This window comes from Cornus florida, unplaced genomic scaffold, assembly GCF_030987335.1.
Source record: "Cornus florida cultivar Cherokee Brave unplaced genomic scaffold, ASM3098733v1 CherokeeBrave_3.0.0_Hap2_Chr06, whole genome shotgun sequence".
Classification (NCBI taxonomy): Eukaryota; Viridiplantae; Streptophyta; class Magnoliopsida; order Cornales; family Cornaceae; genus Cornus; species Cornus florida.
The window spans coordinates 66,192,923-66,263,637 of record NW_026775576.1 but is presented as its reverse complement, the minus strand read 5'-3'; the positions used below and the strand labels follow the sequence as shown (position 1 = coordinate 66,263,637).

The 70,715-nt window shown below is 34.5% G+C and overlaps 5 protein-coding genes, 1 long non-coding RNA gene and 1 pseudogene across 11 annotated transcripts; all 7 read left to right on the top strand.

Moving 5' to 3' along the window:
• Window positions 1-789: 789 nt before the first annotated feature.
• LOC132314898 (cationic amino acid transporter 6, chloroplastic) lies at window positions 790-5,544 on the top strand. The gene is made up of 5 exons (XM_059813669.1): window positions 790-1,214; window positions 1,321-1,543; window positions 1,640-1,988; window positions 2,108-2,342; window positions 4,651-5,544. The coding sequence occupies exons 1-5, from the start codon at window positions 824-826 to the stop codon at window positions 5,217-5,219; spliced, it is 1,767 nt and encodes a 588-aa protein (XP_059669652.1). The 5' UTR covers window positions 790-823; the 3' UTR covers window positions 5,220-5,544.
• A 7,212-nt stretch (window positions 5,545-12,756) lies between these two features.
• Window positions 12,757-15,830, top strand: LOC132311802 (pentatricopeptide repeat-containing protein At5g04780, mitochondrial). Its single transcript, XM_059809906.1, has 2 exons — window positions 12,757-15,396; window positions 15,508-15,830. Exon 1 carries the CDS (start codon window positions 13,242-13,244, stop codon window positions 15,096-15,098), a length of 1,857 nt encoding a protein of 618 aa, XP_059665889.1. The 5' UTR covers window positions 12,757-13,241; the 3' UTR covers window positions 15,099-15,396; window positions 15,508-15,830.
• A 1,528-nt stretch (window positions 15,831-17,358) lies between these two features.
• Window positions 17,359-38,840, top strand: LOC132311798 (replication factor C subunit 1). Of its 3 annotated transcripts, XM_059809902.1 has the most exons (23): window positions 17,359-17,430; window positions 17,586-17,659; window positions 17,883-18,005; window positions 18,501-19,118; window positions 19,593-19,660; window positions 19,863-19,938; window positions 20,026-20,087; window positions 20,173-20,321; window positions 20,576-20,718; window positions 20,831-21,019; window positions 21,147-21,268; window positions 21,364-21,571; window positions 24,216-24,269; window positions 24,583-24,752; window positions 27,854-27,944; window positions 28,696-28,877; window positions 29,025-29,064; window positions 34,822-34,946; window positions 36,503-36,575; window positions 36,659-36,751; window positions 36,832-37,078; window positions 38,157-38,216; window positions 38,445-38,840. In XM_059809902.1, exons 2-23 carry the CDS (start codon window positions 17,657-17,659, stop codon window positions 38,585-38,587), a joined length of 3,039 nt encoding a protein of 1,012 aa, XP_059665885.1. In that variant the 5' UTR covers window positions 17,359-17,430; window positions 17,586-17,656; the 3' UTR covers window positions 38,588-38,840. The 3 variants fall into 3 exon arrangements, with proteins under 3 accessions (XP_059665885.1, XP_059665886.1, XP_059665884.1); XM_059809903.1 differs by having other exon boundaries at window positions 17,366-17,659; window positions 20,582-20,718; XM_059809901.1 differs by having other exon boundaries at window positions 17,366-17,659.
• LOC132311801 (uncharacterized) lies at window positions 29,080-31,381 on the top strand. The gene is made up of 2 exons (XR_009483110.1): window positions 29,080-31,108; window positions 31,205-31,381. It is a non-coding gene; the product is annotated as an uncharacterized LOC132311801 (long non-coding RNA).
• Window positions 38,841-40,494: 1,654 nt separating the features above from the next.
• On the top strand, window positions 40,495-54,426 carry LOC132311799 (pentatricopeptide repeat-containing protein At5g04810, chloroplastic). Of its 2 annotated transcripts, XM_059809904.1 has the most exons (10): window positions 40,495-41,473; window positions 44,314-44,441; window positions 44,792-44,932; window positions 45,813-45,899; window positions 48,521-48,674; window positions 48,958-49,017; window positions 50,570-50,998; window positions 52,061-52,356; window positions 52,604-52,733; window positions 53,548-54,426. In XM_059809904.1, exons 1-10 carry the CDS (start codon window positions 40,583-40,585, stop codon window positions 54,100-54,102), a joined length of 2,871 nt encoding a protein of 956 aa, XP_059665887.1. In that variant the 5' UTR covers window positions 40,495-40,582; the 3' UTR covers window positions 54,103-54,426. The 2 variants fall into 2 exon arrangements, with proteins under 2 accessions (XP_059665887.1, XP_059665888.1); XM_059809905.1 differs by lacking the exon at window positions 50,570-50,998.
• LOC132315483 (small nucleolar RNA Z103) lies at window positions 50,057-50,161 on the top strand (annotated as a pseudogene).
• Window positions 54,427-56,479: 2,053 nt separating the features above from the next.
• Window positions 56,480-66,655, top strand: LOC132311797 (GTP 3',8-cyclase, mitochondrial-like). 3 transcript variants are annotated; one of them, XR_009483108.1, is made up of 7 exons: window positions 56,481-56,681; window positions 59,097-59,711; window positions 59,899-60,066; window positions 60,150-60,341; window positions 61,619-61,687; window positions 62,173-64,387; window positions 66,234-66,655. XR_009483108.1 is itself a non-coding variant. In XM_059809900.1 (6 exons), exons 1-6 carry the CDS (start codon window positions 56,622-56,624, stop codon window positions 62,254-62,256), a joined length of 1,188 nt encoding a protein of 395 aa, XP_059665883.1. In that variant the 5' UTR covers window positions 56,481-56,621; the 3' UTR covers window positions 62,257-66,655. The 3 variants fall into 3 exon arrangements, 1 of the variants encoding a protein (XP_059665883.1); XR_009483109.1 differs by lacking the exon at window positions 66,234-66,655 and having other exon boundaries at window positions 56,480-56,681; window positions 59,899-60,071; window positions 60,166-60,341; window positions 62,173-62,243; XM_059809900.1 differs by having other exon boundaries at window positions 62,173-66,655.
• Window positions 66,656-70,715: the final 4,060 nt, after the last annotated feature.

Genomic DNA, 70,715 nt, shown 5'->3' with positions numbered 1-70,715 from the left:
ATTAGGTCATATAAGTAGTCACATATGGATGTTTTGATAGTCTAATGGGTTAGTGTCTCTGATGACTTTTGGAGTGTCCAGCTTCAATTATCTGTATCTACTAATCTAATTTTATGATATAGCACTTAATACATTTACTTACATGTTGAGTTGTGATGTGCAAAATCTTATGATCACCGAACATTAAAAAACAAATTTTAAAAAATTAAAAAAATTCCTTTTAAGAATGAAGAGGAATATATCAATGAAAATTTGGAATACCTTTTACTTTGGTTATATCCCAATGGTAAAGTAGACCACTCCTTAGTTCCACATTTCCTTATTAGAACACTTAATTTGGTTAATTTACACAGACATATTCTACTTTCATTTTTAAAAAAAATATCATGTTTGAAAAACTGTGACAGTTTAATTTGTGAAAGTCTCCCTTCCCCTAAAAGTTACATTTTTTATGAAACCAAACAATTACTTAAAAAAAGAAAAAGAAAAAAATAAAAATAAAAAAAAATAATCAGAGTGACACACACATATAAACCAAATTACTGGCTGGTATAAAGTGGTTTTACTGCGACTTTATCCAATATATATCTCTAAATTTATTGGGACCTCCAAAAGCTGACCCAAAGTTCCGCTTCTCCGTTATACAATTTTGGCCGTTTACTTACCGTCCAGTGTCAGACACTCTGTGTGTGTATCTGTGTGTGAATGTGTGTGTCACCACCTCCCACTCCCTCTTTATATAAAGCACCCACTCCATCCTCATCTCTTTAGAGAGAGAGAAACAACAAAGGTTGTTTAGAGTGAGAAATACAGAGTGAGCTCTATGGATACCAACCATGGCTCCTCCTCTTCTTTCTCTTCCTTCAAGTCCTACTTCACTGCCCTCGCGGACACCCCTCGCCGGCTCTCTCGCCGGGCTGGTTCGGTCTCCACCTGTTTCGAAGAGATGAGCCGGGTGAAAGCCCGGTCCGGTTCGGACATGAGAAAAACTCTCAGGTGGTTCGACCTCGTAGGCTTTGGCGTCGGAGGAATGGTCGGCGCCGGTGTCTTCGTCACCACCGGCCGCGCCAGCCGCCTCTACGCCGGCCCAGCTGTTGTGCTGTCCTACGCCATTGCCGGCCTCGGCGCTCTCCTCTCTGCCTTCTGCTACACCGAATTCGCCGTCGAAATGCCCGTCGCCGGTGGCGCCTTCAGCTACATCAGAATCACTTTTGGTTCGCATCAAATTACACACTGCAAAACCCATTTTGTCTATACATATATATACATACAAATGATTCTCTGTAGATTTATTTACAGTTATCTGATGTAAATTTTCAGGTGAATTTGCGGCATTTCTGACCGGAGCGAATATAATTATAGACTACGTGCTGTCAAACGCTGCCGTGGCGAGGAGTTTCACGGCGTACTTAGGCACGGCGATTGGCATATCAACCGAAACGAAATGGAGGGTCACAGTCTCTGGACTCCCAAAAGGGTTCAACGAAATCGACATCGTCGCCGTCGCTGTCGTCTTAATCCTCACTCTCATTATCTGTTACAGGTTCACAATCATCAAACCCAAACCCATCATCAACATTCATAAAAACTCAAATCACTCACATATCATCTAACCCATTTTCGAACGATTGATTTTCAGCACGAAAGAGAGTTCGGTTTTGAACTTGGTGTTGACGGCGCTTCACCTTTTGTTCATCGTCTTCGTGATAGTGGTTGGGTTCTCGAGAGGCGAGTGGAAGAATTTCTCGGAGCCATCCGACCCGAAACACCCGGATGGGTTCTTCCCGTTCGGAGTTTCGGGTGTCTTCAATGGTGCTGCGATGGTTTACCTGAGTTATATTGGATACGACGCCGTTTCGACCATGGCTGAGGAAGTCAGAAACCCGGTTAAGGATATCCCTATCGGAGTCTCGGGCTCCGTTATCCTCGTTACCATTCTCTACTGCTTAATGGCTGCTTCAATGTCCAAACTCCTCCCTTATGACATGGTAACCTAATGTTTAATCTTAATGAATAGTAATTAATTATCAAATTTGAAATGACGTAATTGACCTTTGGATTTTTGGGTGTTGTTTGGTTTTGATCGAGTGTTGCGGTGATCATGCAGATTGATACGGATGCACCGTTTTCCGGGGCGTTTAGGGGAGAATCCAACGGCTGGAGATGGGTGTCCAATGTGATAGGGGTGGGGGCCAGTTTTGGGATATTGACGTCTATGATGGTGGCGATGTTGGGGCAGGCTAGGTATATGTGCGTGATCGGACGGTCCAAAGTAGTCCCTGCGTGGTTTGCTAGGGTCCACCCGAAGACATCAACACCTGTCAACGCTTCCGCTTTCCTTGGTACGTTTTCTAAGATGAAGATGCGTAATATCTTGTACGTATGTTGGCATTTTCAATTTGATTTGTTTGTTTGTTTGTTTTTGAAGTTTGGAACCTTAGGCAGTTGTGATTTTGGGACCCACCTTGAACCGTTTCAGTTATTGGAGTAAAAGACTCCCCTCATATTGTCCATCGTAGACTCGTACGATAGTGTCACGAGAAAATGCTTGCTCAACTTTATGAGTTCCATAAAATGAATTTAGGTAACGGTAAAATTTATGAGTTTTTACTTCATCATACGAATTAGGTTAAAAATCAGTATTTGCATATTTTCTCTCCTCTGTTGAATAAGATTAGTCTAGATAATATCTTAACTCAATTATTAGATTAAACGTATCTACATATTTTCGTGACCGTCCAATCTTATTTATTAAGTAAGGTTTGTTGGTGTAGGAAGTATCTGTCCCAATTACTAGATGAGGTTGGAATAGTAACGGTAGTCAGAATATTATGATTGTTGCAGTTGAATGAAATGAATTTAGGAAATGGTAAAATTTACGAGCCTTGTTTCAGCAGGTCATGACCGTTTTGTTGAAACATTACTATTATTGTGGTTAGCCTTGTTTCATTCAATGAATTAGATTTTAGCAGGTCATGACCGTTTTGTTGAAACATTACTATTATTGTGGTGGTTTAATCTCTTTTGTAATATAGTTCAAGAATGTGAATGAAATTATAGGATGTTGACAAGATATGCTAAGATATGTTTTGTCTCATTTATAGAATGAGAAAGGCGTCGCATTTTAAATAAAAGATTGGATTGAAATAACGGGTGAAAGCGTTGCTAGCAACCATAAATGTAATGACTACTACCATTGTTCATCATGAGTCATCAACCACGGTGGGATTGATGTTTTTTGTGGCCTGTGTGGGACATGGTTGAAGATGTCGATTGGTGATGTATATATGGTTTTGTTTGGCGAATTAGAAAGGGTCCACCGCTTGGCTTCGCGTCAACATCTGGACCATCAAAATCTGTATGTCGGCCCGTGGAGTTGAACTACATTTGGTGGTGATCTTTTAACAGATGTGGAAGCCACCCGCACTAGTGTGTGTGTTTGATTGATGAGGAAATGGCTTTTTAAAAAAAAGTTGTCTATAGTGCTGTCCATTTTGGTGATGTGAAATGGTTTTTTTTGAGATATGTGCAATTGTAGGTATGATCAAATTCAATAGTTGTGATTTTTTTAGGATTGTGTAGAGAAAAAGAGGTGATATTTTGCATTGATAAGAATTCACCTTATTTTGGGATTTTGGTTTTATTGGGACATTTGTAGAGCCATCTAGGTCAACTTGAGAGTGAATGTGGTAGATCACTGAAGAAGACAAGTTTATACTACTTGTAGGTTGCAGATTAATTCAAATTATCTAGGTCTTGTCAATCTGTCAAAACTATAATCTTTAAAGGTGCTACATTAGAAATTTAGAATTATTATCTAATCTTGTTAAACAACCTATCATTTTCGCAAGATACCTCAGCTTGAATCCATTGGCTGGAAAATCCAAAATTATTAGATTGTCCTCGTTAAGATTTTCAAGAATATATTAGATATTAGATATTAGGTTATTTAATGCGGTTTTACTAGGGATGAGGGAAAAAATTCTTTTAGTGGCAATTCAACTCGTGGAGAATAGATAAATGTCATGAGTGGTGCTGTGACTTGAATATTTAGGATGTTACCATATAACAATTGTGGAAAATTCTTTAATTTCTACGACTTTTCTAAAATTACTCTATACATCCCCAACTATCTCGACGTAATTGTAGAAAAAATCTAGAAATAACGACATGAGTTTGCTAGACACCGTGCATTACCTAATAAGCACTTGTCACAAATCTTGGCGGGGTGTGTCACTAGGGACATAGTCATCTTCTCGTCTTTTACAGTGAAAGGTAGAGAGTTCAAGTCTCTCCCCCAAAAGTGGAATTTTCTTGTCGGGGAAAATAAATAAATAAATGTGGTGCTGCATTGTGCTACCTTTACTTTTATATTGTGTCCAGGACTTACATGTGATACTCTGATAAAATGATGGCACCGCCGTGAATCTTTGACCTTTTGATATTCTGTGTGAAATGCCACCAAGTTAGGTAGAGGGTGTCTAGGGATTAGACCTTAGGTATGCCCATTTGGTGCATTTGACTTCTCAAATTCTCTAGGAATTTCATCTCTGTTTTGTATAAGTAAAGATTCACTAGGTGTTTCGCTTTATGGTCTTGATTGTGTTACTCTACATGATGGGCTAACAGATTAATCTAATTTTGGTTCAGGACTGTGCACAGCAGCGATTGCCCTTTTCACTGATCTGAATGTCCTCCTCAATCTTGTATCCATCGGAACACTCTTTGTCTTCTACATGGTGGCCAATGCCGTAATCTACAGACGTTACGTGTCATTGGAGACGATAAATCCATGGCCTACATTGTCCTTCCTCTTTTGCTTCTCTCTCACTTCCATCATATTCACCCTCATTTGGCACTTCATGCCACCAGGCAAGTCAAAAGGCTTCATGCTCGGTGCCAGCATGCTAATTGCCATTGCTGTTCTTCAATTGTTTCATTGCGTGGTCCCACAAGCGCGGAAGCCCGAGTTCTGGGGGGTCCCTCTGATGCCATGGATACCATCCATGTCAATCTTTCTCAACATATTCTTGTTGGGGTCTCTTGATAGGCCATCCTATGTGCGGTTCGGATTCTTTTCGGCTCTCGCGGTGATTGCATATGTTCTGTACAGTGTTCATGCTAGCTTTGATGCTGAAGGGGATGGGACTCTGAGTCAAAAGAATGGTGAAATCATGAAGGAATCAATTGAAAGTGAGGACAAAAGTCTCAAAGTGTAAAAAGTTTTTCTTCTGTTCATCTTTTCTTGTAATGACTTCTCAACTTTTTTGTTTTCTCAATGGATATTTAGCATAGGGTTGAAAAAGGAAAAGGAGGGAAAAGAAAAGAAAAGAATAGCTTTTACATTCTGCTGTTGATGTTTGACAGTGTAAAGGAATGAGAGCATAACTAAAAGCTAAAGTAGAAAGTAGTGAAAGCTCAGTAGTAATATTGAGAGCAATGAAATGTAAATCTCTGGTAGCTAATGGTTGTCACAGTTGTTTTAGAATGGCCATTGTGTGCCGTATCAAAAAAACAAGGAAGTCGTTCAATGTTATGTCAGCACAGATTTGTAATATTTCATTCAATATTTTTGTCATGATTCATACCTCCCATGTAAAATGTATGTAATATATATTTATGTGTTTATTATATTGATATAGACAAGGATTATTGGTGGTGTAACTACAGGAGTGATTAATACTCTGTAATAGAAAAGATGTAGGTCAAATCATGAAAGGTTCTTATTTTTTTGGGTCCCAGAATTATGAAAGGACCATTTGGCATAGCGGTATAACCTCTTTATTCTCAAAGAGGAGGGAAGACCTTGAAGTCTGACCTAGAACAAAAAAGTACGTGTTTGTTTCACCATTCGAGAAAAAAGAAAAAGAAAAAAAAGGATATACATCAAAGCTTGTACAAAAATAACCAAAGATTTTGCATTTGAGGGTTAAAATCACTGAAGATTTAGCCTCCTAAAAAAGAAAATGAATTCATATATTTTACCTCTATGGAAGTGGAACCACAAGTAGTATATTCAGCATCATTAGACCCTGGCAATCTTGTAATTACTAATTAGAAAATACTTTGAAATTAAGAATTGTAATGGCAATAGATAAAGATAGGCATTCATATAATAAATTCTAAATAATTAGAACAATATTTGATTAGGAATTTGATATTAACTAAGTTGTTGCCACGAGAAAATCAACTAAGTACGATGACAACTATTGTATACAAATAATATCAAAGGTTGATGAACTCGAAGATTGAATAATAACTACCATTATGCTCAAACTTAGATGGTATAATCTCTTCTTTTTCTTTGGAGAGGTTACATGTTCGAGGCCTGGTAGAGACAAAAATATATAATAAGTGTGTTTGCTTAAACTTTTGGAGGGAAAAAAACTTGAGTACTGACCAAAAGGATACTTTTTTTTTTTTTCTTTTTTTTTTTTTTTCCATCTAGATTCGGATATGGGCACACCCACTCGGGAATTCTAGATGACTTTAACGAGAGGCAGAGTAAAATAATAGAGGAAGTTACACAGAGAGGGAGAGGGGGCAGGGGGAAAGAAAATGGTTTGAAGGGTAAAACTAAAGGAGATCTTGAAAAGAATTTAGAGGGGAAAAGAAAAGAGAAAATAAAATCAGAATCATGAAAACCATTAACACCATGCCTTATCTTCCTTTTGAGCTCAAAAGAGACAGGAATAATACCTTGTTGACAAGATAAGCATGGGGACAAAAGAGTATGGGTCATCCTGTTGGGTTCCATGTCCTCCTTTCTACATTGTAATTAAATCATACTTTGTCTATAGCATAAGTCAATTCTTTTTAGTCTCAATGGATTTAGATTCTGGTGTCCCCATTTTCCCTTATTCTTGTTGGTTGAGTAGGACCCTTTTGCTAAGTACTAGTCACATCTCTCTAATCTAATCCCATTGTAATCAATCATAGTGTGATTAATTTGTTTCCTAACATATCAAATCACTATAAAGCCAAACTTTTGGAGGGAAAATTACCCAAAATTTTGCAATCTTTTTTTTGGGGGTGAAATTTCCCAATTTTTCTTGTATTATCTTGTCTTTGAAAACTCAGTGTGTAAAAGGTAAAAGGTAAAAGACAAAAGTTTTGTTAGGTATCTTGACAGCAAACGCAAAATTTTATCATGACTGATGTGAATATGAATAATTTTTGTTGCATGTACGGAAAAAGAACGCGAATTTGGATTAATCTTTACTTAGTGCACCCATTAAATTTACGCTCGGTTCGGTAGGAATGAAAGAAGAGGGTTGGAGAGGAGATAGGTAGGAAGAAATAAATTTTCTTTGTTTGATAGAAAAGATGTAAGAAGAGAAGATAAAAGAGGATATATGAGTCATCCTTCATACTTCACAAATTTTCATCTTTCTAAATATGAACTAACAACACTAAGAAAAATAGGCAAGGGCGCAAGGCTATTGTATAAGTTTTTAAATTACAAAATTTTCCTTATAATTAACTTTTTCTCGTATCTTCTTTCGTAACAAATAAAATAAGGTATTATTTCATTATTTTATTTTACATTCACCCAAACAAAAAAAGGAAAGAGTACAATCTCTTCTCTAAAAATGTCTCATTCATCTCTTAATCTATCCATTCCATCCAATTTTCTTCCTTTCTACCAAACAAAGCAAAACATTAATCTACATTTAATGTCACAATTTTGAATTCAGATTTCTAACAATTTTTCTTATGAAGATTGACTATATTTCTCACACTAGTAATTTCAACCAACCCTTATTTTCAATATCGAATTTGAACAATTTTCTTGGTTTATTTTATTTTTTCTTCTTCTGTTTTTTCTTTTGTAATCATGTTGAATTTTCTCTTTATTACATGACCAAAAAAAGAAAATTGTGATTCGTTCAATGATCCTATATCTTAAGCTTTAATTAGTGTTTTTGGGTGTGATACATGTTGCATTCTCTCTTTACTACATGGCCAAAAAAGAAATTGTGATTCTTTCAATGATCTTATAATATCTTATACTTTAAATTCTTTTAATTTTGGGGGCATCTTGAAAAATCAAGGACATTGGATACCCACAAGTGGAGTTGCAATTGGAGGGTTCCACAACTTGAATTCCAGGTCAAATTGAAAAAAAGTTATGAGCAGACTAATCAAAAATCAATTCCAAGGTATATTATGCTTTTATGCTCCACTCTAATTGTTGGTTACTTTTTTTTTTTTTACCCAATAATGGTTCTTACGGTCTTTTGAAAAAAATAAATTAAAAGGATCAATAAGTGTTGATGAACGTATTATTTCACTCATGATTGTATTTTTGGTGCAAATATATAGTAAAAGTTTAAGCTAAAAATTGTGAGATGAAGTTTTAAAATAATCACCATATCCAAAAGAAATTTCAAATCTTAATTTTTTTTTATAATTATTTTTTGACACACACTGCCACACACACTCTTGTGTTAGGCTTATTTTGAAATTAGTTTTACTTTTTAATACACTTCAGTCTTGTTTGACAAGTATTCATGTTCGGTGTTGGTATGTATTGTAAAAAAGTAAAACATCGCAATACGTTTGGGTCTGTTTGACAACCGCTTTTGATTTTTTTTTGACAGTGTACTATATTGAAGCAAAAGCATAAAGCGTGTTTGGTAACGTGATTTAAATAGTACCGAAACACTTTCATAAAAGAAGCCAAAACCAAAAACACCAAATTGATGCTGCGATTGCTTATGCACTGTGGCGATGAACAGTACAAATATATATATATATATATATATATATATATATATATATTAACTAGCCATTTTATTTTTCGAACTTGCAACACTTATTTACTAAACATGTTTTCATATTTTTACTTTCGAAAATCTTGCAACAAATATACGTTACCAAATGTGCTTCCAAATAGTATTAAACACACCTCAAAATAGAAAACATTGTTTTTGCAGTTTTGCTATGGTTCAAAGCAAAAACACAATACAATTGTGATTCCTAAACAGACACTTGGTAATCAGTTATTGCTGTTGTTATTTGAATAATACTCAATTTGTTGTCCAAAAAACACTCAAATAATTATTATTTTTATTTTTTAAAAAATATTTTTGCGTTGTAGCACAAATTCTGTAGTGGTAAAAAATACACAAACACAATAACGGGCTCCTTTAACTTGTCATTTTGCCACTCAATCACGCAATACTTTGACATTACCAAATATATTTTTATGTTTTTATATTCAAAAATTTTGTAACAAAATTTTATAGCGCAATCGTTTTCATCTAAAATAGAAATAACGTCTTTGTTGAGGTGCATGTTAAAATTTTACATTATTAAAACTTGTTTTTAATCTCAAATGAACACACACATCGACAAAGACGATATTCCTATTTTAGATGAAAACGATTACACAAAACAATCATGAGCCAAACCCACGTGAGCCAGCCTAACATGTGCGTAGACAAAAAAAGGTGAAATGATGTACATGAAGTCCTCTATACAAAATTATACGTAATCCTAAGAATATATGGTGGCAAGTACTATTCAGAAATGATCCTTGTATTGTCTTGTTAACAATGCATTTTGTCATGAAAACAAAAGGGTCAATGAGAAAAACCTCAACATTGGCTGGTCTTGTACAATTATGTGGTGCACAATTGTGCACAAACTAATGTAAATAGGTTTTGGATTTAACATGAAGTGATTGTGATTGACACATACATATACCATACATAGTACATACATGTATGTGCTGTTTTCTTGGTTTGTCTACTGTGTGAAGTTCTGTTTGGGCTGTAATGTGACAAGTAGAGACAACTTGTCTCCTTAAGTGGACCTACCATTGTGGCCATATTATTAAGCCCACCACACAAAAAAAAAAAAAAAAAAAAAATATGAGTAACTTGATATTTTGTCTAACAAAATTTGCTTCCACTGGGACTCTCTTTGATGGCTATCAATGTATATCCAAAAAGGGCTGGAGGAGATAAGGAGAGGAATTTCATGAGTGGGGGATATCTTGCTTTTGTTGGATTGTTCACATTTCTAGTCAAATATCAACCACATATATATATATATATATGGTGATATTGTGAAACAAACTTCCTAAAAGAATAAAAAAAAGTCAAAACAACCTGTAATTATATGATTGCCCAAGTGGGCCTGGTCATCTAAGTTGTCATAAAAGAGAATATTTTTTTTAAGAACAATTTTTTTTTTTTTGTAGAATTAAAAAGAATTAACATAAAAATTTGTTTGGTTGAAAGTTTTTTAAAAACTCGTTAAAAAAAGAAAAAAAAAAAAAATCCATTTTTATAAAGTTGTCTCGTATAGAAAACAGTCTTTATAGTTTTTCAAAAAGAGTTGAGGAGTTTCCTAGGACCACTAGAGTCATGGGAGCCAATTGTAATAAGTAGGTATTTTGCGATCCGATTTAAAAACTTAAATTATTACATGTTAATACACAGTCCATATATACCCAATCACTTTTTCATTCAGATTCGATGTGTGACATGTCCTACTTCTAATATTCTCCTTCACTTGCACTCGCAAGTTTCTAGTTGCGGTTGGGCTACCCTGCCTACCAAGAAAGATACACCCAGACTCTTCCGGGCTGGGCACATAGCGTGGCACCGGATCGAGAATTGGGTCTGGTTTCTGATACTAACTGTAACGGGTGAGTGTTTCGCGATTTAATTCAAAAGCTTAAATTATTAGGTAGGGGTAACACCCAACCCATATATACCAAATCACTTTTTCATCCGGATCCGATATGTGACAACTCTCACTTATAACACCAATCCTCAAGGCATGGATATTAATCCTCATTTCTCGGCCTTCTTTAAATTGAGTATCACCCTCCAAGGTTGGGCATATCATTATCCTAATATAGAGGGTAGATCGTAAACTAACATGGCTCGGAATTATTATAGATGTGTTACTATTATTCAAACATGTTTGTAGTTATATTTACTGGTACCCGAATTGTAGGTTTTGGATTCACTAATTATGTTTGCAATTTGCCAAATTTTTAGGGGCTCTGGTGAACTATTCAGAAGGCCATAAGTAGTTCTAATATCTTTTGAGGTCAAGTAGTCTTCTATGAATTTTCCATCTTTAGATCTCAATTATAGCCGCTCTTTAAAAGCAAGAATCTCTTATTGTTGTCAAGAAAACAATCTTTTATAATTTTCTAAAAACATTTCTTATTTTTTGTTTTTGTCTTTTTAGTACCATTTGAACATGTAACTTATAAAAAACTGGAATAGTCTACATAAAGTATACCCTTTAGACTCTCAAGACTTCAACAAAATCAAAATTTTGAGAAGGTAAAATAACAGAAGTAGGGAGAAGCCTAACAAAGGCACTATAGCAAGCAGACTCTGCAACACAATCATCTTCCTGAATTGATACCTGCTTCCGGATTTAATCCTATTACCAAAAAATGAATCTGTTTACCCTGCGACTGAGGTATCAAAGCACTCAAAGTTCAATAAAATTAAAACACGTGTCACACCAAAAGAAAGTCATGTACGAGATAACGAGTTAGAGGATTTTTCTATGAGCCATGAAGTCTAGGAAGCCCTAAAGAGCACAAGCTCTTAACTTCACAGTTTCTATATTTTCCTTCTGTATAAAGTGGATGTCTCTGTAGGAATTGGAATATAGAGTTTCATTCCTCTCCCACTAGATGATATATACTGCAGTTGGATCTCAAAATTTTCAGCCTCTAAAATTTTCAGCAGTCCAAACCACTTGAGAAGAGTAGAAGAAGGCCATTGAATGTGGCATTTGGTCAACCAAGAATTTTCAAATTCTGTTATTGACTTCACAGTTGAAGAATAATTGAACAGGGTTGATTATGTACTTTCATGTTTTTAGTTGAAGATCTCAAAATTCAATTCCATTCCAGAAAACTCACAGGCCAAATTTCTTTTGGGCCTTAATTTAATTTGACAATTCAGATTTTGGCATCATTTATTTATTTATTTTTCTTTCCTTTGATCTCATGACATAGGTTGAAAATCAAGGCATATATTCCACAATCCCTTGTTGTAATGGGTGGACGCTTATCCACTTATCTAAAAATAGTGGTGTATACACACCCATTTATACTTATTTCACTTCCCATTCGGATCCGATGTGGGACAAGTACCTTGTAACATTCTCCACCACCCCACCCTGCTTACCTAAGTGGGCTCACCTGGACGCCTCCAGGCTGGACGGTTGGCGTGACACCAGATCAAAGATTAAGTCTACCTCTGATACCAATTGTAACCGGTGAATGATTAGATTACCCTTTTACTCAAAAATTTAAACTATTAGGTAATACTATATACTTACCTATTTATACTCATTTCATTTCCCATTCAGATCCAATGTGGAACAAGTATCCCTTAAACACTTGTGCACTGCATGGAAACTAGTAAACAACTTTTTTGACCCTTGTAACTTTTCAAATTTTCAGACTTAATTTTTTTTTACAAGGCAAGAAGTGTTAGAAGTTAAATTAGTAGATGCAAATAATCAAAATCTGATACTCCAAAATTTACCAGAGGTACTAATCTACTGGGCTACCGAGACATCTGCTGAACTTAAATTTCTAATCAAAGGCCATTATATTTTTACAAAATATAGGTTAAATTCTCATTTTCTATTTTGTTATTACAAATCATGTAAATAATTATATTTATTTTTTTAATCATTTGTAATCAGTTCGCGCTATATTAATTTTGGTCAGTTTATCTTCTATGCTGATACATATCTATAGGTTTACATGTATATAAAAATTACACCACCTTTTTTTTTCTTTCGTCGTGAATTGGCAAACCTATAAAATCATATTACGAGTTAAGCAAAATAAAAAAAAATAAAAAAAATAATAGAGTCCAATCAAATGGTAAACATTTCATTCTTGATCTCTTCACCTTTAGATGCAATTCGATATAATTATAACATTCGGTAATTTGAAATTAGTAGTTGGAATTAAAAAAAAAAAAAACAAAAGTTTGTTTAAATTCTGAACAATTTTTTCTTTTCTAAAATTTAATTTTAAGACACTAATAGTCTAATTCTATGTTTTTTTCCCTAAATGGAGGAATAGTCTAATTCTATGTTACCGAACATAGTAACACTTTGCACTCTCAAGTTTTAAAAACCCCACCTCTTAGTCTTCGTAGTGTTTTTTCATAGGCAAATAGATGGGTTAGGTCAGGAGCATGACATAGCATGGGCTTTAACACACTGTATATGATGACATGAAAGCTCTAAGGAGGTGTATGATTCTATCTCATAGTTTTGATTTGCACTACAGAAATTTGTCAGCTATAGCCAATGTCAAACTTGACTCACAAGACCTTGTTTGGGTTGGTACAAACACAACCCAAGTATCAAATTTACAAAAAGTTTTGCAAGAATGTGCAAGAGAAAGGGCACCCATGGAAGGAAAGGCTTGTCATGGACTAATTATTTGTGCTGGGTTACAAGAAGACACTTTCACATCAAACATGCTCATTAACATGTACTCAAAGTGTGGGCTTGGTGATTCCGCTCGCAAGGTGTTTGATGAAATGCCTCAAAGAAGCCTTGTTTCATGGAATACCATGATTGGTTCGTATACCCAGAATAAGAGTGAAGAAGAGGCTCTTTATCTTTTCATGAAGATGCAAAGAGAAGAAACCCAGTTTAGTGAATTCACTATTTCGAGTGTACTTTGCGCTTGTGCTGCAAAATTTGCCATATTTGAGTGCAAACAGTTGCATGCTTTTGCGCTCAAGGTGTCGATTGATTCAAATGTATTTGTGGGCACTGCTTTGCTTGATGTCTATGCGAAGTGCAATGCAGTTGAGGATGCTATCCGGGTTTTTGAGAGCATGCCTGAGAGGAATGCGGTCACATGGAGTTCAATGGTGGCAGGATATGTGCAAAATAAGCTTTATGAGGAGGCTTTAATTTTATTCCATAGAGCACAAATGATAGGTTTGGAACATAGCCAGTTTACTATATCTTCAGTTCTCTCTGCTTGTGCATGCCTGGCTGCTCTGATTGAAGGGAAACAGTTGCATGCGGTATTACATAAAGCTGGTTTTGATGCAAATATTTATGTAGCTTCCTCTCTAATTGACATGTATGCGAAATGCGGAACTATTAAAGAAGGTTACGTTATATTTTCATGTGTAGAAGAGAAGAATGTTGTCGTATGGAATGCACTGGTTTCAGGGTTTTCTAGACATGCTCGCTCTATAGAGGCTATGATTTCATTCGAAAAGATGCAGCAGATGGGTGTGCGCCCAAACGAAGTAACTTTTGTATCTGTGTTATCTGCATGTGGTCATATGGGATTGGTCGAAAAGGGACGGAAATATTTTGACATGATGATAAAAGATCATAATTTGTCACCTAATGTCTTTCACTATTCATGCATGGTTGATATTCTTGGTCGAGCAGGGTTGATTCATGAAGCTAAGGAAATGATAGATAAAATGCCATTTGATGCTACTCCTTCCATGTGGGGATCGCTTTTGGCCTCCTGCAGGATCCATAAGAAGCTTGAGTTTGCTGAAGTTGCAGCTCAAAAATTGTTCGAGATTGAGCCTAATAATGCAGGAAACCATGTCTTGCTTTCAAACATATATGCCGCAAACAAAAAGTGGGAGGAAGTTGTAAGGGCTAGGAAGCTTCTTAAAGACAGCAAGGCAAAGAAAGAAAGGGGAAAAAGTTGGATCGAGATTAAGGATAAGGTACACACATTTATGGTTGGAGAGAGAAACAATCCTAGAATTGCTGAGATTTATCTGAAGTTGGAGGATTTACTGGAAGAAATGAAGAAGCTGGGTTACAGAGGTGAGACTGAACATGACTTGCATGATGTGGAAGAAAACCGAAAACAGGAACTTCTGATGCACCATAGTGAGAAACTAACTCTTGCTTATGGGCTAATGTGCTTACCTTCTAGTGCACCAATACGGATTATGAAGAACCTCAGAATCTGTGGAGATTGCCATTCTTTTATGAAATTCGCTTCAAGTATTACAGGGAGGGAAATCACCGTTAGGGATACAAATCGGTTCCACCATTTTAAAAATGGTTTTTGTTCTTGTGGGGAGTTCTGGTAGTCTGTTTCGTAGCATGGTGTCTTTTGATCTTTGATCACCTTTTGTAGATTACACATCCCACCTCTTGCTTTAGGTTCGGATTTTCATGACCTAAAGGTTTTGAAGGCTAATTTCATTGCTCACTATCCCATATTCAGAGATCAAAGATGAATTCTTATCACAGTGCTGCAGGGATTTGCTCAAGGTTGTACTTTTACAATAAAAAAGTTCGAACCGTGGTTTCCAAAGTGAATGCAGGAATGACAATACTTCAGGTGGTTTGCTTAAACCTCAGAGGTGTCTTAAAATGAAGTCCATGGTATGTGAATAAAAACCGAACTTCAATTTTCACTTGGTTTGAATATTTGCTGTGGTTTTTTCTCAATAGAACTTGATTTTCACAAAAGGTCTGTGTGTGTTGTGTGTGCAGGTGAAGGTGCTCTCTTTGTCTCTCTCTGCAGTTGGAGTTCAGCTACCAACATAAGTCATACAATCCTTCTCAAAATGTGTGACGCTCTCACGCTCCGTGCGTGTAGCGCTCGTGTTCCTACCGTTTGACTTAATTTTGCCGCTTTACGTGACTTAGTACTTCTATGAGAATAGCAAATTGGGTTTTAACTTATGTTTATATCAAAGAACTAGTATATGATAGAGGCTTAGTATTTACATCTATAAAAACTAAAGAGAGTTTGTAATTCATTTATTCAAAGTGAAGAGAATTTCATTGGGATGCTGCAGCTTTAGAGCTTTGTTTGTGAGAGAGTGATTATCTCGTTTCTTTCAGCTTTCTATTCTTATTCTTTGTTGTTTCTTATATATCTATCTATTCCTAAATTAGACTAAACTGTCTGTCGTGGACTCAAACAAACCCTCATGGTTTAATTTGGTCTGGTTATAACGATTATTTGTGGCATTCCCTAACCGTCAATGAAATGAACTTTTAAATGGTAAAATATAAAACTTTTGATATTATAAATTTTTAAGGGATATGCAATTATTAAATATATAATTCTTAGTTGTGCGATACTAATAAGTAACCAATATAAATATAGACTTCCCTTCGTTTCATATTAGATATTCACTTTTGATTTTCTAACTTTTAAGGGGATACATACTTAATTTTAAAAAGGAAAAATATACAATTAATAAATTATTTTGTTTTAAAATTATCAAATTGTTCCTTTAAGTTTACATTTGTATACTACTAAGTTTAGAGATTATCGAAGACTTTAAATTGTGTAGGACAAGAAATTTGGACAAATGAATTCGATTATCAATCCCTTTTTCGAGTCTCAATTCGAATTGAGACGGGTTGCAGAGTGTGTACCTACCCGCATCTCCCGATCAATTTATATTTAAAATTTACTATATTACTCTTATATATATACTATGTAGATACACAAAAATTACGCTTATATAATTATATATATAATCCTTTATTATTATTATTTTTTTTTCCCAAAAATCAAGCAATTTATAAGGAGCCTGTAGAATGAGAGAATTGGGCAAAGGAAACAATAAAAATACAGGAATGGTCAATTTGGGCAATTTGATGTCCCAATGCTTACAATTAAGTGATTAACCCACAAGTGAAAACAATACTCACTTTTGCCCTTTACATCCGAACCTCACTGCTCTTCTGAAGAAATTTAAGATAATTTTTTATAATTTTTTTTTTCAGTACTATCAAATATTTAATCATCATCATAATAAAAATATATGATTAAAATTTAAATACTCCGTAATATTCATTTATATATTTATTATTAATCAACGAATTTTAAAATTTATTTTTTTCAAGACGAATTAAATTGATATCCTATTAAACTGTTTTATAATAGAGTGAGTGACTTGCCCCAAGCCGGCTCGTTCCCGTGTGAAGAAGGAGGACCTTAGTCTTGGGTTGGTTCGACCTTGCAACCAAAAATTTATCAAAATAAATTCGGTTGGTTAATTTATAGATTGTTTAAGATTTATGTGAAAAATACATTCTAAAGCTTATTTAATTGGATGAAAAATATATTTTTATTTTTAAGTATTTAGTTGTTATTTATAAATAGAAATATATTAAAATTAACAAGAATAACATATTCATAAACTTTCAACAAATCATTTTACCAAAATAAAAATAAATTTCTAGTAAAATACTAACAAACAGAGCCAAAATAGAAATTTAACTACTCCGTAAAATACAAATTTGAGACATATTCTATAATAAAAATATAGAAGGTTTAACGAGCGGATCCAAGTAAATTTGTTTAACGAGCGGATCGAGAAGGCCTAAACCCGTTGATTTATCGAAAGAATCCCAGGACCAAGAGGCGCGCACTGTCTCCTCCATCACTACGCTGCCGTACACTCTCTCTCTAAAATTTGGCCTCTTGAATCACCGCTATAAACCCTTCCCCTCTCTCTCTCTCTCTCTCTCTCTCTCTCTAAACTTGCATGCATATGTTTTTGTCATCTTTCATTTAATTGGGTTCTATTCGATTCATTGCTGTTTTCCAGTTCTTGTTTTGGGGCAAAATTGAAAGAATCGATTGCCACATTGGACTACAAATTAGCAGTGAAATTCAAACATGGTGAGTTAGGGTTTATACTTATCCATATGCATATTTATCTTGAATTTCATTACAAAATTTTATATTGCTTTAGGATTCCACAAATTTGGATTTAACTCGTCTTGATTTTATTCTGGGTTTTTCTTTTTCTTCTTTGGATGTAGTTTTAGAATTTTTTTTTTCCTGAATTATGCTTAGGAATTTGTGATAAAAGTTTTGATTTTATTGTCTTTGTATTTATCAGTCAGATATTAGGAAGTGGTTTATGAAACAACACGACAAGGGTAATGGCAATGCACCAAAGCTTGCGAAACCTGCAACACCAGAGAAGAAGCCTTCACAAGCCACCTCACAGCCGGAGAAACCGGTCAGTCTTCAATTCATGCTCTACCTTCTATTTTCAAGAAAGACATTTTTTAATTTTTTATTTTATGCTTTTGTATTCAAGAAAGACATTGTTATTATTTTTTTTTATAATTGCTTTTGCACTATATTTCTATGCTCTACCTTATATTTTCAAGAAAGACATTATTATTATTATTATTATTATTTTTTATAATTGCTTTTGCACTATATTTCTATGTTCTACCTTCTATTTTCAAGAAAGACATTTATTTATTTATTTTTGCTTTTGCACTGTATTTGTATGTTTACCTTCTATTTTCAAGAAAGACAATTTTTTAAAATGCTTTTGCACTATATATCTATGTTCTACCTTCTATTTTCAAGAGAGACATTTTTTTTATAAAAATTTTATAAATGCTTTTGCACTGTATTTGTATGTTCTACCTTCTATTGTCAAGAAAGACATTTTTTTTTAAAGCTTTTGCACTATGTTTCTATGTTCTGTGGGGTAACCCAGGTGCAGGGTGGGCAAGAAAGTTCAGGCAGAAGGAAAACTAGCAAGTATTTTGATACTGATAAACAAAAGCAGAAAGATGAAAAGGAAATGGAGGATCTCTCGGGAAAAAGAAAGGTTCGAAAGGGTGGCGAAGATTTATCTGGTGATGTCAAACCTTCACCTGCAAAAAAACTTCACAAAGCTGAGGAAGATGATGACGACGACTTTGTGCTGCCAAGGAAGGGGTCAGATAATGTCACCCCTAGTAAGAAACTGAAGAGTAGTGCGGGTAAGGGAATCAGCCAGAAACCTGTAGATATGGAAGAAAGTGATGAGGATAATATCGAATCTCCTCTTAAATCCAGTGGCCGTGGTGGAAGAGCTGCTTCAGCGGCATCAACTGGTGGAAGAGGCAGAGGTGGTACGGGTAAGGGAATCAGCCAGAAACCTGTAGATATGGAAGAAATTGATGAGGATAATACCGAATCTCCTCTTAAATCCAGTGGCCGTGGTCGTGGCCGTGGTGGAAGAGGCGCTTCAGCGGCATCAACTGGTGGAAGAGGCAGAGGTGGTGGTGGAGGAAGAGGTGGATTCATGAATTTTGGTGAACGAAAAGATCCTCCACATAAAGGAGAAAAGGTTACTATTCTTGTTTTTAGCATTCTATTTTTTAGACTTGTTAACTCTTATTCTGATTTTCAATCTCCTGGGAAGCATTGGACTTTAATGCTGAATCTCCATTGTGTTCACTTTTGCTTGTTTTTTTCCCTCTGATCCATTCTCCTCTTGTATCTTAACTTCTCCATGTTACATTTCTTCTTCCATTGGCTTCCACAGCCTAACTCTCACTTTTATGAACCAATTACACACCTGCAATGCATCACCATAAACCAGTTTCAATACGGGTACTCCACAATGAAGCCAACAAATTGTTAAAGAATCAATATACTACATGTAGATAGATTATATATTGTGTACCTGACTTCTAGTAAGTCCTGTTTGTTTCACGAGCATGATATTCATCGCGTATCTGTTTATAACATCTGCATTAGTTAATTAAAATGATCATTTAAATGATGATTTTGAAATTAAAGTATCTCTTATGCATGTCAGGAAATCCCCGAAGGTGCCTCTAATTGTTTAGCTGGTATGACTTTTGTAATTAGTGGAACACTTGACAGGTATTTTCATTTATCTCAGTAAAGGATGCTCATTATTTTACTAGTACAAACCAAGAGAAACTTTGAGATTGTTGTGTTATGTACCTTGATGACCTCCACCTCTAATGTATTACTGCCTCTCGATATTCATTTATCATGTTGGTCATTTAAAGTTAATATCAAATAATCTTGAGTTCATCTTGAAATTTTCTGCTATTTACAGTTTGGAAAGAGAAGAAGCAGAAGATTTGATTAAACGCCATGGTGGTCGTGTAACTGGATCTATCAGCAAAAAGACGGTCATTTTTATTCTTCTCTCTTTCTTTGAATAAGATTAAGCCTATTTCTATTGGATGTATTTAATATATTAACTTGTCTCTCTACAGACTTATCTCTTATGTGATGAAGATATCGGGGGCCGGAAATCTGCTAAAGCGAAAGAGCTGGGGTTTGTAAAACTCATTGATATATGTTCTTTTTCATTCATTTTCCTTTTTCTCATAATTTATTCCTGTCTTCATTTCCTTCTATAGTACTTCCTTTCTCAGTGAGGATGGATTGTTTGATATGATTCGTGCATCAATTAAAGAAAAAGCGGCTGGACGAGAAGAAGCAAAGAAACCTGTTGATAAATCTGTTGCATCTCCACCTAAGAAAAGCTCACAGAAAGTAGAAGTGAAGAGTATGTCCTAGATAACTCTACTTCAATTGTTTCACCTTCAAACTTTATTTTTTGGTTGATGATGGTTGTGTTGGGCCTCTTATAGTGAGGCACAAACAGGTGTTAACTTGATGTAACATAGTTGGGTTCCACCTCCATATCATTTCCCCTTTTCTTTTCCTTCTTGTTTCCTTTTCTTCTTTCGTGACTTTCATCTTCTTCCAAAACTATTATAGTTTTCGATGATATTATTAATCAGCTCTATTATTCGTCAGCAAAAGGTGTACCTTCCAAAGGTTTGAAACCTGGTGTCTCTCCTGCTAAGCGGAACGATCAAATTACGAAGCAAGCTTTGTTGCCATGGACAGAAAAATATAAGCCAAAGGTTCCAAATGATATCATAGGAAATCAGTCACTGGTATGTGTGTCACTATCTTGCCAGCTTTTCTTTTTGGGTTGAAATTCTTTATATGTGGGTATATATATTTGGAAGCTTTGTTATTAAGATGTCCTATTACATTGATGTGCAGGTGAAGCAGCTTCATGATTGGCTGACGCGTTGGAATGAGGTGTTCCTGAATACTGGCAGTAAGGGAAAGGGGAAAAAACAGAACGATTCTGGCGCTAAGAAAGCTGTTTTATTGAGTGGTACGCCTGGTATAGGGAAGACTACATCGGCTAAGTTGGTTAGTCAGATGCTTGGTTTTCAGACGATTGAGGTAGTGTGTTTTCGAAAATATTTCCTTTTAGCAGGAAATCATCTTGATCATTACTTCTTAAATATATATATATTTTTTGTATGATCCTGTCTAAATTTGTCAGATGTGTATTCCATTTGTCATTTAGGTTAATGCTAGTGACAATCGCGGAAAGGCTGATGCCAAAATACAGAAAGGAATAGGTGGAAGTATGGCGAACTCTATAAAGGAACTTGTTTGTAACGAAGCTCTGAGTCTTAGCACAGATAGGTTAGTCTCTTTTTATGGTTTCTTGCTTGCTTGTATCAATCAAACAGTACATTTAATAGTATTTTTACTTAGTTAATTGTTGTCTAATATTGTAGGTCAAAGCATGCAAAGACTGTGCTTATTATGGATGAGGTTGATGGCATGTCTGCTGGAGATAGAGGTGGAGTGGCTGATCTTATTGCTAGCATTAAGATGTCCAAAATTCCTATTATCTGCATTTGTAATGATCGCTACAGTCAGAAACTAAAAAGTCTCATGAACTACTGTTTGCTTCTTAACTTCCGGAAACCTACAAAACAGCAGGTCTGTTTTTTCTTATTTTATTTATACTTGCAAATACTGTTTCTTTCAGTCTTTCCTTTTTTTTTTTTTTTTTTTTTCCCCTTCTTATACGGAGTAATGAGTAGACTTGACCTTTATGATTATTTTTTTTCTTTGCTGTGATCAGAACTTTGAAATTTCTTTTATTTAGAATCTGTAATTGATTCTAAATAGAAGTTAGAATATGCTGCTGGTTAGTGATGCCTGCTTGAAGTCTCTATTCATGGACGTCTTGATCTTTGAGTGGTATCAAAATCAACTTTTAGGATGACAATATACCTTGCTGGATAAAAGGGTTTAGATAAGTAGAATTAAGTGCTAAATTTGATGTTTGGAGGAAAGCTTTAAGGTAAGTGGAAATAAAACTGAATGTATAAGGTGTCACTTTAGTAAATAAAATGCAAATAAGAATAAAATGAAGTTTGAGGATCAAGAGGTACATAAATTGTACGTTTCTGTTATTTTGGCTCAATAATTCATGTTAAAGGAGAAATTGGAGATTATGTTATTCATAGATCAAGGTAGGATGAATTAAATATAGGAGTGTGTCTAGTATATTGTATGATTGACATATCCTGCTAAGATTGAAATGGAAGTTGTACAAAACAGCTAGTAGACCAGTGGTACTTCATGGGACAACGTATTGGGCTACTAACAAACAACATATACATAAAGTGAGTGGCAGCACTGTGAATGTTGAGATGGATGTGTAGCAAGGCAAGAAAGGATATAGATTAGACATGAAAACGTTTGTGAAATGGTTGAAGTAGCACTGATTGGAGATAAAATGAGAGTAAATTGATAGAAATGGTTTGAACATGTGCAAAGAAGACCACTAAGTACACCTATTGGGAAGAGTGACATGAACCACAGTGAGCGTAATGCTAGGGGAAGGAGAAGACCAAAATTAACATGGTTAGAGTTGGTATGAAAAGATACGATAGCATGTGGTTTGACTGAGATTATGAGTTTGGATAGAGTGGAAGGAAAAACATGATTCATGCAACTGATCCCAAGTAGTTTGGAAATGGCTTATTTAAGTTGAGTTGAGTTGAGGACTTGAGCCTGTGTATGCTTTGCTGGATCATTCACAGACTGTGCGCCTAATGTTATGCCCTAAAAAGATCTTTGTCTAGGGACTCCTTACTTTTAATTGTTCCAAAATAAAATAAAATAAAAAATACTTTGTGCACCTTTACTGAACCTTTTGTTGCCTCAAGTATGTTTCTGTAGTATTGTGTTGTCAAATTGGATTAATAAGTAATCTTACTTCTATTGGTTGATACTGGTCTTATCACTTATGACATGATTTTTCTTTCGTATTTTTCTTAAGGAAGCATTTTGCATAATCTTTATTATGATGTTAAGGTTGTCTTTGAAATTTTTTTTTTTTTTTTTTGTTATAACAAGAGTGTAAAATTTTAATTTTCCATGTGATTGGTGACTTATTCCACATCAAAAGTGCTTACTACAGACTGGCTAAGATCCGTTGATCTGCTGAAAATAACTAATTAGGTTGTTAATTTGCTAAAAGAATTGGTGGTTTTGTTTGGCAGTTCTAAATTTCTAACCAAATTTGACATGATATGAACCAATTAAGATTCCATGGTATATGTTATTTGCCGATGATTTTGTTTTAATCGATGAGACTAAGAGGAGTTGTCAAATTGGAGGTTTGAAGGGAAACCCTAGAATTAAAAGGGTTCAAGTTAAGTAGAAATAAAATTGTATATATGGAGTGTAACTTTAGTAAATCTAGAAATACAAATGAGGATGTTGTGATGATTAAGAATAAAGTGTTATAAAAAGTGAACATTTTCGTTATTTAGCATCAAGTATTTACAGTGAAGGAGAAATTGGAGCTGATTTTAATCATAGAATCAAGGCATGATGGGTTAATGGAGCAGTGCATCTCGTATGTTATATGATTTGCTTATCCCCTTAGGATTGAAAATAAAATTCTATCGAACAACTATTAGACTGGCTGTACTTTATAGGACCGAATGTTGTGGAACTAGGAAACAACATATGCATAAAGTGAGTGTGGCTGAAATGCGAACGTTGAGATGGATGTGTGGTAAGACTAGAAATGATAGAATTAGAAATAATCACAGTCGTGAGATGGTTGGAGTGGCACCAATTGGAAATAAAATGAGAGAAAATTGGTTAAGATGGTTTAGACATGTGCAAGGAAGATCTCTAAGTGCACTAGCTAGGAAGAGTGATATAGTCCACATTGAGGGTAATACTCGGGGAAGGGGAAGACCAAAGTTAATGTGGGTAGAGTTATTAAGGAAGGATGTGATAACATGTGGTTTCACTGAGGCCATAGTCTTAGATAGAGCAGAATGGAAACATAGAAATCATGTAGCCGACCACAAGTAGGTGGGAAAAAAGGCTTTGGCTGTTATTGTTGTTGTATGAACCTTGGCTAAATACTACTGTGTATTGCTAAATCTGATAGATAGTCATGGTTATCTTTAGCTAACACAATATATATCTGTGCATGTTTGTAATTAACATAATGATGTTGGAGTTACGAGGAATTTTTTCTGTTCTATAATGCATTTTGTGACGATTAATGTGAAATATTCTGCGACTTATGTTTAGATTTGGTAAATGACAGATGGCAAAGAGGTTAATGCAAGTTGCAAATGCAGAAGGCCTTCAAGTTAATGAGGTAATGCTCTATTTGGAACGGCTGTTTCATTTTCTCAAGTATTAGTTTTTTTTTATTAGTCATTTTCTTAAGTATTAGTTTGAGTTTCCATGTCTGATAGATGTTTATTTTTGGTTTTATCGTTTCTATTTAACCATGTTTATTATAGGAATTTTGATCAAATACATTTCTGCTTATCCCTTAATTTTTAATCATTCTTCTTTTACCTAGAAATAGAAAAAGGTTTGTAAGTGCCATGATTTTTTTATTATCTTTTTTTGTGAAGCATAACCGTTTCTAGATCTTTTGAGATGTTTGGTAATTATATTTTTAGATTGCGCTTGAGGAACTTGCAGAAAGAGTTAATGGAGATATGCGCATGGCTCTGAACCAGTTGCAGTATATGAGCCTCTCATTGTCGGTCATTAATTATGATGATATAAGACAACGCCTTCTTAGCAGTGCAAAGGATGAAGATATATCACCCTTCACGGCTGTTGATAAGTATGAATTTTTATTATAAAAATTTTTACCACTGCAGTGTTGCTGCATGCTGTTTCCTGTTTTCTTTGCACATTTCGTTGTCTTCTTCTGTGATATTACTGCTTACTCTTTTTTTGATTTATCAACAAGTTCTCCATTCCTATATTGTGTTCCGGTAACTTATTATGGTTGTTGGTTGAAATTGTCTTTCAGCTTCTGCAGTCTGCTTTAAACTGATTGCAAAGCATTGGCTGCTCATTTAGTTAGCATAAGCTTTCTAAATGATCAATCCATCTAGGTAGGGTATGGTTCCCCAATTTAGGGATGGCAACGGGGCGGGGATTCCATTCCCCATCCCCATCCCCGATGAATTTTTCAATCCCCATCCCTGCCCCCATCCCCGCTTAAAATTTCGCCACCTCCCTGCCCCCGCCCCCGCCCCCGCCCTAGACTCCTTATCCCCATCCCCGCCCTGGCCCCGGCCTCATAATTTTTTTTATTAAAAGAAAACACATTTTTTCTTATTTTCATATATATAATAAATCTAATTTAGTAATAAATTATTATATGTAAGGGTATATTAGTAATTTCACACTTAATCGGGGCGGGACGGGGCGGGTTTACCCCATCCCCGCCCCGCCCCGCCCTGGCGGGGATTCATAATTTGCCCCCATCCTCATCCCCATTTAGCTAAAAGGATCTCCATCCCCGCTATAAACGGGGTGGGGCGGGGTGGGGCCCCGGCGGGGATGGAGAATTTGCCATCCCTATTCCCCATTTAGGTGAATTGAACTTTTAGGTTACACAATCTTCTCTCATCATTGCAAAAATTAGGATTGAATTCCTTGAGACAATCTCTATGAGCATTATCTATATATATATATATATTCTGGCAAGTAATCTCTATGAGTAGATTGCACTCATTGTTTATGATAAGTTGATTTGGATTCCTTCTTCTCACGGTCGTTTTGAAGTAAGGTCTTTGTTCTTATGTTTGTCTAATTTTGCACCCTCTGATTTTCCCTGGAAGACTATATGGCGTTCTATGGCTCCTATTAGGGTGGCTTTTTTTGTATGGACCGTCGTTTGGGGTAAGATTCTGACGATCGATAATTTGAGGAAAAGGGGAAATTATTTTGTTAATTGGTGTTGCATATGTAAGCAGAATGGGGAGTCAGTTGATCATCTCCTAATGCATTGTTCTGTAGCGCACGACTGTTGGAATCTTTTTCTTGGGCTTTTTGGCATGTATTGGTAATGCCACGTTCTACTAAGGAGCTGATTCATGCCTGGAGAGGTTGTCGTGTGGGTAGAAGTGTTTGTGATTATTGGAGATCTGTACCACATTGTATTTGGTGGTGCATTTGGAGGGAGAGAAATAGTAGAATGTTTGAAGGAAAGGAGTTTTCTACAGCGACACTAAAACTTGTTGTTATTCGTTCTCTTTTCAGTTATGTGAACAGAAGTTCCTGTTCCTCTTCTGATGATTTAATTTTTTTTTTGGATTTTTTGGGGCCTTAGTTCCCGGTTTCTTTTATGTCTATGGGACGCGTTCCCCTATTGAACGCTTTTTTAATTTATTATTACTTATCAAAAAAAAGAAAGAAGAAAATACTAGACTTCCACTACTCCTGTTATTTGTCTTTTCTTTTGTAACCGGGAAATCATATCTGCTCTTCATAAATATCATGAAAAACGTGCATACTTGCACAAGCACATGCATAGAGACTCACATTTAGGGAATGATTGAGTGGGGTGCCTAGAAAAATTGATCTCTTTGTTTCAGTATTGTTGATACATATAGATGTGTGATGGTAGCGAGCCCTTGACTTGTTTGTGAGCTCGCATCATCGAGCTATGGTATTAGGCTATGTTACATGGATTCAGGTACGTGTGTCGGGTAATCTACATGCTGGACACATCAAATCCTCAAATAGAAGGACGCATGGACACTGCTAAATATTCATATTATTTAATATATTTATTTAATTTTCTACAATAACATAATGTCTTTTTGTAACATAGCATTCAATATAGACATTTCACTCATTTTGAAGCACTAATATAATAAAACTGAATTATAGAATATGATTTTGAGGTGCATGTCCCACCCAAAGTGTCAGATACATATTCCATACCCATGTCTATGAGTATTGTGTCCCGACATGGATACTTCACCTACTTTGAAGAGTCCATTTAACATAAGTATTAGGTGTCTTTAGGTTAGTGTCATTCTCTGTTGATTTCCAATTGTGTAAGTAATTTGCGGCCTCTTACTACCACAGTTGATCCTAATATTTGCAAGCCTGGATCACTTAAATGTTACTGTAGTTCAAGTGTTACTGTAGTAGGTTCAGTACACCTACTGTGATCCAATCATTAATTGCCTGTGTTGGTGGTTGTGATTGTCCTTTTGTGTTCAGAATTCTCAAGAAGTTGGCAATGATACCCAGTACACACCATGACTTACAGAAGTATGGGCAAGTATAGCGCTGCATCTTGCATCAGCGCTTCCCTTTCACTTTAATATGTGTGAGAATATGGCTGGTGCTTAAAGATATATTTACTTGCAGCACGTGGATAATCCATGTTTATAATTATGCTGTATGGACTCAAAAACCTGTCTTATGTACTGGATTGACCAATAATTTGGTTCTTGAAGGACTGTTCAAGCATAAAATACGGTTCTAACGGTCTTCCTGGTTTAACTTATGCTTTGTTCGGTAGGATGGAAGAGGGGGTGGAAGAAGGGCGAGGAAGAAAGGAAAAAGGCAGAATGGACATTTGCTTGTCCATCTTCTTTTTACCCATAATTGGATTGATGGGAAGGAAAAGGAGTAGCCTTTTCTCTTTTTTACATTTTAACCTTTCAAACAACATCTTTATGGTTCAAGTGCATAATGATAAATAGAAGTAACACCCCGTTCCTTTACCTTTCCTTTCCCGCTCAACCAAACATATGGACGGAAGGATGGTTTCTTTCCAGAATTATTATTTTCACTCACTAGTACCTTGTTTTCCTCTCAATTTTTTATTTCTTCTGCCAAACAGAATTTTACTTTCAATGGTTTGTTTGATTTATTGAAGTGTACTTCATGCTGACTTACTTTTTGCTATTGTAGGCTGTTTGGCTTTAATGCTGGGAAATTGAGAATGGATGAGCGGATTGACCTAAGCATGAGTGATCCTGATCTTGTTCCCCTTCTTATCCAGGTAATTCTGTGCTTGTTCACATGTTAGGTTTATGATATTTAAAATACCATATTTATCTAATGGTAATCCTACTGCAGGTTGAAATGGCTTTCTAATGTTATTAGTCAGCTTTCCCTTAAATGCTCAACTTTTATTTATCTTATTTTTTGGGGGTTTGGTCTGCTAGTATTCATATCTATTTCATTTTTCGGGTTAAGATTCAGGGGCTCATATCATCGGTTTCTACGGTACATTATGTTATACATTAATTTTGCTTTCCCTTTTCATTTTATTGATATGATATTTATTCCGTAAATTTATATCGACTTATATGTGGAAATAAATGAAAACACTTTCTTGCCCTTGGTTTACTGAAGTTAACAACTACTGCTTATGTTGGATAATTATATCAGTGCAGATCTTGTCATTTTCTATCATTTAGCGTAATAAATCTGTTTTAACATGGCAGGAGAACTATATGGTCTGCTAGTATTCATATCTATTTCATTTTTCGGGTTAAGATTCAGAGGCTCATATCATCGGTTTCTACAGTACATTATGTTATACATTAATTTTGCTTTCCCTTTTCATTTTATTGATATGATATTTATTCTGTAAATTTTTATCGACTTATATGTGGAAATAAATGAAAACACTTTCTTGCCCTTGGTTTACTGAATTTAACACCTACCGCTTATGTTGGATAATTATATCAGTGCAGATCTTGTCATTTTCTATCATTTAGCGTAATAAATCTGTTTTAACATGGCAGGAGAACTATATCAACTATAGGCCAAGTTCAGTTGGCAAAGATGATAATGGGATGAAAAGGTTGAGCATGATTGCTCGTGCTGCTGAGTCCATTGGGGATGGGGATATAGTTAATGTACAGATTCGAAGATATCGACAGTGGCAGCTCTCTCAGACTGGCACCCTAGCATCTTGTATAATTCCGTAGGTTTTATCTTGTCAGCTCTGAAAAATGATGAATTCCAATATAAATTTCTCACTTCAATTTTAGTGTTCTTGATTTGTTTTACCTACTAAAAGATGTTGATTTGTCTTTTTTTTTTTTCCCCCTTTCTTTTTTTTGGTAAACAGTGCTGCTTTATTACATGGGCAAAGAGAGATACTTGAACAGGTGATGGATGTCAATTTTGTGCAGCTTGTATCTATATATTTTCTAAATTTTCTTTGGTCTTTTGGATCAAGTGTTTCCTTCAGAATGCTATAACTATTCACACAGATTTGCTGTATTCATCTTTACCTCAGTACCTTTCTCGAGTTCTCCTCCTTCAAATTCTTCTTTTCTTTCAACGAAGTTCTTTTTTGTTATTGAACAAGTGGTTGCTGGTTCCTTTTTTATGAATAGTGCATGCTTGCAAGATTCTTAATAGGTGCAGCTCTTTTTATAGAATTCTTATATTGTATTGTCCACCATAAAAAAAATTCTAACAATGTCATCTAGATAATGGATCAGGAACAGCTGTTTAATTGTTTAGTGAAATGATGTTGATCTAAGGACCTATATTGTATGTAGACTTCATATTAGTGAATCATTTTTGTCAAAGGTGATCTGACATGGATTTGGGTATGCGATAGGGTGTAAGATATGTTCTGATGTTTGCGGTAGTAAGAACTTGTGGAGCATATTCTCAGCTGACCAGAAATTGCATATGATATCTGCCAAATATGCACATTCTTTGCTTGAGTATTGCAAGACTAGTTAAGTACCCATATTGGTTTGTATCATGAGTCCTTGTTATCACCTTTCTTACACTTCCATTTTCCTCTTTGGTCATAGTGTGGAGCAGTCAAGGTTAATCCGGACCTTAAGTAGCGTACATTCTTGTACCTTTGATTATAGACGAAGAAGAATTAGAAGCTTGATAGCTGAACCTGAAGCTTAGGTGCACATATGCACTGTACAGTCTGTACCTGTATACCAAGGACGTCTAATATAGGTGAACATATGCACTGCATGTACCTGTACCTGTATGCCCAAGGATGTCTCATATCCTAAATTTCCCTTTCCCTTCAATTTTGTGTTCAAGAAACCTATAAATTGATAGCGGTGGAATTTTTGTTATTCCAGTTTTACCCTTGCTTTTTTCACATTTGTTTCCATGTATATTTATATCTACATTTATATATTTATTTGTATAATGTCAAAGGTCAGGCTTGACTTCAGCGTTTCCCTTCCAACACCTCGTATTGACAGGACAAACATTGGTAATGACCATCTGATAGATTTATTTGTATGTATCATAATTCATAATGTCTCCTATGCATACTATTCCACCCTAAGCAGCACACACACTGGACACGGATAAGTGGATTCAAATCATTAAAAAGTAGGACGCAACATGACGTGGAGTCATGGACACAACAATAATTTTTTAGTTCTATACTTAATTACATAATTTAGAAGATGAAGTTATGCAAATATAGCTAAGATTAAGAATATTTGCTACTACCTCCTACTTTGTCATCACAATTATATTCTTGTCATATATGAAAGTGTCATTGCATGATTGATTTGTGATGACCATGTCTACTACGTCAATTTTTATTAGATGATTGATTTGTGATGACCATGTCTACTACGTCAATTTTTATTAGAGACGCTATGGGGTGTTTTCTCTGTGTTTTTATGTTTTATAAAGCTTGCATTTGGGAGTGTTAGTTGTGCTAAATGTCTGATATATATATATATATATATATATATATATATTTCTAAATTAATCACATAGATGAAGTGTTGGACACATGTCCAAGTGTTGGTGTGTAATACCCTGCAATTTGCAAAAAAATTCTTTTGAGGTGGTAGTGGTGTAACAGGAAATGTTTTATGAGTTCATGTGTTGCTCCCAGGACATTGGCTTGCTTATTTCTTTTTATTTTATTATTAAAGAGACAATTGTTTAGATATGCAAGACAATAGCATGCACAAGGGTTGTTAACCACATATAGCACTCCTAGAGACATTTGTTGCAAATGTTTAGATATGCAAGAAAATAGCATGCAAAAGGGTTGTTAACCACATATAGCACTCCTAGAGACATTTGTTGCAAATGTTTGCTGACCTATAACTTACGGGAGTTAATTGACCATGACTCCACCCACGAGAAGTATGTATTTATATCATAAAGATAAAAGAAGTCAGGTTAGTAGGTATATACAAGGTTAGAATGTATTTATATTTATACATGCATCGGCTATGGTATTACCTTTTATTTTATTAACTAAGCAGTTGGGCCAGGTTAGTAGGTATATACAAGGTTAGAATGTAAATAAAGAGAAGACATGGGTTTGAAAATAAAATAGAAAAACCAACGGGCCAGTGGCCTAGCGGTATCAGCCTCTTACTTCCCAAAGGGAGGTCAGAGGTTCAAGTCTCAGAAGAGACAAGTGTGTGTGAGTACCAACTAGGAAAAAAAAGAAAATAAAATAGAAAAGGAAGATTCTAGGGTGACAAGTGTTACTAGCAAAAGAGTAATTAGGGTGAATAGATTGTGTCCTGTCACACCTAGAACTTGTGGAAGGCTTCTTCCCCTTTGCATTGTATTATGTTACACGCTTAGCATATCTATATGATATGGTATAGACACCTGTACTAGTATGATTATTGTTATTGAATTGCTAAAGCTTACAAAGGAAGCTTTCCTAACCATCTGTGCTGAAGTATAATATTTGAAGAGAGAAGTAAGAAGGAAACCAGTAAGCTTAGCATCCAGCCAGAGAAGAAAGAGAAAGGAAGAGAGTTCTTGGCTGAGGGGAGAGAGAGATGATTTTAAATTTTTTAAAAAGATTTTGTTCTAAGATATCAAAATTGAAATATGATTGTTGCTTTGTGAAAATATTGATTTAGTTCTGAAATTCCTTTCCTAAGGATCTGGAATTGTTTAACCATGAACATAGCCTCCTTGTGGAAATTTGAGCTGAACACTAGGGCATTGGGAGTGCTATTTACATTACTTCGTTAGTTGTCTTTGAAATTTTGAGATATTGAAATATTCTGAAAAACGAACTCGTGGAATTTTGTTTGATATAATTTCGTTTAGTATTGAATTTTCAATTTTCTATGGAAATTTGAAGTTAAGAAAACAATTCTGTTATGCAAATTATTCAGGGTAGAATTTCTCCACATCTCCACTGCTTGTGATATTTTGTGCAGATGTCTTTGCGTGAAAAATTATTCAAGTGCATAGAAATTGCTTCCATTTGTAGCAAATCTAATTTGACTGATCAAGTGTTTCGTTGGAACTTGGAACTATATGGTAACTTTAAAGTATTGTTTGTTGAAGTCCACTTGGCTTTAGTGTCAGTCAATTTGCATTTATTTACTATTTTCTATGGATTTTAGAAGATAGATGGCTTCTGCTAGATATTTTGTGATAGCTTATTTTCAGGAAATTTTCTGTATAATCATAGTTTAATTTTATGAAAGTTTACTTGTTGTACCTTGACACATAACGCACTTTCTAGAATTTTACTTGGCTATTGAATTCGATGTATTTGATATCTAGTAAATTTACTAATGAAGTATTGATGGAAGGAGAATGATTTGCTCATCGGATTTGTGTACGGTTACTGAATTTGGTATTTGATTGTGTTTTCCACTGTGTATGTGCCTTGGAATCAATTAGGTAGGGTAAGAGTTTCCCTTAGGTTGAAAGACTTTAAACGGCGCTGGCCGTTACGATTCTTTGCGAATGATGAGTGAATGCATTTGATTGAGTAATTTAGGAGTTTGGTTAGGAGCCCAATAAGTGTTGAACATATTACTGGATGGTTTCTCACTAGTCAATGTTGTGTCAACCTCATGAATTGCCAAAGCTAGCTACTTGTTTGAATCTGTGTTACCTTCAAATCAATCAGATGACCAGTTTATTTTAACTAAGTTTATGGTTTCTATCTTTATCAAGGATTTCAAACTCTTATCTTTTGAAGCTTTATCTTTTAAATGTTTTACTGAACCAACGTCAACATTCAAGTTTGACTCCGGCACCTTATGATATAGACATTGCAGTTCCTTTGCTTAAGATGGAAAACTGTGAAGTTCGGTTCAGAAGGGGGTAAAACAGCTTACATAGGAACTCCTGATTTCTCTAGGTTTTCAAGCTTAGGGAGATTGATTTTTATAGTGTGTAAAAGTATGACTTACATTATGTTGTCCATTGGGAACCAAATCAGTTTGAGAGTGCTTGGCATAAGTGAATCTGCCTTAATCAAGTTACTTGACGCTATTGAAAATTTAGAGGATCCTGAAATAATTAATGCCGTGATTTGTAGTTTGCAAAAGTTAAATTTCTAGTAGTTTTGGGAGATTGTTCTCTTTGAGAATCTTGAGATTAGATTTTATGGATATTTATTTCCTACCAACAAGTATTTGTGGGCTTTGTCACTTCGAATCCTTTGATTAGCAGGTCTGTAAACAGGTAGACTGAAAGCGTTTTTAGTATTGTTAGTGTACCCAGACTTAGAGTTGTTTTTTTTAATGGTTCGTATAATTATTGGTTATGATTTTGGCTGGTCCCATATCTTAATGTCATATTTTTACTGTGATCTTATTTCAGTAAGCTATGTGGATCCCTTAATTTTTGAATGGCGTAGCATGTGCTACTTGGTTATATAAATGGCTAGCTTTGGTCACTTATTGTTGTGAAGCAAACTTAGTGAGATTATATATTTGCAATAGCCATGCTTGATATCTTTGAGTGGGAGAGATATATATGGTGGAATTAGAAGTTTAAAGGATAGATTGGGCAGGCATTTTTATATGAATAATTCATGAGAATTGAGGTATACCTTGGATTTTAGCAAGGAGTGATGAGTAGTAGTTAGGAAGTCCTTGCACTTTTTATTACTGATACAAGCTAGCTTGAGTTCAAAATTAGTATATCTCTGTTTGATGACTGATAGGAAAATTTTGGGGAAAAAAAATAATAATAATAATTTAGGAATAGTAGCAGAATGAGCCTCATTGACAAATGCCTAGCTTTATAATTTTTGCGTCTTTTCATATTTACTTTTATGTCATTCAGCTCTTGTTTTTAACATATTTTTTTTTGTGGCAAATATTTCATTTTTTTTTGTTTGTTTTGCCATAGCATTTGTAGAAAAAATGATAGTAGCATTTCATATAGTTGTACATAATCACGTTTTCTCAAACTTTACAGTTAGCTTGCCCTACACTACCTTTCTTGCCACATAAGATTTCATCCCATTTACGTCTAAATGCCTCTACTATATATATATATATTCCTTTTTCTTGTCACATAAATGCTTTTGAGCAGCGTAGTATTAAAAAATTGAACTTAGAGAAAGGAATTTTACTCAGATTGACGTGTATAGCGATGTTGAGTATGCAATGCATTATAAATTAATTTTCTTCAAAACATAAAAAATAGAGTTCGTTGTTTATATTGAGATGTTTAGGAAATTATTGAATAAAGTACTTTGCTGTTATTAGACGAATCTATGCTTCATTTTATTGTTGGTATGATTAAATGGATATACCTCTTGACACATTGTCTTCCACTAGGTGCTTTGTTTTTGGTGTTATTTACAATATCAGTAATCAAACAGTATAATCAATATTAAAAATGTTCATTTAGTTTTTCAAGCTGTTCCTTTGAGGATTCATTTTTGAAGTTCTAGATTATATAATGGTTATTTTTTCCTGAAATTTCATTTATCTTTCTCTGACCATTAAAGATTTATTTTAGACAGAGAATACAATATTTTTTATTTATTTATTTTTCCTGAAAGGTATTTTTGACATTGAATATTGCTAATCAGTTTTCCTCAAGATTTTGGGTATAGTCTCCGAAGCAAATATTTTGAATTTTCTTACAGTTATCCTTAATGCTACTAGCTCATTTCATTTTTTCAGGGAGAACGCAACTTTAATAGATTCGGTGGGTGGCTGGGAAAAAATTCAACAATGGGAAAGAATTTTAGGCTTTTGGAGGATCTGCATGTTCATCTTCTTGCTTCTCGTGAATCTAACTTGGGGAGGTATCTGCATTCTGTTTTCTGGTTATAACTTCATTATTTAGACGAACATGTCTTATTTAATGCTTCTGGTGGTTACTTCCAAAGCACCCAGCATTACTTGGATAGCATTTTTTAGGTCTCTCTATTGATATTGTTTGGGTTATTCTAGGCAGTATCTGAAGTTCAAATTTCTGAGTTTTTGCAACTTCTAGTCACAAGTTCAATTTTGCATTCCACAATAGGCATGATGATAGCCAAACAAAGTTTGCTGTGTGTGTATATGTGTATTTGAGTTTCTGTTCATTAAATTTTTTGTGAATTGCCAAATGAGGGAGGGATGTGCATGGCACAAGTATGGAGTACATGGACAAAATTGTTTGACATGGCAAATTCTTCCGGAGGGTGATGTTTATACTCAACAAGTGATTCCTTACTATGATGGAGGAGCTGAAGAGTGTTGGTAACTACATACTAGTTGTATTATCTTAAGGTAAAGTCGACTGTCGACCATAGAAGTAATAATAAAAAATTGTGGGAAGCATCTCTGTCGTAAGGGTTTTGTATTACTTTATCTTTTAGTTAAATAATTGAGTAACACCACCCATGTAGAGATCCTTGATATTACCCATATAAATAATAATAAAGTTTTAATAAATGATAGAAATGAGAAAAGAAGGAAAGGAAAGGGTGGGGGTAGCATCTGTGCCCTATATTAATTTTTGGTGAATCTAAGACATTCATTGGTTCTATGCCATTATTTTTTAAGTGTATATGATGTAAGTGAGATACCTTGTTCAATTAATTAAGAGGTTCCTTGAATGGGATAAATTTTATACTGTTACCTTTGGAAAGGTGGTGGAGCCTTGGAGGCGGTGCTGTATGCTTCTAAAGATATCATGACATGTCATGATGTGCCGTTGTCTGAATCTGTGCAGTGGTTGTGCCCCATATTTTGTATTGAGAGTAGGACTTTTTTGTGGAATTTGTTAATTTTGTTTAGTTTACTTTTGTCACTTACAATTTGTGAATTTAAAAAAAAATTTAAATTTTTTTATAAACGTCAATTTTCTTTTTCCTACTGATTCTTGTTGTCAAGGATGCTTGAGGGAAAAACTTGCAATATTTTGAACAGCATGATTTTACCCTTCGGGGTCAATTCGTTCTCTTCATTCTTTCCTGAAGTCATCTTGTCAACTTTTATCGTTTGAAAGAATCCAGAAATGATGGCGCTTTGGTGTGTTTCTCCTGATGTAGCTTGATTATGAACTTGTGATTCTGTTTGTACTGTTCCATTTTTAAAATATATTTATACAGAAAGTGTTTCGTTTTACCATTAGAGACTGAGTTGACTCTTCATCTTTGAGTGTTTGAAAGAATCCTGAAATGTTGGTGCTTTGATACGTTTCTCCTGATTTAAAGCTTGGTTGAGAACTTGTGATTCTTTTTGTAATTTTCCATTCTTTTATTTCATCTTGTTTCAATTTTGAGACTCGTATTCATATCTTTTTGCAGCCTGAAGGCTTTCTCGTTCCACTTTTCTTGCAAACTGCTAAATTATTCTGTTCTGTTTGTTGCAGGACAACATTGCGAGTTGATTACCTCACTCTTTTTCTGAAACAGTTGACTGGTCCACTCCGAATGCTGCCTAAGGTTTGAAATTTATTATTTGTAATAATAGCATAATATTGGTTTTCTTTTGAGCACCCATCATATCCTGTGGAATTAATCATTAGGATGAAGCTGTGGAGAAGGTTGTGGAGTTTATGGATTCCTACTCTATAAGCCAGGAGGACTTCGATACTATTCTGGAGCTATCCAAATTTCATGTACGCCATGTACACTCTTCCTGTGTCTGATGACAGTTTTTGATACTTCTTACTTATTTGATTAATTTTTTATTCTTCAGGGGCACCCAAATCCAATGGATGGCATACAACCAGCTGTCAAAGCTGCATTGACGAAGGCATACAATAAAGGGAGCAGCTCACGTGTGGTTCGAACAGCAGATTTAATTACACTTCCTGGAATGAAAAAAGCCCCCAAGAAGCGGATTGCAGCGATGCTAGAACCAGTGGACGATGGGGTAGCAGAGGAGACTGGTGACACAATGGCAGAAAATGAAGAAGACAACTCTTCAGACACAGAGGACTTCGGTACATTTCTTCCTCAAAGCCCCGTTGTGTTTGATCTGCCTTGACATAATCCTGTTACAACTTAACATAATCAATACAAAGCCTGGTTTTTCTGGAACACTTTTTAAAGCTTCTTTTTTCTCTCATATTTCGAGTGATGTCTCTTGTGCTTTTAGAAATTATATACCGTTGTTGGCTATTCTGTGCCAAGTCAAATTTTCTCGTGATGGCTGTTTTAGTAATTCCAGAAAGGGTGATAAACTGAATGATAATTATCTCAAGGCAAATTCTCTTATGATGGCTGTTTTACTAATTCCAGAAAGGGTTGTGAACTGGACGGCTATGGCCATTTGTTTTGTTTGTTCTTTCCCCATTTTTTCTTTTTATTCTCGTAGTTATTTGCAGCCAGTGTCTTTACCTCTTTTTTTTTGTTTTATTTTTATTATTATTATTATTATTATTATTATTATTATTATTTATGTTTGTCCCTTGATCAGTTGATATTAATATTTGTTGTTGGGGGATACGGATTTAGGTTTGTTGTTTTTTAAGTTGCCATTGCTTATTTAGATTATGTTTACATAGCTGTGGTCATTATTCAGTCATGGCGAGGATTACCCCTCAATGTTATAGGATATCCTTTAATTTTTTGAGCTCGGGCTATCAAGCTTGGGAATCAGTTTGAGTCTGAGGGCAGCCACTTCGTGCAAAAAATACTGTGTCTTAGGTCCCATGCCTGGTCAATCCTTGCCAGCATCTTACATTGGTGGGACTAACAGTGACCTTTTTTATTATTGGGTATCTTATTCCATAGTAGATTGCGATAGTGATCAGGAGGAGTAGGGAAAAAATGTTATATGCTCATAACAGGACTTGGAAAAGTTTATGCAACTTGGGGCATGGCCATACATTTACATCATGCGGGATGTACATATTAGCACAGACTGTACCATGTTTTACCTTGGAAAAACCTTTTATTGCTACAATCATCTTCATGTCTTCTCAGTATAATGATATATAACTTTTAAACCAGTATGATTGAAAATTTAAGTGTATTGGTTTCTGTGATTTTATTTGTTTCTTGTTCGTGGGTTGTCAGGAGGCGCCGTTGACGGTGAGAAAAAGCTGCAACTGGATCTCCAGAGTCTTAATTCAAAAGGTTTGTGGTATTTTCTTTCTATTTAGGTGTTGGAAATCACTTGCAACTTTTACTGCAACTCTTTTCACTGGTGTTTTCTGTATACTGTCATAATTGATGGTGTTTTTTTTTTTTTTAAACACACACGCTATTTTTGCCCACGCCGGGGCTCGAACCCCTCCCCTCTTCTTTGAAGATGGAGAGGTTATACCATAGGTTGCTATAATGTTTATGACTAAATTTCTGCAGGAATTCAAGTAGATGTAGATTTGAAGGGTTCTGGAAGTACAAGTGCCAAGAAGGCACCGTCGGGCAGAGGAAGAGGAGGTTCTGTAGCCACGGATAAGAAAGGTGGCCGAGGATCTGGTGCTGCTGCCAAGAGAAAGAGATGAGACGTGGTGGTAGTAAAAATGGGTTTTCATTAAAACCAGTTGTAAGTAGTGTTTTCTCCTTGAACTTTTTTCCAGTTGCCTGGTGGGGGCTTGTATGAGAAATGGAAGAAAATCGTCCGACAGCATCTTTTGAAGTGTGTGATATATATTTTTGTAAAAAGAGAAGGGTGTTGTGCAATTATTCGACCATGGCGTGGTCGGACGCAAGTGACATATATAATGCCCCGGCAGCATCAGTTTTGTTTCTCTTTCATCATCATTTTTCCTATCTTCTCTCTCTACCAGGGTGTTTAGCTGTCTGCAAACGCAATAATCTGCTCGTCTTGCATGTACTCTTGAATGCTGAGGACTTTCGTCACTCCAGCCCTCATGTTAACTCTTTACGCATGTGCTACAGGAGGCTCCTATACGGGGGATGGGAATGAATTTTGGATGTCATTGAAAATTTCAAACGATGTTGGACATTTCTGTTTTTGTAACGTAGCTCTAAATTAAAATACAAACCGAGCCAGGGTCATGTGGTCTGTCTACGTTTTTGTTTTTTTTTTTTTCAAACTAGGCTTTGTTTGGATGTAGTAGCCCAATCCAGCGCAAAGCTTGGGTTGGGTTGTTCCCAAAACTTGAACATGCCTGGGCTGGACCTGAGTTTTGGTACTAAGCAACCCAAATAATCAATCTTTAAGTAATCCAACTTGATCCCTTTGGGTTAGAAAAGTAGTTGCAAATTTTTTCCTACGCAGAAAAGCAAATGTTTTCCTAAGGGTGTGTTTGGAAAGTATTAGTAATGAGAGAAAAGAAAAGAAAAGAAAGGATAGTATTAGTGAGAAAAGAAAAGAAAAGAAAAGAAAAGAAATGATAGTAATAATTTCTATTTGTGTTTGGATAGATAGGAGAGAAAAGAAAAGAAGTGATATTTATTTTTGTTTGGATAAGATAGAGGAGAGAAAAGAAAAGAAAGGATAATAGACAAATTACTTTTTTACCCTTTCATAACCATGGGACTTGAATGGAATAATAAATCTGTCTATTGATTTGTGGAGGATAATTTTGGCATTATCAAAATACCACTAAAATCACTATCCTTTTTCTCACTATCTCTCCCCATCTTCTCAATTTTGAGGAGAAAGCAAATAAGAGATAGAGAGGGATAGCTATCCCTCCCTATCTCTCCTTATCCCTCCACTTAAGTTACTCAAACACAAAGTTACACTATCCTCTCTTTTCTCTTCTCTCCCTATTCCTCCAAATCAACCCTACTAAACACACCTTAAATGTCATCTATAGCCTTGTTGTAGCAAAAATGAGTAATGGGAAACTATTTAAATCTAGACTGATAATTATATTGGTCACAGGAGTTAATTTTTGCGCTAACACATTTCTCTCTCTTCCTCTTCGTTTCTCTCTCCGGTTCTTCATCAATTCTCAATTCTTCTTATCTATCCTTTCTCACGAATTTTATTGGTCAAATTTCTCTTTTATAATTAATTCTTTTGTCGTATGCATATATTTAAAGTATTATAGAGAGAAGACCCAAAATTAATGTAAAAGAGTTTTTTTACGGTAAGTAAATATGCACAAGCGTTGCCATTACAACACAGTTTCTTTTTGATTTTCATATATAAGAAACAATAGTTGAAGCTTTTATTATTATTATTATTATTATTTTCTTTTTTGGTTTTGTGCCTTCCGTACTTGCAAAACATGAAGAAATTTTAATTTTTTTTTATCTTCAATTTTGCCAAAATCAAAAGTAGAGAGATAAAATTAAGATAAGATTCAATAGAAAAAACTAGAATTAGATGAAGCAATGAGAGTGAAATAGGAGCATTTCCTGCGTTTATTAAGAAATAATCTGACGTGGCCTGACCTTGTTAAGTTCCGCTTGTCATTAGGTTGTATGGTTCGCTTCTCATTATGTTGTTTGGTTCGGTTGTATCATTTTCCATTTTGAAATCACCGTCCAATGTTTTGGTCCACTCGAACTGATAAGTGATAATGGATCTCTTCTCAGTCTACTCCACTCATCACTCTCACTCCTCACCACCCTTCGTACTCGCCGGGAAACACCACCCCACCACCACCTCCGCCGCCACTCCCCCTTTCTCTGTTTCCTTAAAATCCTCCTCGCAGGAGTCTGACAAACCCACTACCTCTTCTCCGTTCTCCGGCCATTTCCGCCGCCCCAACAGCCACAAGCCCCTAAAAACCTCCTCCTCCAATCCCACTCCTCCAAACCCTAAAATCCCCTCCAATCCCCTCAAAAACCTCGTTAATCCCACTAACACTACACAAAGTCTCACCAATAAGCTCTGGTTAACCAGTAAACTCTCTCCCCCTCCTCCTCCTCCACCGCCTCCGCCACCTGCCCCGCCGGAAAAAACCCATAGAGAAGAAAATGAAATTAGGGTTTCAGATGATTCGGGTTCCGACCAATTGCCGAGAGTTGAATTCAGGCAGGAAGGGAAAATCTTTGTGGGGAATCTACCACTTTGGATTAAAAAGAACGAAGTTGCTGAGTTTTTCCGGCAATTCGGGCCGATTAAGAATGTGATTTTGATAAAGGGTCACGAGGATACTGATAGGAATGTGGGGTTTGGGTTTGTTATATATGGTGGTCCGATTGCGGCAAAGTCCGCCATGAAGGCTGTGGAGTTTGACGGAGTGGAGTTCCATGGGAGGGTGCTGACTGTGAAGTTGGACGATGGGAGGAGACTGAAGGTGAGGTCGGAGGAGAGGACGAGGTGGGTGGAGGGAGAGGATAGAGTGGAGTATAGGTCAAAGTGGCACGAAGATAGGGAGGGTTCGAGAAGGGAATTTAGGAGGGTTTTGGAGACTCAACCGGAGAATTGGCAGGCTGTTGTTCGAGCTTTCGAGAAGATTAAGAAGGTATTTTATTTGAACATTTTTTAGCTTGTGTTCCAGTGCATGGTACCTTGGATTTGAAACTGGTGCCTCAGTTCTAGTTTCAGGGTTTGGTTGCATTTGTTTATCAATGCTGTGGAAATTAGGTTTCAAATTTTGCTCAACTTTGTCACACCAAATGTTTGTTTGTTTTTTTTTTCAAATAAGCATTTTTTTTGGGTGCTGGATATGGCTTGCAAGTTGCAATTCGTGGATAAAATTAGTTGGAAACTCTTGTTTCAAGGCTGATTGTAGACTGTAGTAAGTCTGCTACAAGCTGAAATTGGTTTTCCACAAAAAGCTACTGTATTTACTTGTGTTGGTTAAGGTATAAAAAAATTAGGGGTTCTGACATTTCCTTTTTCCCCCTTTGAAAAGGTCTTTATCTCATGAATTTTGTATCTGAAGAGTTAGATTGGAACTCTCTCTCTCTCTCTATATATATCAACATGTGCATTTTCAACTGGCATCTGAGCTTCTACAAAAGATTATTGATGCATCTTTGTATAGCATCTCCAATCATTTTGATTTTTTATGGAATATTCTGAATCTCTCATTCCGTACTTCAACATCAAATGATTTGGGTGTTCACTGGTTCACGTTGTCACCCTGCTTGCCATACCTGTTAAAATGGCACCTGATACCTAAAAGTTCCCAAGGTTGTCAATGGTTAGTCAAACCATGCCAACCTATACTACAGGCAAGGACTGTCTAGTCAGGTGCACGTAATTCCCTCAGGCGCATGCATATTTTCTTGCTAAAAAGTATGATACTTTTGCGGTTCAGAGAGGGTAAACTAGAACCAAACTGATCCTTATAGTTATGTAAAAGTTGGAGCGGAACCAATGAAACTGTCTAAACCAAACAAATCCTAACCTTACAAGAACAGTTGGATCGGTTTAATTTTACCAATTAAGCTTACATAAAAACATATTCTAATATTAACTATGTTTAGTTAAATAAAGCCTTATTTAACCCAATTTTTTGTGACGAAATTAAATTTTCATCTGTTACCTACTTCTATTTTCTAAAATCATCTGGTAACATAAGAATAATTTAATATGGAAACAAGAAAGATAATTTATTTTTGTAAATGGTAACATAAGAATAATTTAATATGGAAACAAGAAAGATAATTTATTTTTGTAAATGAGGATCAAGGTTTTAAGGTGTATATAAAACATTGGTTAATGTTACCCTATCAAATGAAAACAAATGTATGTGTATGTCTAAATATCACGGTTTGGTTCAGATTGGCTTGGTTTTTTTGGCATCTAAGCCCTGAACTACACCATCCTAGCAGTTCCACTATTTTTGGAATCAGAACTAAATCGCTGTCACAGAATGGTCAGAACCAAAAGATAACGTTTCCCTTAAATATTAAAATATTAAAGGATTATCCAAAGTGAACACTTCTGGTATTTAGGGTCATTAATACAAAAGGATGGTGAGATCAATGGTGATCTACCTATAGGATAGACTTAGGTTGGACAAAATGGAGACAAGCTAGTGGTGTGTGACAAACAAATACCATATAAACTAAAAGGAAAATTTCATTGAACAACTATTAGGCCAACCATTTTATATGGCGCAGAGTGTTGGGTTTAAAAAGAAACAAGAACAATGAATTCATGTAGCAGAAATGAGGATGTTCAGATGGATGATTGGATTGATTAGAAAAGATAGGGTTTCAAACAAAAATGTGTGGGAGAAACTATGTATAGCACCTATTAGTGAGAAGATTAGAGAGAGTAGACTTTGGTGGTATGGACATATACATAAAAGAACTATAGATGCACTGGTGAGAAGAGTAAGGATAATTTGCATAGAGGATAGGAGGCAGAGAGGTCATCCGAAATTAACATGGAATGAAATTATTAGAAATTATTTTGAAACTGAAATATTAGAGAAGAGATGGCGTGTAATTGAAAAAAATGGAAAAAGAGAATTCATGTGGCCAGCCCCATTCATATGGGATTAAAGCAAGGATGATGAGAATGATGATAAAATGATATGAATATTCAACTGTGTCCGTCTTTGGATTCCTGGATTTATATGCCAGACTCTTAGGCGCAAATCCACACCTGACATACATACCCTATATTTCATGTAGCGTTGAAAAATTTGGGGCTATTTGGGAAGCTTGGGAATTGGATGTCATCACGCACCTAAGCAGCACATTCTCTGATTTTAGTGAAACTAACTTGATGTTGGTTTGAGTGAGTACTGAATAATACCAAAAATTTTAAGGATGATGTTTGTGACCACATAATTTACTGTAACCGGTGGAAAACTCTCAATTGGCCTAGTTTTTGGGTTTCCAAACTGCTCCTTAGATTTATTTTTAAAACATTTGAACAGAACAGTGTTATTAGTGATTTATTAAATTTATTTTTATATAGAAACTGTCATCTTTATTTTCTTCATAGCAATCTAGTATATGTGATATGCCAATCATATAAAATACGGAATATGGATATGTTATATGTTTCAGTCATAAAGTTTTTCTTAATAGACATTCCTTGGTGTAAAAATGCTATAAACTTGTGGACAGATCCTTTCCTTTTCATTGCAGACGATAAACTGTTACCTCTGGGATAATAATGCTTCACTTCACTTTTTGTCTTGGAAACATATAATACTTGTCTATCATCTCAGGAGGCACAATATATACTGTATGTATTACTTGCTTTCAAAATAATGCTTTAATATATATATATATATATATTTTTCGGTTTCAAGAACATCTGATTTACATTTTGAATCATTTGAATAATATGAATGATATATATTTTTATATATTTTAATTTTTTTAATATATGTAGCCTTCTAGAAAAGAGTTTGGGTTGATTGTGAACTATTATGCAAGGCGGGGAGATATGCATCGTGCACGTGAAGCTTTTGAGAGCATGCAGGCCAGGGGAATAGAGCCAACCTCACATGTTTATACAAAGTAAAAACCTATGCCAGTGTTTGTTTACATTGTACTTCTGATTTGCCTTCCACAGTCATGAGCTAACTTTGATGTTTTAAGATCATTTTTGCAACTCTGATATTCTGAGATTATTTCTGGAACCCGAAACTTTGCACAGTAATTCTTTATATCAATTCAAAGATCTGAGTACGTACTTTGAGAACCTTTTAGGTATGTAATGTTTAGGTAACCGGGATTGTCTCTTGGTGCCTGTGTGAGAACAGGGCTACGAGAGTTGGTGGCTTCTTGTTTCTTTCTAATTACATTTTTTAAAAAATCATCTGTTTGCCATCATTAATGTAATAATAATAATTATTTTTTTCATGCAGCCTAATTCACGCTTATGCAGTAGGTAGAGACATGGAGGAAGCTCTATCTTGTGTGAGGAAAATGAAAGATGAGGACATCAATATGAGTTTGGTGACTTACAGTGTTCTTGTTGGGGGATTTGCTAAAGTCCGCAACATTGAGTAAGCGTAGTATACATTTGACATCATGTACCTTACACTTTTTTTTTCCTCTTCAATTTCAAAAGTAGTAGTTAGACCACAATACTCTCTTCCGCTTTCTGTTTGTTTTTTCCTTTACTTTTAATCTCATATTTAAGTAAGCCTTTTTTTTTTTTTTCATCCACTGTTATTACCATCATCATTATAATTATTCTTTTATTAGATATCTCATCTGGGGTCCGTTCTTATTTTCCCATTGAAATTGGTTAGAACTTTTGGTTAAAATTTTGCTTTTATTGGAAATTAAAATATGTTTTCTGAGTTTATGGATGTTCTAAGAAATTAATAAAAACTGAATTAAGAGGTTAGCATACACAATTTTGCTTGTTAAATAGTTATCTGTGTTTCATCTGTATGGGCACTCACTTCAAGCTTTACAATAGCAACTAATTTGACACGTTCTTCACTGAAAAAACTGACATGTTGCAGAAGCTCACTACTTTATAATCTTCTCTACCAGCTTGGGTAACTCTTTGGATTATTCTATGACAACTTGATCTTTTCCTACTTCAAATTGTAATCATGAACAAAGAATGTCCAACAACCTGGACCAAAAATTAAAACAACCGAAAGTTTAGAAAGTACCATGGAAACTAGATCATAAAGGTTTCCTGATTTGTGTAAAGTTCATAATCTTGAATTCTCTAAACAATGCTACATCACTAATAACTAAGCTTTTGACCTTTTGTGTTTCAATGACATGCATTATTTTGTACCAATGGCTGGATGAACAATTTCTTTTTCTATTTTTTGTTTTTTTAATTTTTAATTTTTTTATATAGATACTGGATGAACATTTTGTATCACTAATATCTAATATCTCTTCTTGTTGCTTTGGAAGGGCTGCAGATCAATGGTTTAAGGAGGCCAAAGAGAGACATACAAACTTAAACGCAATCATATATGGGAGCATAATTTATGCTCATTGGTGCGTTATCCCCTTTTAGAGTAAAGAATTTGTTGAAGTCCATTTGACTATTTGAGCTAATAATCCAGAAAAGAAGTACCTTAATGCTGCATTTTGCAATATTGAGTGGTGCATGAAGACCTCTCATGTAATTTTAGTTACCTAGGAGATTTCTATGCCAGAATGTACCGTGTCTAACAGCAAGTTATGTTTACATATCAGCAAGTAGTGCCACCTTTAGCTTGGGAATTATGTTTGAGTTGATGAGTTAGGGGACCAAATAATTACTCTCTTCATTTTGTCTATATGAGAATGATCTCTCTTGAAGATTATCGTTTCTCCGCTGAATTTGAGGTTCTAATAGCCCTCCAAATTATATTGGACAAATTTTTTTAGATGATTATTTAATCCAAGCCTGGCATTTAGTATCTACAAGACAAGCTCGGGGAGCCAGAATCTTTGAATTGATGTTCTCATACCTGTTTGTTAGATTAAAAAAGGTAAAAGTAATCCTTTTATTTGATCTCTAACGATGCTTCTCTCAAAAATTCCTTAGGGAAACATGCACTAAAGTTTAGCCTGATTAAATTATTCAAAGGTGGAGTCCACCTGCTAATGATGTTAATCAAGGTTGGTGTTGTTGTCAGGGGCTTATTTGTTATTACTCATAAATGTAGGGGGCTTATGTGTAGTTTATGAAACTTCTTAATATAAATAGAATCTGGTGGAAGGAATAAAGGATTTTTTTATTCTCTCTCTTTCCCCATCTCTCTCTCTCTTTCTCTCATCCTCTTCCTTCTCTTCTTATACTTTACTCTTGTTTTGATTATATCTTAAAGCCGATAGGTGTCTCATTGCTTTCTAGATAAGGAGGATGTTAATTTGGCCGAGCTCAAGCCTGGATATGTCATATGGTCATGCTTACCTCAATTAGGCTCCTGCAATAGATATGGTGCTGAAAAATTAATTGTTCAATCTTGATGATAATTGGATGACTTCAAGAAATATTTAAATAATTAATACTAGTACAGTTCTTAAGAAATATGATAAAAGATAATGCTCAAAGAGGCTTATTACCGAGGAGATGCATTTTCTATTTTGAGGTATTAAGTAGAAGGGGCAAAGAAAGATCTGCATTCGAAGTCACCTCTAGTTTATATGAGAAGAAATTGGAAGATCAAGGAGCGAAGAGATCCTGCACTTCAGATTTATTCTAAATCTCAATAACTATTTGTGTTGGTGAGAAAGACTAGGACCTTATTACCCATGCCATGGCCAATTTTACATTTTAAGTTACAGACCTGGTATTCTACTGGATCTGTTCTCCCATATCTTGTATAGTTTACACTAAAGCCCATCAGATTTTTCTTTTGCCTGATTTTGCGATTCAACCAAAGTGGTCAATTGATGAAAGAAGATCATGCCTTTTAAACATTTTTGTTGTGATTGATGGTGGTACTAGCTCTAGAGGGAAGCTAGAAATTCCCCTCTTATTTTATTCAAGAGAGAGGAAATGAGATTTCAAATCAGTTAAAGCTAATATCCTATAATTTTGAAGTTCCTGCAAATGCATCTTTTATAGTATTGATCATTTTTCTTAAAAACCCATATGTTATTCTATTTTTGAACAGTTCTAGAAAGTTTAATCGAAGGAATTTTATGGAACTTCCCAAACAATATGTACCTTTTTAGAAGCTATAATTGGCCAACATATCTGCCTTTTCACCTATTCTTGGACACCTGAACACTTAACCTATGCCAGCTTAAACACGAGTGTGCATTCATGACCATATTCACGTTTCAGCATGCACAGCCTTGCAGTCACACCACATCCATGTTCATGTACCATAGAGTTTTAATTATTTTAGAGCAAAGTGACCCTTAGAATACAGACGAGTTAATGCATTGTTTTTTTTTTTTTTTTTTTTCCCTAGTTGGTACTCACACCCACTTGTCTCTTCTGAGACTTTAACCCCTGACCTTCCTTTCAAAAGTAAGGCTGACACCGCTAGGACACTGGCTCATTGGTTTAATGCATTGTTTCACTTGCTCACACTAATTTTCATATGCTATTGATGTTTTGACTATGCAAATTATGCATTACTATTTTACATTTTACATTTGCTCACACTATTTGAGATCATCTTTTGGAGTTTATGGATAGTCTGAAATTATAGTGTCACCTTGGGCTTCTTTGTATTTCTTAGGGTTCACTCCCCTTTTGAGTGTCGTTTTATGAAATCTTGTCGAAAAAAATAAAAAGGTTTTGACTATGCGAAGATATTAAAATGTAAGACACAAAAGTCTAGTGAGGTCAATTACAGTGTTAGTATGTTTGCTGTTCCCAAGGCCTATCTAGTGAGCTCAATAACATACGCATCACCTATATGCCTTGGCTTTGGCTTAGATCAGAGATTATACTTTTGGATTTCGATGAAATTATTCTCTTTCCTGCATCTGAAATGAATAATTATCTATTAGATGAAGTTAAATTGTACATTTAATTTTCCATTCTTTTTGTACATCCTCTATTAAATTTGGTAAATGTTTTTTGTGCAGTATGTATTATACCAATGCATAGAGAGGATTTCCTAATTACAAACTTTAATTTGTTTCCTTTTTATTTTACTGCAACAACACAGCCAAATCTGTAATATGGATCGAGCTGAAGCCTTGGTGAGAGAGATGGAAGAGGAAGGTATTGATGCTTCAATTGACATATATCACACCATGATGGATGGTTACACAATGATCCGAAATGAAGATAAATGTCTGGTTGTGTTTGACAGACTTAAGGTAGCTCACTTTTAAATTTTTAATTACTGAGGTCTTTTAGAAATCTGAATGCTGTAAAAAAATCATGATCAGATCTTTAATTTATTGGTTTTTAAAGTTTGGCTGTAGTTTCTTTATTCGTATCCGTGCTAAAATTATTTATAGAGGAAAAATAAATGCAAGCTATATTTTAATATATTGACTGGGGGAGATTTTTTACCTTTCATGTTTTCTGTATACATGATCAACATTTCATATTGCAGTATAGTAAACCTAATATGCTAACATTTGATTGTTGTTGTAGGAATGTGGCTTTATGCCTTCAGTGATCAGTTATGGATGTCTTATTAATCTTTACACTAAGGTAAAGAAAAATTTTCTTCCCCATTACTCTAGTTGTCATTTGGGCGTTGGCCTTGGTTTTTTGATTTTTTTGGACTGTTAACATATGGCAATATATACATGTAATATCTACATTAACCCGTTCTTTTCATGTAATTTTCCAATATATACATGCAATATACATAATTTCTACTCTAGTCCTTATTTAACGAAAAAAATAAATTCTACTCTAGTCCTTGATGTGCCATATATATATTTACATATACATGACATCTTAGAATGCCATGATTTTCTGGCTCTGTTTCTCCTGCTCCATATTAGTTCACTAAATTGTAGATCTGGAAAGTGAAAATTATTCAAACTAGGTGGTTAAACACTAAATTGTCTGATAAGATTGGCAGATTATGAAACTCTCCTAGTTGCTTCTGGATAATTCCCACTCTTGGGTTCCTTCATCACTCATTTTCTAAATTCCACACCGTATCCTTTAAACATTTAGTTTTTTGGGAGTTCCTTCTGGGACTTTTCTTTCAGTGACTAATTGAAATATATATTTAAAGATCACACACGACTCTAATTCTGACTCTCATTCTAAGCTTGAGGATTCTGATTATGGTCATCTCTCTCTCTCGCTTGTGCGCGCGCGGAGTGGAGGGTCTCTGCTAGAGTGATCTTCCAGTCCTTTTTTTTTTTTTTTCTTTTTGGGTTGCACATCAATTTCTTCATTCTGGAGGTTCTTTTTCCTTCTTACTATAATAAAGCTCTAGTAACCATTTTCGTTTCTTAGTAAATTTCTTCTACTATAGTAATTTCATGGTGTAATATCAAAACTTGGGCTGCCAACTGTTATTAAATATGGGTTTGATAATGAAAAGTGAGAACAACTACTTCACATTAATAATCCAAAAAGTTATGCCTTTATCCTATTTACTCCTTCCAGCACCGTGCATTGCTGGCACCGACACTTAGTGACAACCTTTCTTTTCTCTTCAAGTATGTGATTCTGATTTTTTTTATTTTATTTGTTATTTTATGTATTTGTTAGATAAAAGAATACTATATTGGAAGTGATGATTATTTCCCCAGATGATCGACGCTGATATTATCGAGCTTTTTATTTATCTCTTTTTTGAGAATTTAAGCCAGGACAAAAAGAAAGAATACTATATTTGGGAACAGCTCGCCGTTTGTTATACAACCTATGTCACATGCTCTCCATACCTCACATTATCTTCTTTCCTTTAGTCTATCTTATGTCACTTTACTCGTAGAGTATGATGATTCCTCTGTCTAAAGAATTAACAGACTAGTGTAAGTATTCTATATGCAGTGCAGCTTCATTTCTTTGAAGTCATTATGTTATCTTGATTTTAAAACAAGTGGCATGAAATTTTGGAAAAGTATAAACACCAAAGAGGGGCTGGTTTAATAGAAAGCATACATTGTATTGATTGATTGTAAATTATGATGATGTATTAATTATGTATGTCCACTGTATACCATACTTTAAACTACTGTTTTGATACATCTAATCTCTTTCCAATTGATGAGGAAAGCTAAATCGTGTCTTTTAGATGGGAAAAGTTTCAAAAGCTTTGGAGGTCAGCAAATTGATGAAATTGGATGGCATAAAGCATAACATGAAGACTTATTCCATGTTGATTAATGGGTTCATAAAACTAAAAGATTGGGCAAATGCGTTTGCTATTTTTGAAGATGTGGTGAGGGATGGTTTAAAGCCTGATGTTGTGCTCTACAATAACATCATCAGCGCATTCTGTGGCATGGGTAACATGGACCGTGCAATTCGTACTGTTGAGGAAATGCAAAGAGAGAGACATAGGCCTACCACACGGTCATTTATGCCCATAATACATGGTTTTGCGAGAGCCGGAGAAATGAGAAGAGCCCTAGAAGTTTTTGATATGATGAGGAGAAGTGGATGCATTCCAAATGTGCACACTTTCAATTCTCTGATTCTCGGCCTCACGGAAAAACGCCAGGTAAATTGTGCTCATTAAAATACTCCCTCTGTCCCATATTAATTGTCCACCTTTCCATTTTTAGCTGTCCCAAAATAATGTCCCTGTTGAAAAGTCAAATGTACTATATTTAGTAACATTACCAAAGTAACCTTCTTGCATTTAACTTATAAAAGCAATTAAAGTGGAAAACATGTGGACCCAGTATGGGTAGATTAAGTAATTCATTCACTACCAATACAATAAAAAAATACTAAAAATCATCCTCTTAAAAGGTTAGGTTCTCAAAAAGGGACAATTAAAATGGGACGGAAGGAGTAATTAGGAACCCCAGATCCTAGGTCTGCATCTGGATTACAGCTGTCAAAGGCTACTTAGGTATCTCTTGTTTGCTTGGTAACCACTTTTACAAGGTGCAGAACATGGCATGTTTCACAGCTATTTTTGTGCCCTTGATTCATAACAGTTTAAAGAAGTGAAAGAGAACAAGAAAAATTAAAAGCATCATATGTCGCTGCAATCGTTGCTTTGAGTGTTTTTATTCATTTTTCACAAAATGATCATTGGTTTTATGTTAGATTTTTGTTTTCACATTTTTGGTCCCAACTGTGCTGATCTCCTACATGAGTACAACTTCAATGCATGGAAAAGGAGAATATAAAAAAAATTTAAAAATGAAGAAGAAAAACATAGAGTAAGTTCTTTTCGTCTTTCTCTAGCCTTGTTCCCATAGAAGAAAAGTTTTCTGATAGGAAAACTGGCCTTGCCAACTACTTGATTTTTTTTTTTTTTTTGGATAAAATTTTGAAATTCGTTTATTGATTTTATGCGAGTCTACAATACTTTTTTGTCCCCAATTGATAAATGATGTTCTGGTTAGCAAATGCAATTACTTTATTTTATATGATGTTGAATTACTTTTAATGCACAGTTGGGTTATTTACTTGGGCTGTTAGGAAGCCAGCTAGGCCAACCCAGGTTGCTGGATCTTTTGTATGCTAGAGTTGATGTTATGGTTCTCGGTACATTAATTATCCATTTTTTCAAAAAGTGGTAATTTGATTTGTCTTGTATTTCTGGCAGATGGGAAAGGCTGTTGAAATATTAGATGAGATGCTGCTGGCAGGCATTAGTCCAAATGAGCATACTTACACGACCATCATGCATGGTTATGCATCATTGGGTGATACTGGAAAAGCTTTTGAGTATTTTACAAAATTGAAAACTGAGGGACTGGAGCTTGACGTGTATACATATGAGGCATTGCTTAAGGCATGTTGCAAGTCAGGCAGGATGCAAAGTGCTTTAGCAGTGACAAAAGAAATGAGTGCTCAAAAAATTCCAAGAAACACCTTTGTCTACAACATTTTAATAGATGGGTATGGATTATTTTATATCTTATCATAGTATAAGTTTTCACTCTACAGGAATTTTCCCCCCTTTTTCTTTCTTCAATTTTTCCTTTCTTTCCTTTTTTTGGGGGGTAAAACACAGACTAGGGATTATTTCACAAGGGTGATTTTATTTTTGACTTCCTCCTCTTTCTCTAATGGATTATGTTGTTACTACTATTTTATGCCTACTTATATTTTGCTGCTTGATTTTGTATTTCTTTTTTCCATGTAGATGGGCTCGAAGAGGTGATGTTTGGGAGGCTTCTGACCTCATGCAGCAAATGAAACAAGAAGGGGTTCAACCAGACATCCACACATATACTTCTTTCATAAATGCTTGCTGCAAAGCTGGAGATATGCTGGTATGCCTTTAATGATTCCTTTCAGTTGCTTCATTGAGGAAGAGGATTTTGTGCAGGATATGTTTATGTACCATGCACATATGACAAAAGTTCTATGCAGGCTGTCAAACTACCTAGGGCAACCCTCCTCATTTTATTTTTTTGTGGGGGGGCCGGTGGTGGGGCTTGGGACCAGCTGTGTAGTGACAAGACACTAAAACATGACACGAACAGAGTTAAGAGATGTTTATAATGACTTCCCAATAAAATTCTCCCTTTTTTTGATTCATTAATGAAATAGTACCTTTACTGATCCTGTCAGCTTCCATCCTGGCTGAGCTTATATTAGGATTTCATTGAACTTTTGAGAGGAATCATTTGACTATATTCATAATAAAATATGGAATAGTATGATTTTTATTTTTTTTACTCGCAATGGCTATATTCTTTTACACTTGCTAGTTCTTAATTTTTCTTTATTTTTTAAGAGTTCAAGTATACTTATCAAAAAAAAAAAAAAAAAAAAAAAAAAAAAAGAGTTCAAGTATATCTTATGTAATTATATGATGACTCCTTTTTCCTAACTCCATGACTAGTGATCCCATTCTATAAGTAGTAGTGGCCTGAAATGCTGCTGATAGGGGAATGAGTTTCATTTAGATTTTGTCTTGGAAATGCCTTTGTAATAAGTTTCATTTCTCTATTTATTTTCAATTGGCATCTTGGTCATTGGTGCTCGTTCATCTTCACCTGTCAAATTAATTGTTGTATGGGCATTAACAAATTTGACATCTTTATTTCCATCTAGATGGCTAAGATTATTGTTTGTTTACAGAGAGCAACAAAAACAATTGAAGAAATGGAAGCTGTTGGAGTAAAGCCGAATGTCAAAACCTATACCACATTAATACATGGATGGGCGCGTGCTTCTCACCCGGAGAAGGCTTTAAGATGCTTTGAAAATATGAAATTGGCTGGGTTGAAGCCAGACAAAGCCGTGTATCATTGTTTGATGACATCATTGTTGTCAAGGGCTACTGTTGCCGAAGAGTACATATATTCACAAATCCTCTGCATCTGTGGAGAGATGGTGCAATTTGGGTTGACTGTTGATATGGGGACTGCAGTTCACTGGTCAAAGTGTTTACGGAAGATTGAGAGGACAGGCGGGGAGATCACAGAAGCTTTGCAGAAAACTTTCCCTCCTGATTGGAATTCGTATGACACTCTTAGTGTGATTTCTGATATAAAGGACAATGATGATGGATCCGATATTGATTCCGAAGGTGATGATGATGTATATCAAGATACTGACCTTGACACTGACGATGAAGACAGCGACAATGATGATGACAATAACACAAGTTTTGACCATGGATTACAATCTTAGATCATTACATGTTAGTTTGAGATTTGAGTATGTCTCGGGTAGTTTTCCACCTAGTGTCAAATTAATAGTAGTTGCTTCTGCAACCTCCTGCATTGTATAGGTTGGCTGAGCTTTGAATCTCTCTAACCCAACATAATTTTCTTTTCCTTCTCTTCTATTTTATTATTATTATTTTTTTTTGTGAAATCTTTATTGTGATTTTCGTTTGTAAGTTATGCAATGCAACTCTTATGTAGTTTTTGTGTTCATATTTGAACTAGGATGTAAATTTGACATGTATCTAGAAGTTAATAAAAAGTTCTGCCGTGTTCAGTTTTGTTGCTCTGTTAGGAATCTGCTTCTTGTGGTATGTAGCTTAATATCAAGGACTTGGACCTTTCAAGCTCATGTGGTTGGTGGCGTGACATTAAGTTCAAAGGACTTCTGTTTTGGTATCATCAAGTAGGTAAAAATTGGCTGATCATTATGCATTAGATGTTTATGGAATGGAATACATACCTCAGTCTAGGGCTGCAAATGAACCTAGATGTTCATGAATAGGTCGGGCTCGGCTTGCTTCAGGCTTGGCTTGGGCTCGGCTCACTAGTAAATGAGCCAAGCCTGAGCCCGAGCTCAATTTTCAGGCTCGTTTAGTAAACGAGCCGAGCCCGAACAACGTTGGGCTTGGCTGGGCAAGGCTCGTGAACAGGGGGTCGGTAAGGCACGTTGAGGCTCGTGAAAAAGGCTCTGGCTCGGCTCGCTATATATATATATATATATATATATAATACTCCCTCCGTCTCAATATAAGTGTCACTTACAGGGAGTAGTAATTTTTAAGGGGACATGTGGGACACGTATTGTCTGCATGAAAAATTACTAATTTGCCTTTTTAAATTTTGACTATTCAAGTTTGAAATTGAAACTCAAAGGACTTTTTTTGGAATGATGTGAAATATATTATTTGAAAAAGGGGAGTGGACACTTATTTTGGGATGGAAAAAGAACGAAAGTATGACACTTCTTTTAGGATGGAGGGAGTATATAGTAAGTGACACATTAAAAAATAGGACTTAGCAAGTTAGCATAACTTGAACCCAAGACTTGGGCATTAAAGAATAGAACTCCTAACACTTCTACCAAGCCATCACTAATCCACTTTGTGGCTTCAAAGTACAACATTGATTAATATATACTAATATACATATACTAAATAGATTATCAAAGAATATTTTAACAGAATCAATAACTATACTACAATTTTTTTTAATCATTATCGGTAGAAATGATTATTATTTTAAATTAATAATTTACATATCAAAAGCTAAACCACAAGAATAATACTGGAGAATCATCATCATGTTGATCTAAAGCTATACACCACAATTTTGTTTTATTAAGTATGAATAGAAATCAGAATTGACTCTATAATCTTTAAAGACTCGTCGATTTAAGTATGAATGGAAATCAAAATTAAACACAACTTAGTCTACTTTGATAGGTATTTTGTAATTTTTAAATTCAAATATTTATCTATATTATGTTATAAAATATTCAAATGTGAATTAAATATGAATGGAAATCAGAATTGACTCTATGATCTTTAAAGACTCGTCGATTTAAAGTATAAATGGAAATCAGAATTGAGCACAACTTAGTCTACTTTGATAGGTATTTTGTAATCTTTAAATTCAAATATTTATCTATATTATGTTATAAAATATTCAAATGCGATTTAAGTATGAATAGAAATTAAAATTGACTCTATGATCTTCAAAAACTCGTCGATTTAAGTATGAGTGGAAATCAGAATTGAGCACAACTTAGATAGATATTTTGTAATCTTTGAATTTAAATATTTATCTATATTATGTTATAAAATATTTAAATGTATTAGTAAATTGCTGGGTCATATCCGAAGTGGATAATTAGAGTATGATTAAATAAGAAAAATTTGACTTTTTTTAAAAGGGAATTAAATAATTTTAAAGAGAAAATGAGGGAAAAAAAAAAAAAGTTAAGAGAATTTTAGAATTTTAATATTTTTAGAGGACATAATATATAAATTTTTATATATATATAAAATAATTTAAAAAATTCATATATATTATATAGGGTTGGACGTATGCTGGCTGCGCCACTCTCTGTCTCTCTCCAGTGTGCTTTTGTGTCTGTGAATCATGGCGGGAATGTAGAAGTTTCTTATTAAAAAATTAATAATAATAAAATAAACAAATTGATAATATATAATAAAATGAACAAAGTTGGCTTTCGCCGTCTTGGCAGACCCATAAGTAAGGTGGATCTTTGTTCTCATCTCATACACGTGGCCATCATCAACAAGTGGTCTTCCTTGTCTCTTCTCTTTCTGTGGTTTTAACACTTTACATTTTAAAGTTAACTTTTGGGTGTTTCAGCCAAAATCCTCCTTGCCTTGATATACTTGGTCAAAACTGAGTAAACGGAAACCAAAACGGCTATTAAAAATCCTGTGTGTATCCGACTCTTTTATTTTAGTTTCATTGGTTTGAGCTCTGACCATGCGGCGCTATGTATCAAGAGTTTTTGAGTGGCATCTGGGATTCAGAAGACTTAATCCAGTAAGTTTCATATACACACTCGCATATATTTCTGTGTGTGTGTGGATATATATATATATATATATATATATACATTTTGTAATGCTGCAGTATGTTTTGTTCTATATGGATTCTGGGTTTTGTTCTATATGTGAAATATTTACCTCTCTTTTTGCTCCAAGCCTCCTCTAGTAAGCCCCCATCTAAAGAAACAGAAGGTCCCCGATCTGATAATTTGTGTCAAGAGTATCATATCAATTTCTAAGTGAAATTGGTGAGGAAAAAGTATATTGAATTGCGTAATTTAAATTCCAAAATTTTAAAATCTGGCAAGAGAAGAGAAGCTGTTGAGTGGTGTGGAAGAGCTGTCTTTAGGACATAACAATTGTTTGATAAAACGTGCTTTTTCTGTAATCTTGCCAAAATGTAAGTAAATAGGCTGCATAAATCACTAGGGTCTGAAATGAATATAGATTTACAGATATTCATCATAGCCAAACATTCATGCTTGCACACCATATGATTGTGTCAATATATGTTTGAGAAATATGAGGACTGTTACCAAAGGCTCTAGTATGTCAAAGTAGATTCAATTACACCTAGAGGGGCGAAGAGGTCCTATGGATATTAATTTCTGACTATCTTTTTGAATTTCCATTAATTTTAGTTTAATATCCTGTTAATTAGTTAAACATTTATATCTGTTGCAATCGCACAAACATATAAAAGGAAAAACACAGGATTTAGTCCGACCATGAAGAATCCACTACGAGGGAGATATGCAACTAGGTTACACAGGTTTCCAACGCTAGAAATACCTAGTTACCTCTTGACTCAAACTTATGGTAGATGGTTCCTCCAAGGTCCTTCGTTTTATTTATTTATTTATAAGTATTCCTCCAAGGTCCTTCGTGTTGTCAGTCAACGAGCGTGATCATCCCTTAAGCTTGCCCTCCATGGTTGTTCAGTCCTTAGTTTTCAAGTTTGACCAGTTGATACTTCATTGTATGATTCTCTAATGTTCTCCTTGCTTTGAATCTCTCAATCACATAAAGTAGGATGGTCAATGGAAACCCTATATTGATTTTCAAAGCTTTCTCCATCTAAAAATAAAAATCTCACAAAGTTATAGAAAGGCTCAAGAGAATACCCTAGACAGATTATAAACCCATATCTATGGCCACTATAGAAGTCCTATGTGAAACAAGAATTTAATTATTTTGAAAATCTGTTTTGAGAGAGTTTCCAAAAAACTGCTCCCACATAGGTTGATCGATCAAGTCCTCAATGTCGGTGGATCATCTCCTCCTCCACTACCCCAGAGCTAGGGATGGATGGGACCCATCGTGTGCCATTTTTTGGATCCATTTGTCTTGCCCAGTCTGTGTTGAGCCTGATTGATGCTTGGGGAGGGTGTTCAGTATGGCCCCCGAGTAGAGATGCATGGAGGACTGCCCTCCTTTGTCTATGGTGGGCCTTGTGGAGGGAGCGTAACACAAGATCCTTTGATGGGGTGGTGGAGTCTCCTTGGAGGGCTTTTAGATTTTTTGTACTTAGTTCTGTGTTCTTTTGGGTTCAGTGGTAAAATTATAAATCTATGGAAATTCTTGTGTCTTTTGTGGCTAGCTTAAGGTTATAGGTTTTTTGTCTGTGCAGTTGTTTTGGGCCGCAGCCTCCTTTTGGGTGCTCTTTTGTGAATACATTATCATAAAAAGTTTTGTGGCTTTGCTATTCTTGGTGATGGCGACACATTGATACGAAGGTGATGGATACTTGCCTTGCATACATCAAGTGTTTCCTCAGTGACCAAATACTTGAACCCTTCTTGTCAATGTAGATGATAAAGGATTATATATAGGAGTCTTCACCAATTCACCAAGAAGGCTGGAAATAATTCAGTTCTTAATATATGATTCCATATATGCCACATTGCTTGCCATTTGTTTGATATTTGTCTACCTGGGTTATGTTGCAAACACATTTTCTAGGTCTTGGCTTCATTCTCTGTTTTTTCTTGACATTTTGTGCTTATGATTGAATTCATGTGTATGTTCTTTTTTTTTCTGGGTACAAAAAGCTATTCATGTGTATCTTGACATTTTGTGCTTATGAATGGAGTTCAATCTATTTTATTTTGATTTCTTTGAAAAAATAATTGAATCTATGTACTGTTTTATGATCCTATTATGCTCTTGAAAAATGTCCAACTGGTGAATTGGTTTTTTTATTAAACAATGATGTTTTGAGTTTTATCAGATTTCTTTTTTCCCCAACTGCAATCTCTTCCTTTGAGATATCTAGTTTATTAAGTCTACCAGTTTATCTATCTCTTGATTATGGTTCAACCTTGGGCACGAATTTCGTTGATACTGATGGTTAATTATGGTTTACTCTAACTGTTGATTTCTCTCAAAAATAACCGGTTACAACATGCAGGTCAATTGTAAAACAGGGTCATATTCCAGATATAATTATCCTCAAGGTTTAATAAGTGGCCATCTGGATGGATCCTTTTCCAAGATGTATGCGACTTCATGTGAAAAGTTATCAGAAGATGCACCAAGAGATGATCCAGTTTCTGACATGTTAGTTGATTCATTTGGAAGGCTACACACTTACTTGAGAATCTCCTTGACGGAGCGTTGTAATCTACGATGTCAGTATTGTATGCCAGCTGAGGGTGTGGAGCTAACTCCTAGTCCACAAGTACTGTCACAGAATGAGATTGTTCATTTGGCGAATCTATTTGTCAGCTCTGGGGTAGACAAAATTCGTTTGACTGGTGGAGAACCCACCATTAGGAAAGATATTGAAGAAATATGCTTACAGCTGTCTAACTTGAAAGGGCTTAAGACCCTGGCCATGACCACCAATGGAATAACTCTTGCAAGAAAGCTTCCGAAGTTAAAAGAATGTGGGCTTAGTTCACTGAATATTAGCTTAGATACATTGGTTCCCGCAAAATTTGAATTTCTGACCAGGCGTAAAGGGCATGAAAGGGTAATCGAGTCAATTAATGCCGCTGTAGATCTCGGATACAATCCTGTTAAAGTATGTTTGCTCTTGTCAACTTTTCCTTTATATGTTTCTGTTTCATAAAGTTTTGTTCTTTTTAGTTGCTCCTTTACTGATATATTATATTATTAATTCTCTTAGCTATGGCTTTCTGCTTAGTTTGTTCTTTATCAAGGTTTCTGTGATTTGTGCCTGAAGTATATGTGCTGTATCCCATTTGCAGGTGAATTGTGTTGTAATGCGTGGATTCAATGATGATGAAATCTGTGATTTTGTGGAGTTAACACGTGACAAACCAATAAATATCCGGTTTATTGAGTTTATGCCTTTTGACGGAAATGTTTGGAATGTTAAGAAACTCGTACCCTATTCAGAAATGTTGGACAGAGTGGTAAGGTAGAAGAACTCTGACAGATGTTTTTGGTTTCTGAATGCCCTTTCATACATATCCTAAATCATACTATTACTGAACAGGTTCAACGGTTTTCAGGACTAAAAAGACTTCAGGATCATCACACAGATACAGCCAAGAATTTCAGGATAGAAGGGCATCAAGGAGCAGTTTCTTTTATCACATCGATGACGGAGCATTTCTGTGCTGGTTGCAATAGGCTGCGACTTTTGGCTGATGGGAGCTTTAAAGTTTGCCTATTTGGCCCTTCAGAGGCGAGTTTTCTCTTCGAACTATTATACAGTTTGTACATGCATGCTATGTGGACTTTATTGCTAATTCATTTTTTAGTTTCTCAAATGTGAAACTTTATTTCATGTAGTTATTTGCAGGTACCATCTCTATGTCATTCAATTAACTTTTGCTGGTTATATCAGGCGTTGTTCTGTCCTCATTTGTTTTGCTTCAGCTTCATTTATTTGCTGGCTTTCTATTTCCTGGTTATGCAACATTTTTTGCCATAAAGCTAAGCTGTCCTTGTTGCTGTTGCGAACAAATGTCTTTTCTATTTTGGTAGCTTTACCTGTTTAGACTTTACAATCACATAATTTATTCATCTCATTGTTCTCGCTTAATTTTATGGCAACATTGTTCTTAATTTTTTTTCCACATGGATGCTGTCAACATTAGGCATATCATCAATCTTCCCTATATCTTTCTCATACTCTAATTTTTATATTATTATTTGTAAAAACTAAAACAAGTTATTAAATTAAATGGGAGGAGACTACTGGGAGACTGATAACGTTCTTATTCCCAGTTTGATCAATATCTCATTTCCTATGTTTTGTCACATGCTGCAAATCCTCAAATTCCTTTGCTTATATAATATCCACTCATACTTTCTAGATAATTTTAATTTTCTTTGATGAATAGCATGTATCATGGGACAAAGTTATTAAATCCAGATTGAGAAATTTCTGTTGTTTCAGTTCATACTGTTGATATTGAAAAAGTACAATAATGAAAGATGAAAAAAAAAAAAAAACACAAAAGAAAAAAAAAAAAAGATGTATGATGGCTATGCTGAAGTTCTGAATTCAAAAATTAGCAAAAGGTTGGTAGTTCTGGCTTTCGTGAAGCTTTGAATTTATAGTTTAGATAAGAGTTTAAAATTTCTTTGTTCCAGTCATGGTTGTGTCCTGTTGATCACTTGATGTATACATGGATTTAAACAAATTTTAGCATCTATAATCTTTAGCGTTTTTCACCTTTTAGCCCAACACTCTTAAAAGGAAAAAGGTGAATTGAAACTTCAAATGGATCCTGTTTCTGGATAGTAGTGCCTGGAGCTCTTGTTTCTTCCAGTAGCATGCTGGAATCAGAAAATAGAGTTTTGTTACATTTTTACAAGCAACTAGGTGTTAATTTAGGTGGAACTGTTCTACTTTTGTTATATGAGATTTACCAGAACTTGCAGCCTCTGTTAAATTCTATCTTGAGTTGTTGAATGCATTTCATCATTATTCTTAGCAGAGTTCATTCTTTGCAGGTTAGCTTGAGGGATCCCCTTCGTCGTGGTGTTGATGATATTGAACTCAAGGAAATAATTGGGGCAGCGGTATGCATTTGCAATCCTTTCATGAATTTGTCCACATTTGTGTAATGGAAAAGGTTGTAGTTTGGGTGAGAGATTGGGCTATAAATTATATGTTCAATGAATGGAACATATACCATCCCATATTGAACTTCTTAAGCATGCCTTCATCTTTTGTGCTTATATTGTAACTTGTTTTTTCATTTGTTTTTTTGGCAATTATGGTTTCAAGATTTCGTTTTTTTTTTTTTTTTTTGTCACCCTATGTTAATTTAAGCTTCCTATATAATTTTTATTAAACAAATTCTCAGAATAGGAATTTCACCTTCATTTAATTTTCTCCCCTTTCACCAAGATCTTTAGATTTTCCTTCTTAATGCACTGAACTTGATGGAAATTTCTAGTGTTCCTCTTTCTCAGCTTTGTAAGCTTGTACATGTTGTTCTTTTCGTCTTTTGTACTTCAAAAACAAAAAGGATTCAAATATTTTTATTGCTTCTTTGCTTCAGGTCAAGAGGAAGAAAGCATCTCATGCTGGAATGTTTGAAATTGCAAAGACACCGAATAGACCTATGATACACATTGGTGGCTAGGGAATGGTATATACACTTTTTCTAGACTTATGTATGTTTGTTTTTTGTTTAATATCTAGCAGTGGAGAAAATTTTCTGAGTTTGTTCATGTCATGCTTCAAAATACCTTGCTTAATTAATAGAATTTATGAGATCCCAATATTATTAATTTATAGAGATTATACTGTATTGTAATGGGTGTGTAACAGTAAGTGTGGTGAGTGTGAATTTTTTTGTCAACAACAAAATATATATATATATATATATATATATAGAGTGTATTGTAACTTTTATACCTAGTAAAACTTTCTCAAGAAATGAAAGAAACGGCTTTTAACCCCTTCCAGGTTGGGCTGCGCAGCTTCATAGGTCTGGCTAAGGCCGTGACCTTCGGGCCTGTGTGTATGTTTGTTATACATTTGATCTTGGGCTTTTGGCCCGTCTTTTTTCTTTCTTTCTTTTATTATTACAGTATTACTTTTTATTTTAGTAAAGCTCATATAAGGTTAGGGCTGCAAATGTAGCAAGTTAGCATAACTTGAACCCAAGACTTCAGCATGAAAGAATGGAACTCCTAACACTCCTACCAGGTTACCACTAATCAACTTTGTGTCTTCAAAGTTCAACATTTATTTATATATAGTACTACACAATCAATAATTATACTACAATTTTTTTAATCATTATCCGTAGAAATGATAATTATTTTAAATTAATAATTTACCTATCAAAAGCTAAACACCACAAGAATAATATTGGAGAATCATCATCATGTTGATCTAAAGCTAAACACCACAATTTTGTTTTTATTAAGTATGAATAGAAATCATAATTGACTCTATGATCTTCAAAGACTGGTTGATTTAAGTATGAATAGAAATCAAAATTGAGCACAACTTAGATAGATATTTTGTAATCTTTAATTCAAATATTTATCTATATTATGTTATAAAATATTTAAATGTGAATTAAGTATTAATGGAAATCAGAATTGACTCTATGATCTTCAAAGACTCGTCAATTTAAATATGAATGGAAATCAGAAATGAGCACAACTTAGTCTACTTTGATAGGTATTTTGTAATCTTTAAATTCAAATATTATCTATATTATGTTATAAAATATTCAAATGCGATTTAAGTATGAATGGAAATCAGAATTGACTTTATGATCTTCAAAGACTCGTCGATTTAAGTAAGAATGGAAATCAGAATTGAGCACAACTTAGATAGATATTTTGTAATCTTTAAATTCAAATATTTATCTATATTATGTTATAAAATATTCAAATATATTAGTAAATTGCTGGGTCATATCCGAAGTAGATAATTAGAGTATGATTGATTAAGAAAAATTGGACTTTTTTTTAAAAGGAAATTAAATAAATTTAAAGAGTAAATGAGGGAAAAAAAAAAATAATAATAAGTTAAGAGAATTTTAGAAATTTAATATTTTTAGAGGGCATAATACATAAATTTTTATATATATATAAAATAATTTTAGAAATTTATATATATTAGATACTGGCCAGGCCACGGGACATATGCTGGCTCCGCCACTCTCTGTCTCTCTCCAGTGTGCTTTTGTGTCTGCGAATCATGGCGGGAATGTAGAAGTTTCTTATTAAAAAAATAATACTAATAAAATAAAAAAAATTGATAATATATAATAAAATGAACAAAGTTGGCTTTTGCCGTCTTGGCAGACCCATAAGTAAGGTGGATCTCTGTTAAATAATACTAATAAAATAAAAAAATTGATAATATATAATAAAATGAACAAAGTTGGCTTTTGCCGTCTTGGCAGACCCATAAGTAAGGTGGATCTCTGTTCTCATCTCATACACGTGGCCATCATCAACAAGTGGTCTTCCTTGACTCGTCTCTTTATGTGGTTTTGACACCGTACATTTTAAATTTAACTTTTGGGTGTTTCAGCCAAAATCCTGCTTGCCTTGTTGTACTTGGTCAGAACTGAGTAAACGGAAACCAAAACGGCTAATAAAAATCCTGTGTGTATCCGACTCTTTTATTTTATCTTTAGAAAATTCCCAGTCGAAACCGAAGCAGTTTCATTGGTTTGAGCTCTGACCATGCGGCGCTATGTATCAAGAGTTTTTGGGTGGCATCTGGGATTCAGAAGACTTAATTCAGTAAGTTTCATATACACACTCGCATATATTTCTGTGTGTGTGTGGATATATATATATTTTTTATGCATATACATTTTGTAATGCTGCAGTATGGTCTGTTCTATATGGTTTCTGGGTTTTTATTTACAGAATCTTTAACCCATTTGTAATCAATCAGGCAATGTTTTTTTAGATGTACCTGTCCCTAAATTAAAAACCAGTCTTATGATTCTACAGCTTGTTTACGTACTTTAGATTTTAAATTTTTAACCCACAATTTATCCCTAATTTATAATTTTTAGCCTTTTAACAAATGATCCCTTATTAAAATTATAATGTTACTTTTGTTTATGTTAGGGTGTTCACAACCCAATTTGTGTCAACAGTGTTGTAGATATATTCAATTAAAAGAAAAAAAAAGGGAAAAAACACTATCAAGAACAAACAGATTTGACGTGGTTCACTCAAAACTAGGCCCTCTTTCACACACACACACTACTCTACACCTATAGACTTAGGGCAATATAACAAGTGCGGAATATACTAAAGTAGTCCCTCTAAAATACCTTGTCTTCTCATCGATCAAAGTTAATGTATCTTTGATCTATGGAAGATATTCCAGGCATTGATCGAACCCACACATTCAAGGGTCGATTGATAGTTGTTCAATTGTATGTGCTTCGTCCTGGAATGAAACGCCATGGATAGCACTATGACTTTTACTGTACATAACACTATTCTCTCACTCCTTTCCCAATTCTTCCAAGAAGCTCTGTAATTAAATCATCTTTTCGCCAGCTTGCGACATATTCTGCTTTTGTGGTTGAGAGATCTACAATCTATTGCAACTGAGTGACCCAAATTCATTGTCGTATCACCTAAAGGTGGGCAAATAATTTGTGAATCTAATCCGTGCGGATCGGATCAGATTACTACACTCACGGATCGGTAACAGATTCAAAAAAATCGAATCCATAACTCACATATTGGGCTATTAAAATTCCGATCCGATCGTGAGTTCGATCCGATCCGTGATATATATATATATATATATATATATATTTTCAAATAATATATTAGCTAATTTAATTAGTTAATGATAATTTAATATACTCTAAGGATGTATTAGTTAGTAATTATTTAAATATATAAATTAATATTAATAAATTAAAATTTTATCTATTGGGTTAGGATTAAAAGATAAATAAATAATACCTTAAAGATTACAAAATGCCTATCAAAGTAGACTAAGTTGTGCTCAATTCTGATTTCCATTCATACTTAAATCGACGAGTCTTTGAAGATCATAGAGTCAATTCTGATTTTCATTCATACTTAATTCACATTTGAATATTTTATAACATAATATAGATAAATATTTGAATTAAAGATTAGAAAATATCTATCTAAGTTGTGCTCAATTTTGACTTCCATTTATACTTAAATCGACGAATCTTTGAAGATCATAGAGTTAATTCTGATTTCTATTTATACTTAATAAAAACAAAATTGTGGTGTTTAGCTTTAGATCAACATGATGATGATTCTCCAATATTATTCTTGTGGTGTTTAGCTTTGATATGTAAATTATTAATTTAGAATAATTATTATTTCTACCGATAATGATTAAAAAAATTGTACTAGTCATTGATTCTGTTAAAATTGTCTTTGATAATTTGTTTAGTATATGTATATTAGTATATATTAATCAATGTTGTACTTTGAAGACACAAAGTGGATTAGTGATAGCCTGGTAGGAGTGTTAGGAGTTCTATTCTTTTATGTTGAAGTTTTGGGTTCGAGTTATGCTAACTTGCTAAGTCATGTTTTTTAATGTGTCACTTACTATATATATATATATATATAGCGAGCCCGAGCCTTGTTCACGAGCCTCAACGTGCCTTGCCGAGCCCCTGTTTACGAGCCTTGCTGAGCCGAGTCCAACGTTGTTCGGGCTCGGCTCGTTTACTAAACGAGCCTGAAAATTGGGCTCAGGCTCGACTCATTTACTAGTGAGCCAAGCCCGAGTCAAGCCTAGAGCGAGCTGAGCCCGAGCTGTTCATGAACAACTCAATTCATTTGTAACCCTACCTCCTGCTCACTTTTTTTTTTTTTTTTTTTTTTTTTTTTATTGTTTCTTCATATATATATATATTTATATATATATTACTTTTACAATTTAAGTTGTAAACTTACTATTGTTATTTTCTTCTTAGTCATGCGGTGGCGTTCATTTCCAACTAGATGTATGTTATGTTCTCTCTCTCAGAAAAAAAAAAAAAAAACAAAGGACCCTCTCTTAAAATTTAACATCATTAATCTCCATTCCACATTGCATGAATGAGACTTGTTTTCCAAAGGAGAGTTGACTCAAAATATCATATTTAATGCATTACTATAAAACAACTATGTAATAAATACATAAATATACGCACACCTTACAATGATCTTTTAGAGCTCCATGACTATGGCAAGGAATAATTTAGCTACCCTGCAAATATTATATAGTTTACAAGACCATACAATCCCCAAAACTGATTCTTGCTCTTTGAACCAATCGTTCTTTCACGTTTTTTCTATGTTTTTCCCATTTTTCAGAACAAATGTGTTAAAATATTTCATGTTACTCGACAGAGAAGTGTGGACTTGATGAATACTTTAACTGTGTGTTTACTAATTTCAAATCTTCAATTTCATGCCGCCGAACCCATTTTAAAAAAAAAAAAAAAAAAAAACTTTTAACCTAGCCATTTTCACTAAAGTCCTTTTGGACGATTTAGCAGGAAATGGTAGGATTTGTTGCTCTCTAAAGGGTAAAGTGAAAAAAATCTCCTTATATACCGAATACCGAATGTGTAAATAACGTTCAAAAAGATTGAAATACCTAAAATACCCTTAACATATAATAAAAATAAAGAAAACTTACACCTATTTTCAAATGTTAAGAATTTATACATACTAAAGAGTATAAATTCTTCAGCAACGTTCATTTATGTTTTTCATTTAAATCTCTCCATCAATCTCTCCTCTTAGTTGATGATTTGTGAGTATATGTACTCTTCAGCAAGGCAGGTGTTCTCTTGATATTATAAATGAGACTTTCACTCTTTATATACACATTATTTTCTCTAATGAACCGATAGAATGTATTATAATCATCAACTAAAATTCACTCTTTAGAACTTTTCATTCAACTATTTATTAATTTACCACCTCTACAAAATTCTCAACACTTCTAGAATATCTTTTAAATTATAAACTCTTACAGACTCTCAATATTTTAGAATCCTCCAGTGGCTTTCTTTTCTTAAAATTATCAAATGATAATTTTTTAAAATAAATACTAGTAAAAATTCATGTGTCAGGCATATTTTGTAGTTCTTCAAGAGAATTATAGATTATTAATTGTATTTTTAGGTCTTACAAATATGCTCTTTTAAATTACAAATTCTTACAGACTCAATATTTTAGAATCCTCTAGTGGCTCTCTTTTTTTAAAAATAACAAATGATAATTTTTTAAAATAAATACTAATAAAAATTCATGCGTCAAGCATGTTGTATGGGGCGCATTAACAAATTTAGCATCTTTATTTCCATCTATATGGCTAGGATTATTGTTTGTTTACAACAAAAACAATTGAACAAATGGAAGCTGTTGGAGTAAAGCCGAATGTCAAAACCTATACCACATTAATACATGGATGGGCACGTGCTTCTCACCCGGAGAAGGCTTTAAGATGCTTTGAAAAGATGAAATTGGCTGGGTTGAAGCCAGACAAAGCTTTGTATCATTGTTTGATAACGTCATTGTTGTCAAGGGCTACTGTTGCCGAAGAGCACATATACTCACAAATCCTCTGCATATGTGGAGAGATGGTGCAATTTGGGTTGACTGTTGATATGGGGACTGCAGTTCACTGGTCAAAGTGTTTACGGAAGATTGAGAGGACAGGCGGGGAGATCACAGAATTCATATGACACTCTTAGTGTGATTTCTGATATAAAGGATAATGATGATGGATCCGATATCGATTCCGAAGACGATGATGATGTATATCAAGATACTGACCTTGACACTGACGATGAAGTCAGCAACAATGATGATGACAATAACACAAGTTTTGACCTAGTGTTCATATTTGAACTTGGATGTAAATTTGACATGTATCTAGAAGTTAATAAAAAGTTTTGCCTTACTCAGTTTTGTTGCTCCCTTAGGAATCTGCTTCTTGTGGTACTCGCGTGGTTGCGTGACGTGACATTAAGCTCAAAGTACTTCTGTTTTGGTATCATGGTAAAACTTGGCTGATCATTATGCATTTGCTTAAATTTCTTGAAATGCTATTAGATGTTTATGGAATGGAATGCATACCTCGGTCTGCTCCCCTTTTTATTGTTTCTTCATATATATATATATATTACCTTTACAATTTAAGTTGTAAACTTACTATTGTTATTTTCTTCTTAGCCATGAGGTGCCATTTTGTATTGCTATTTGATGTTGCATTGTTGAGTTCATTTCCATCTTGATGTATGTACTCTCTCTCTATGACAAAAAAAGTACCCTCTCTTAAAATTTAACAGCATTAATCTCCATTCCACAATGCATGAATGAGACTTGTTTTCCAAAGGAGAGTTGACTCAAAATTTCCTATTTAATGCATTACTATAAAACAACCATATAATAAATACATAAATAAAGATTTCCATGACTATGGCAAGGAATAATTTAGCTATTATATAATTTACAAAACAATACAATCCCCAAAACTGATTCTTGTTCTTTCAATCAATGGCTTATTGGATTCTTTCACGTTCTTTCCATGTTTTTCCCATTTTCCAGAACAAATGTGTTAAAATATTTCATGTTACTTGACATTTATACATAGAATTGTAGACTTAATGAATACTTTAACTGTGTATTCGGCAATTCCAAATCTTCAATTCCATGCAACCGAACACACCTTAAGTTAAAAAAAAAAAAAAAAAAAAAAAAAAAAAAAAAATTTGGAACTTTTAACCTAGCCATTTTCACTAAAGTCCTTTTGGACAATTAAGCAGCAAATGGAAGGATTTGTTGCTCTCTAAAGGGTAAAGCGAAAAAAACCTCCTTATATATTGAATATGTAAATAGCGTTCAAAAAATTCTTACATTTACAATTTGTCAATTTAAAGACCGAAATACCTAAAATACCCTTAACACATAATAAAAAAACCTGCACCTATTTTCAAATGTTAAGAATCTAAAAAGTATAAATTCTTCAGCAATTTTCATTTATGTTTTTCATTTAAATCTCTCAATCAATCTCTCCTCTTAGTTGATGATTTGTGAGTATACGTGGTCTTCAGCAAGGCAGGGTGTTCTCTTGATATTATAAATGACACTTTCACTCTTTATATACACATCATTTTCTCTAATGAACGGATAGAATGTATTATAATCATCAACTAAAAATCACTATTTAGAACTTTTCATTTAACTATTTATTAATTTACCACCTCTACAAAATTCTCAATGCTTCTATAATATCTTTTAACTTACAAATTCTTACAGACTCTCAATATTTTAAAATCCTCTAGTGGCTTTCTTTTCTTAAAAATATCAAATGATAATTTTTAAAAATAAATACTAATAAAAATTCATGTGTCACGCATGTTTTGTAATACTTCAAGAGAATTATAGATTATTAATTGTATTTTTAGGTCTTACAAATATGCTCTTTTAAATTATAAATTCTTACAGACTTTCAATATTTTAGAATCCTCCGGTGGCTCTCTTTTCTTAAAAATAACAAATGATATTTTTAAAAAATAAATACTAATAAAAATTCATGTGTCAAGCATGTTGTATGGGCATTAACAAATTTAGCATCTTTATTTCCATCTAAATGGCTAGGATTATTGTTTGTTTACAACAAAAACAATTGAAGAAATGGAAGCTGTTGGGGTAAAACCGAATGTCAAAACCTAAACCACATTAATACATGGATGGGCACGTGCTTCTCACCTGGATAAGGCTTTAAGATGCTTTGAAAAGATGAAATTGGCTGGGTTGAAGCCAGACAAAGCTGTGTATCATTGTTTGATGACATCGTTGTTGTCAAGGGCTACTGTTGCCGAAGAGTACATATACTCACAAATCCTCAGTGTTGAGAGACGGTGCAATTTGGGTTGACTGTTAATACGGGGACTGCAGTTCGCTGGTCAAAGTGTTTACGGAAGATTGAGAGGACAGGCGAGGAGATGGGTGAAAATCACCTCCAGTAAAATAGTGTGTCATTTTTTTCATTTTGAAATGAGTGATTTAGAAATGGTCACGTCACCTATGTTTGGGATGCACAGTAGAA

What these genes read in the sequence shown, in the direction of transcription:
- LOC132314898 (XM_059813669.1), top strand. Translation starts at nt 824, where the DNA reads ATGGATACCAACCATGGCTCCTCCTCTTCTTTCTCTTCCTTCAAGTCC. An exon ending in CTACATCAGAATCACTTTTG is followed by an intron (nt 1,215 to 1,320) that starts GTTCGCATCAAA and finishes GTAAATTTTCAG; the next exon opens with GTGAATTTGCGGCATTTCTG. An exon ending in ACTCTCATTATCTGTTACAG is followed by an intron (nt 1,544 to 1,639) that starts GTTCACAATCAT and finishes ATTGATTTTCAG; the next exon opens with CACGAAAGAGAGTTCGGTTT.
- LOC132311802 (XM_059809906.1), top strand. Translation starts at nt 13,242, where the DNA reads ATGAAAGCTCTAAGGAGGTGTATGATTCTATCTCATAGTTTTGATTTG.
- LOC132311798 (XM_059809902.1), top strand. An exon ending in CCTCACAGCCGGAGAAACCG is followed by an intron (nt 18,006 to 18,500) that starts GTCAGTCTTCAA and finishes GGGGTAACCCAG; the next exon opens with GTGCAGGGTGGGCAAGAAAG. An exon ending in CTAGCATCTTGTATAATTCC is followed by an intron (nt 28,878 to 29,024) that starts GTAGGTTTTATC and finishes TTTGGTAAACAG; the next exon opens with TGCTGCTTTATTACATGGGC.
- LOC132311799 (XM_059809904.1), top strand. Translation starts at nt 40,583, where the DNA reads ATGGATCTCTTCTCAGTCTACTCCACTCATCACTCTCACTCCTCACCA. An exon ending in GCTAAAGTCCGCAACATTGA is followed by an intron (nt 44,933 to 45,812) that starts GTAAGCGTAGTA and finishes TTGCTTTGGAAG; the next exon opens with GGCTGCAGATCAATGGTTTA. An exon ending in AGCATAATTTATGCTCATTG is followed by an intron (nt 45,900 to 48,520) that starts GTGCGTTATCCC and finishes GCAACAACACAG; the next exon opens with CCAAATCTGTAATATGGATC.
- LOC132311797 (XM_059809900.1), top strand. Translation starts at nt 56,622, where the DNA reads ATGCGGCGCTATGTATCAAGAGTTTTTGAGTGGCATCTGGGATTCAGA. An exon ending in GATTCAGAAGACTTAATCCA is followed by an intron (nt 56,682 to 59,096) that starts GTAAGTTTCATA and finishes TACAACATGCAG; the next exon opens with GTCAATTGTAAAACAGGGTC. An exon ending in AGGAAATAATTGGGGCAGCG is followed by an intron (nt 61,688 to 62,172) that starts GTATGCATTTGC and finishes TCTTTGCTTCAG; the next exon opens with GTCAAGAGGAAGAAAGCATC.